The sequence below is a fragment of the Equus asinus genome, chromosome 21 (assembly GCF_041296235.1).
Source record: "Equus asinus isolate D_3611 breed Donkey chromosome 21, EquAss-T2T_v2, whole genome shotgun sequence".
Taxonomy (NCBI): Eukaryota; Metazoa; Chordata; class Mammalia; order Perissodactyla; family Equidae; genus Equus; species Equus asinus.
The window spans coordinates 47,259,505-47,321,500 of record NC_091810.1 but is presented as its reverse complement, the minus strand read 5'-3'; the positions used below and the strand labels follow the sequence as shown (position 1 = coordinate 47,321,500).

At 56.7% G+C, this 61,996-nt stretch overlaps 6 protein-coding genes across 27 annotated transcripts; 3 read left to right on the top strand and 3 right to left on the bottom strand.

Annotated features, from left to right (window-relative positions):
• The first annotated feature begins 2,609 nt into the window (after positions 1-2,609).
• On the top strand, positions 2,610-4,555 carry GPR62 (G protein-coupled receptor 62). 2 transcript variants are annotated; one of them, XM_044755101.2, is made up of 2 exons: positions 2,610-2,774; positions 2,855-4,555. In XM_044755101.2, exon 2 carries the CDS (start codon positions 2,880-2,882, stop codon positions 3,969-3,971), a length of 1,092 nt encoding a protein of 363 aa, XP_044611036.1. In that variant the 5' UTR covers positions 2,610-2,774; positions 2,855-2,879; the 3' UTR covers positions 3,972-4,555. The 2 variants fall into 2 exon arrangements, with proteins under 2 accessions (XP_044611036.1, XP_044611037.1); XM_044755102.2 differs by having other exon boundaries at positions 2,622-2,774; positions 2,860-4,555.
• A 139-nt stretch (positions 4,556-4,694) lies between these two features.
• PCBP4 (poly(rC) binding protein 4) lies at positions 4,695-14,872 on the bottom strand. Of its 4 annotated transcripts, none has more exons than XM_044755097.2 (13): positions 14,687-14,872; positions 8,472-8,616; positions 8,266-8,289; positions 8,123-8,155; positions 7,776-7,892; positions 7,419-7,550; positions 7,131-7,259; positions 6,808-6,882; positions 6,593-6,637; positions 6,452-6,515; positions 6,277-6,329; positions 6,019-6,188; positions 4,695-5,589 (listed from the first exon to the last, which is right to left on the bottom strand). In XM_044755097.2, exons 2-13 carry the CDS (start codon positions 8,550-8,552, stop codon positions 5,301-5,303), a joined length of 1,212 nt encoding a protein of 403 aa, XP_044611032.1. In that variant the 5' UTR covers positions 8,553-8,616; positions 14,687-14,872; the 3' UTR covers positions 4,695-5,300. The 4 variants fall into 4 exon arrangements, with proteins under 4 accessions (XP_044611032.1, XP_044611035.1, XP_070349831.1 ...); XM_044755100.2 differs by having other exon boundaries at positions 4,695-5,392; XM_070493730.1 differs by having other exon boundaries at positions 7,131-7,550; positions 14,687-14,867.
• Positions 14,873-15,886: 1,014 nt separating this feature from the next.
• On the bottom strand, positions 15,887-20,135 carry ABHD14B (abhydrolase domain containing 14B). 4 transcript variants are annotated; one of them, XM_014840565.3, is made up of 4 exons: positions 20,042-20,135; positions 18,892-19,127; positions 17,382-17,623; positions 15,887-16,987 (listed from the first exon to the last, which is right to left on the bottom strand). In XM_014840565.3, exons 2-4 carry the CDS (start codon positions 19,100-19,102, stop codon positions 16,811-16,813), a joined length of 630 nt encoding a protein of 209 aa, XP_014696051.1. In that variant the 5' UTR covers positions 19,103-19,127; positions 20,042-20,135; the 3' UTR covers positions 15,887-16,810. The 4 variants fall into 4 exon arrangements, with proteins under 4 accessions (XP_014696051.1, XP_044611038.1, XP_070349851.1 ...); XM_044755103.2 differs by having other exon boundaries at positions 18,892-19,255; positions 20,042-20,124; XM_070493750.1 differs by having other exon boundaries at positions 18,892-19,337; positions 20,042-20,092.
• On the top strand, positions 19,606-26,579 carry ABHD14A (abhydrolase domain containing 14A). Of its 14 annotated transcripts, none has more exons than XM_070493740.1 (7): positions 19,734-19,900; positions 22,061-22,378; positions 22,817-22,918; positions 23,637-23,848; positions 24,026-24,141; positions 25,766-26,001; positions 26,222-26,579. In XM_070493740.1, the coding sequence occupies exons 3-7, from the start codon at positions 22,871-22,873 to the stop codon at positions 26,402-26,404; spliced, it is 795 nt and encodes a 264-aa protein (XP_070349841.1). In that variant the 5' UTR covers positions 19,734-19,900; positions 22,061-22,378; positions 22,817-22,870; the 3' UTR covers positions 26,405-26,579. The 14 variants fall into 14 exon arrangements, with proteins under 14 accessions (XP_070349845.1, XP_070349843.1, XP_070349841.1 ...); XM_070493738.1 differs by having other exon boundaries at positions 19,740-19,900; positions 22,018-22,378; XM_070493736.1 differs by having other exon boundaries at positions 19,831-19,920; positions 22,018-22,378.
• A 1,440-nt stretch (positions 26,580-28,019) lies between these two features.
• ACY1 (aminoacylase 1) lies at positions 28,020-33,265 on the top strand. Of its 2 annotated transcripts, XM_070493732.1 has the most exons (15): positions 28,020-28,360; positions 28,759-28,870; positions 29,603-29,667; positions 29,757-29,861; positions 30,260-30,354; positions 30,634-30,710; positions 30,800-30,889; positions 30,990-31,046; positions 31,388-31,461; positions 31,547-31,596; positions 31,712-31,856; positions 31,959-32,027; positions 32,651-32,730; positions 32,855-32,915; positions 32,999-33,265. In XM_070493732.1, exons 2-15 carry the CDS (start codon positions 28,777-28,779, stop codon positions 33,161-33,163), a joined length of 1,227 nt encoding a protein of 408 aa, XP_070349833.1. In that variant the 5' UTR covers positions 28,020-28,360; positions 28,759-28,776; the 3' UTR covers positions 33,164-33,265. The 2 variants fall into 2 exon arrangements, with proteins under 2 accessions (XP_070349833.1, XP_070349834.1); XM_070493733.1 differs by lacking the exon at positions 29,603-29,667 and having other exon boundaries at positions 28,055-28,360.
• A 2,364-nt stretch (positions 33,266-35,629) lies between these two features.
• Positions 35,630-38,068, bottom strand: RPL29 (ribosomal protein L29). The gene is made up of 4 exons (XM_014826610.3): positions 37,965-38,068; positions 37,509-37,553; positions 37,125-37,189; positions 35,630-36,115 (listed from the first exon to the last, which is right to left on the bottom strand). The coding sequence occupies exons 2-4, from the start codon at positions 37,543-37,545 to the stop codon at positions 35,732-35,734; spliced, it is 486 nt and encodes a 161-aa protein (XP_014682096.1). The 5' UTR covers positions 37,546-37,553; positions 37,965-38,068; the 3' UTR covers positions 35,630-35,731.
• Positions 38,069-61,996: the final 23,928 nt, after the last annotated feature.

The window sequence follows — 61,996 nt, the reverse complement described above, 5'->3', positions numbered from 1 at the left end:
GCTGTGTGATCTGGGACACATTCCTTCACTCTCTGCGCACCAATTTTCTCTTCTGAATAATGGATAATTGGACCAGAGCCCTTTGAATTCCAGTAGGAAATGAGTCAAACCTGGAGGTCTATGCCCTGGTGTCTACCACCTAGATGTGTGCTGATGCTGACCATGTGCCTGTGCTGGGTTCTAGAGGCACAGGCACGAGCGAGTCACAGACGAGGTCCCTGCTCTCCTGGAGCTTACATTCTACTAAAACAGGCTCTAAACAAACACATGTGTAGATGTGAAATGTAATATCAGGTAGGAAAAGTGCTAGGAAGAAAAATAAAGCAGGGTAAAAGGATTAGTGATGGGAAGGTGGAACGATTTTAGAAAAGACAGTCACTGAAGGCCTCTCTCAAGCAGAGACCTGAATTGGGTACTAGAGCAAGCCATGGAGAGATCCGAAGGAAGGGTGTTATGACAGAGGAAACAGCAAGTGCAAAGATCTTGAGATGGAAACCAGTTGACAAGTGGGAGGACCAGCAAGATGACTGCTATGGCTGGAAGGATGGTAGGCAAGAAGGAGGAGGGGGAGGTCAGAGATGGGGAGAAGTCCAACTCAGCACAGAGGAGCTGAGATTCTACTCTGGTGATGGGAAGCTCTCGGAGGGATGCGAGTAGGGTCATGATCTGATCTGATTTGGGGTTTTTGTTTTTCTTTTTTTAAAGATTTTATTTTTCCATTTTCTCCCCAAAGCCCCCCAGTACATAGTTGTGTATTTTTAGTTATGGGTCCTTCCAGTTGTGACATGTGGGACGCCGCCCCAGCATGGCCTGATGAGTGGTGCCATGTCTGCACCCAGGATTTGAACCAGGGAAGCTCTGGGCCGCCGAAGTGGAGCGCGTGAACTTAACCACTGGGCCACGGGGCCGGCCCCTGATCTGATTTGTTTTCAGAGGGATCCACTTCAGCTGCTGTGCAGAGAGTAGACTGTAGGGTGTGTGTCAGTCAAGATCCAGTCGGCAAAACAGAAATCACTCTAGGTATTCCAGACAAGGGGAATTTGATACAGGGAAGGAATTGAACTACCAAAGGGTATGGTGAAGCAATCCAAGGATTAGCAACAGCAGGAAGTTCCTACCACCCTTAGGCTGGAGGATAATGGAAGGAAATGGTATTCCAATGCCCAGCGGCTGGGGTCACCCTGCAGGCCCAGAACCACAGAGGGGGCTGCCTGAAGGAGAGAGAAGCTGTCTTCCACAGACGTAGATCCAGAGCCCCAGGCTGAACATGAAAAGGAAAATACTCTGGCTTCTGCCCTCCTTCCACCCTCCAGCCTTCTGTTGGTAACTTCCACTGGCTGAATATACCCAAAAACCAACTGGCAAAGAAGCCTGGGAAGTACAGCTCTCTGGAAGGCAGAGAAGCACTGGGGAAGACTGGGGAATGGATCTGAGAGCAGACAGACAAACAACCAGCACAAGGTACAAGAGCAGAAGCCAGAAGACCAGTTAGGAGGATGCTGAAATGGTCCAGGTGAGAGGTGCTAGTGGCTGGGACCATAGTAGTGGTAGTGGTGAGAAATGGCTGGATTCAAATATGTTGATGGATTGGATGTGAAGCATGAGGGAAAGGGAGGCATCAGTGAAAACTTCTGAGATGGAGTTTACTAAGATGGGGAAGACTCTGAGGAGAGCAGGTTGGGAATGGGTCAAGAGTCATAGTCCTGTTTTGGACAACAGGACATTTGAGATGCCCAGTACTCAAAGTACTAGGGGAGATGCTGAAGAAGCAGCTGGATACCCAAGTCTGGGATTCAGGGGAGAGGAAGGAGCTTCAGACACAAATGCAAGCCATCAGGGTATAGGTGGGGTTTTGCCATGGGACTGGACAACTTACCTGAGAGGCATATGCCCTACTGGAGTCACATGGCTTTCCCTGAGCCAGACACTTTGGGGGGTACCGTACACTGACTGGGCTTTGAGCCTAATCAGGAAAACGGAAGGTGGGGATCTTGCTCACCCAAACCACAAGTCCTGAGGGTTGGGGAGGGATGGTTTCCTAAAGAAAACTCAGGTGCTCTTAGCAGAATGGGACTTACTTGCTAACAGCAAAAAAACAAAACAAAATTAAAAAACAGCAATTGCCCCCTAAGGCCTCCTCTCACTAATTCCACACATCAGGAAGCACCTATTGTGTGCCAAGCTAATATGGCTGAGCACCTACCACGTGCCAAGTCCTGCAATTTTCCCCTCACTTTACCTAGCCTCTTCTCCAAGACAGCTAGCCCTGCTGGGGGCCTGAGCGTACCTAGGGGTCTCCCTGCTCCAGCTCTTGTCTTACTAGTACCTCAGTTTCTCCTCAGTACAAAAGCTGAATGATCTGATTACCCCCACAGATGGGGGGGCCACTTCCCACCTCTGGGAAAGGCAGAGCAGGGTCTGGCTGACTCCAAAGCCAACGCTGTAACATCCTCACTCTAGACTCCAGCTTGTGCCTGCTCTGGGCCCCCCTCCAGAGGTACCCCCAGCACTTCCACAGCACAGCTTCCAGCCTCCAGCTGGCAGCTGCTAGGACCCAGGGGGCTGGCGCCAGGCCCTGCCCCTCCCTTGCCAGCTCTGTGTGTCTCTAAAGGGCAACATCAGAGTGACAGCCAGTACCATCTCCAGCTGGGGCTGAGTTGCTGGGGCTAAGGAGAGAGCCGCAGTCCCAGCCTTGCACCCCTCCATGGGGCCAGCCAGGCCCCCAAGAGGATGGCAGCCTGGGTGTCGGAGCCAGCGCCTGGGCAGCCTACGAGGTGAGGGACGAGAGGAGCAAGAGACGGGTGATGGGAATGGGGGGAGGGGGAGACGCTCCATTTCGCTCTCTGCATCCTAGCACAGGGTGAAGCCTGAGCGCCCGAATGGCCAACACCACAGGGCTGAACGCCACAGAAGTCGCAGGCTCGATGGGGTTGATCCTGGCGGCTGTCGTGGAGGCGCTAGCACTGCTGGGCAATGGCGCGCTGCTGATCGTGGTGCTGCGCACGCCAGGACTGCGCGACGCGCTCTACCTGGTGCACCTGTGCATCGTGGACCTGCTGGCAGCCGCCTCCATCATGCCGCTGGGTCTGCTGGCCGCGCCGCCGCCCGGGCTGGGCCGCGTACGCCTGGGCCCAGCGCCCTGCCGCGCCGCGCGCTTCCTCTCGGCTGCGCTGCTGCCCGCCTGCACGCTCGGCGTGGCCGCGCTCGGCCTAGCGCGCTACCGCCTCATAGTGCACCCGCTGCGGCCCGGCCCGCGGCCTCCGCCCACCCTCGTGCTCACTGCCGTGTGGGCCGCAGCGGGGTTGATGGGCGCGCTCTCCTTGCTCGGGCCGCCGCCCGCACCGCCCCCTGCCCCGGCTCGCTGCTCCGTCCTGGCTGGGGGCCTCGGGCCCTTCCGGCCGCTTTGGGCGCTGCTGGCCTTCGCGCTGCCTGCCCTCCTGCTGCTCGGCGCCTATGGCAGCATCTTCCTTGTCGCGCGCCGCGCTGCCCTGCGGCCCCCGCCGCCCGCGCGAGGGTCCCGGCTGCGCTCCGACTCTCTGGATAGCCGTGTCTCCATCTTGCCGCCCCTCCGGCCTCGCCTGCCTGGGGGCAAAGCAGCCCTGGCCCCAGCCCTGGCCGTGGGCCAATTCGCAGCCTGCTGGCTGCCCTACGGCTGTGCGTGCTTGGTGCCTGCCGCGCGGGCCGCAGTGGCGGAAGCGGCTGTCACCTGGGTAGCCTACACGGCCTTCGCGGCTCACCCCTTCCTGTATGGCCTGCTGCAACGCCCTGTGCGCCGGGCGCTGGGCAGCCTCGCCCGCAAAGCGCTGCCCCGACCCCCGCGAGCCTGCACTCCACGGGCGTGGCACCCGCGGGCCCTCCTGCAGCACATCCAGGGACCTCCAGAGGGCCCTGCCCTGGGCCCTTCTGAGGCACTAAAACAAGCCCCAGATTTGGCAGGAGGGGAGAGCCTGAGCATGCCAGAGACCACCTGAGAGGAGATCTGTCTCCCAAGCTGAGCTGGGACTGGAGAAAGGAGGGTGGTTATCAGAAGGAGCCCATCCAGCCACCTGCAAAGGTCATAGCAGGTGCCTTGCCTGGACATGTGGCTCTGGAACGGGAGAAAGGAGGCCTGCAGCCTTGTGAGGTCCAGAGGCTTCTGGGAACTAGGAATCCTGGATTCTGGACCCAACTCTGCAGGGCCTTGTGCACAGACCTACCCTTCCCTAGGCTTCAGTTTTCCCATCTGTACCCTGGACCATCTCTAAGGGCTCCTCCAGCTTTGGTGGTTTGGACACTCATGGATGGTCCGCAGGCCAAGGAAAGAGCAGAGGTGGGCAGGATCACAGAGAGCCCTAAGGGCTCACAGCCAAACGGATGGGCCACGCAGGGCAAGGTCTGGATTACAGCACAGCAAGAGGAACCAGAGGAGAGACACTCAGAAAGACTTCCCTGACATCTGCACCGAGGAGAGGCTGGACAAAGCTACTGGAACTCCTCCATCAGCTTCTAAAATGCCCAGAAAACAAGCGGATCAGTTTGGTGCCAGAGGCAGAAGGCTGGACAACATGACCCCATGAACCATAAAGCCCCAGAACTGGCATGTGCAAGGGGCCGAGGCCCAGCTGGGGCTGGTAGATTCACAGATGGGGGTCCTCTGGGGCCTCAGCTACACCCATTTTCTGAAGGTTTTGCCAACACCCACAGTGTTTCACAGCTTCCTGGTCTCTGAGAATATTTATTCAAAAACAGGGATTGAAAAAACTGTACAGAGTTTGTCTGCTGCTGAGAACTCGGCCCCTGCCCAACGCCACTCCCCCAGCTGCTCGGCAGTGCCCCCTCTCTGGGTTGCCCTCTGCCAAGCCCAGCCAGTCCATTCCAGTCAAAAGGGTATGAGTGGAAGCAGCAAGAATCTGCAGGGAGGTGGGGAAAGAAGCATGGCCCCCAGCCACCCCCCAGCCCTCCTCCCTGTCCCCCACAGGGGGGTAGTGGGCTGGGAAGCCCTAAGGGATGGGGAGTACATGAGTGACCCCCCCCAAATTGGGGGCACTAAGGATGCTCCCTGCATCCAAGCACAGAGCTACAGGGGGTGGAACCCCCTATCCTGGGGCTGCTGCAGCTCCCAGAACCCTGGGCCAGAAACTACCCCGGCTCTGAGAGCAGGAACTCCCACAGACCTGAGCCGGGTGGGGGGGGTGCATCCATGCGTCTGGGCATTAGCGGCGTTTGGGACCCCAGGATGGAGTCTCCTTGGGCAGGTAGGGTGTAGAGGCAGCCCCCTGCCGGCGGTCCTGCCTGCCCCCGCACCTGTGCCTCAGCTGGCCTCAGTAGGGGGAGAATTTCTGCCGCTCAGCTTTCTTGCTCCCATTGGCCGCTGCCATCTTGGCAGTGTAGGCCGCCAAGCCCGGTGGTGGCCCTGGGGAGGCAGGTGGTAGAGCCAAGAAGGGCACAGGCTTGAGGCCGATGAAGTTGGAAAGGGAGATGGCATAGGGTGTGCCCAGCAGGCCTGGGGGAGCCGTGGGCAGGGCCGTCAGGGGCGGCGAGAAGGGGGCAGGCAGGTCTGTGGGGGTCGAGCCGGGCGTCCCCCCAGAGGTAGACTTGGCCGTTTCTAGACTGGAGAGAGGGATATGGGGGGAGATGAAGGGGAAGGTGGGGGTGAGAGAGGGCGCAAGGAATGCAAATATAGGGGGTAAGATTAGATGAAAGAGAGGAATGGACAACAATGACATGGGGCAGATGTGTTTGGGGAGAAGACAGGAAAGTGGGGATGGGAAGAAAGGACAAGCAGATATAGTATGGGGTGCGGGAAAAAATGAAGAGGCCAAAAACCCAGGGAAAAGAGCCAGGGATGGGGAAAGAGGACAAGAGGGATGGTTGCAGAAGGGGAAGATGGGGCAACATGGAGTGAGTGAGGCAGGGTTAGGGGAGACAGAGGACAGACCCAGACAGAGAAGGGAGGTCAGCACTCCCCACCCCCACCTGTACCCTTTTCTGGGGCGTGTGACCCCTGTGAAATGTGATACATCCCCCAGCCGGACTCACCAGGCAGTGATGAGGTACTGGGCCAGGGCAATGGAGACCGGCGAACCAGTGATGGTCACGTGCCGTTCGCCAGCGCCTTCTGCTTGGTTCCCAATCTTGATATGTGCCCCTGACATCTGCCGGATCTCACTGATCTTGCTGCCTTGGCGCCCGATCACACAGCCAATCAGCTGGGGGAAAGGCGGAATTCAACCCTAGGTGAGGCCCAGACCCCTGAGCCCCCCTACTCACCCTCAAACCACCCCATCCTCTGCTCACGTCGTTGGGAACCAAGAACTCCTGTGAGCTGGTCTGCGCACCAGGATCCAGTCCTGTGGGGGAGAAGAGGGATTGGGTATGGTTCTGGGCCTTTCCTGCCTCCCCATGCCCATTCCAGGGGGGCTCCTTGGCCCCTTGGAATCTGCCCCTGCCTCCTTCTGCAGGGGCTGCTCACCTGGCACCATGCTGGGTGAGGCAAAAGGGACTGCATGGCCCGAGAGTTGCTGGAGCTTGGTGACCTGTGTCAAAGAAGAGGGGTCAGAAGTCAGAGGAGGTTTGGTTTGGGAAGTGGTGCCTTGGGCTGTGGGTCACTCACCTCAGCTGAGGTCACAGCCCCATACTGACCCTGGACAGAGAAGCCCTGTGGGGACAATGTGGGTGAAAAGGGGGTTACTATGACAGATCAGGACAGTTTAGCCAGTTACCCCTCACCCTGCTCCCTGGGTGCCCAATTCCTTCTTCTAGCCCCTCCCCCATCTCAATCCCCCTTCTCTAGTAATGCTTCCCCCCCCGCCTGATGTTTCCCCTCACCTGGTTGGCAGAGAGAAGGACGGTACCTAAGGAGAGGCTTGGGTGATATGGGATAGTGGCTCCTTTTGGTGGAGACTGGAAGGTACAAATAGGGAGGCTCTATCAGGACCCTCTCGGGCCCCACTGACCTCCCCAAGGGCCCTATGTTCTCAAGGCCCTCCCCATGACCCCCAGGTAAATGTATCCCAACATCCTAGAGCTCCTAATCCATCCCTGCAGTGCCTCCCTGCCCCCACCTGCTGTCACATGCATAGGATTTGGGGGTGTGACAAGGCAGGCCCAGGGCCCATCCCATGTCCACTCTCCCTGCCCCAGGGCAGCACCTCCAGAATAACAGCGCAGATCTGGCGCACACACAGGATGATGGCATCAGGCACCCCAGACACGGTGACAGCACGCTCTGTAGAGTTGGGGAGCAGGTCCCCTGCCACCTGCACCTGGGCACCCGTGGTCTGCAAGCAGAGAACAGGGGCCACTTCTGGCTGCTCCCATAACCCACAGTAGGGCTGCCCAGGCTCGGAGCTCCCCAGAGAATAGGAAGCCATAAGCCTAGGTCCCCACTCACAACCGGAGGGTGGGCCTCCCTGCAGGTGGTATCCCTTTCCCCTCACCTCTCGGATCTCCTTGATCTTGGTGCCGGCCTTCCCAATTAATGAGCCACACTGGCTTGCAGGGATGACAAGGCGCAGGGTCACCGGAGGCCTGGAGACACTCCCACCATTTGTAGGAGCAGCACAAAGGTCCTGGGCAGGAAGACAGTGGGTTGGCCATGCTCATCCCTTCTGATCCCCATGCCTAGAGCACCTTTCTGCTGAAGGGTGAGGAGGGAAGCCTTCCCCCAGTCCTGCTCCAACGAGAGAACCCTGCTCTGGGCTTGGCCTCCCCTCCCACCTGTAGCCACTGTGTGGAGTTAGAGTCCTGGTACTCCCGGGAACCACCTTGGCCTCCCACTCTAGCAGGGCACACACCTCGTCCAGCTTGAAGGCGATCATGGAGACCGCATGGAAGACAGCTGCCGTAGACCCAGTGATGGTAGTGATGCGCTCAGGGCAGGAGCCCTCAGAGATGGTGATCCGGGCACTGCTCTGCAGGTACAGGACAAGCCCAGGGCAGCGAGCCTCCTTCTCCGCTTCCTTGCCAGAAGCCTGTCTGCCTGCCCCACTTACCAGGCCCCAGCCAAGGCTGGCAATGGCCACCTTCTAGGGGCACTCACTGGTCATCGCAGATGGTGGGGTTCAGGGAGAAGGTGGAACAGGGACCTCCCCTACCCTCCAAATCAGGTACCCTGGGCTCCTCTCCCAAACGCCATCCTCACCTGCTCCCGGATCCGCTTTACAGTCTCTCCTTTCTGCAGGAGACAAGACAGAGAATGGCTCTTAGCCTAAACAGTTGTTGCCTCCTTTCCTGGACTGAGGCTTCAGGTTGAAGGGGACACACACAACAGAACGGGGCACCTACCTTCCCGATTATACTGCCCACCTCCTGGAAACAAGACAAGAGTGGAATGAGGGGGGCACCAATGCCCCAGGCCCTGCTCCTCCCACACCGGGGGCAGGGGCTCCATGGGAAACAGGCCCACTGAGATCAAACTTCCAGTTGGTCAGGCTTTGTCTCACACTGCCCTCTGCCCCCTCCCAAGCCACAGTGGAGCTCCACCCACTCACCTTCCCATGCATCAGCATCCGCAAGGTGAGAGTAATGCTGAGCTCTGGCTCCTCCTCCAGCCCCGCATCTGAGCCGCTCATCCTGTCAGGCGGGGCTGGGGCCACAGTGGCCTGGGAGTGTGTCCACGCTGCGGGTTGGCCGGCTCTAGGGGGGTGGCAGAAGAGGGGTAAGAGAGGAGCTCAGGTATCCTTTGGGTCCCCTGCCCTTACATGGGGACCCCAGGGCCAGGCTAACCAAACTCCTAGAGAGGGAGAGTGTGGACTCCCAGTGTGGACTCTCAAATGTCACACTGACCAGTGTGCTTGTGTGTAACTCACTAGCTGTGTAACACTGGACAGCTCGTTTAATCCATCTCAGCCTCAGCTTCCCCATCTGTAGGCAGGGGATACCAAGTCCTACCCCCAAAGAGTTATGAGAATTAAAATGAGATAAGCATGCATGTGGTAGGTACCTAGTCCCCATGAGTAGCCTTCCCTTCCCATCATACATTAGAAGGAAGAATTAACTAGGAGGCCTATGGGAGTCCAGAGACAGGGAGCTGCCTCTCTGACGTCTTGGAAGAGGGTCCCTGTGGATTGGGCCTTGAAGGTTGAGTTAAGGTTGCAAGGTTACTTCAAACAAGAAGCACTTGCATCCGGGGGCCAGAGCTCCCACTGGTTAGAGCATGGAGGATAGCTGGAGAGGAAGCTGCAGCAGCCATGGGGTGCCATGGGAGGTCTTGAAAGAAGGGTGGAAGAAGGCTCTGAGAGGGGCCCTCTTGCCCCTGCCTTCCCCTGGCCTGGCAAAGGCTTGGGGGGTGGGGGACAGGCTGGCAGCCCCACATCCAGAAGCTATGCCTGTCCACTAGAGGTCACTAAAGCAGAGGCTCCCTGCAGACAGCTCTGAGCAGGGTTCATTCAGCACGGCGGGGAGGAGGGGATCGGGGATCAGCAGTCTGCACAGTGGTTTTCCAAGCCTTCTCCTACATGCCAAGGAGGTAAGAAGTGTCCAGGCTGGCCATTCCCAGCCCGGAGCACTTTCTATTGTACCAGAAACAAGTCGCTTGGGCTCTGTCTCAATTTCCTCATCCATAAAATGGAGGGAATGCTTCCCCCGGGACTGGGTGATGGATAAGAAAGGAGTTTGGGGGGCTGGGGAATGTCAAGGCCATTAACTGATGGAGGAAGGAGGAGCTGGAGATTAGCTGCTGGGATTAGCCCAGCCGCCAGCCCTCCCCACCCGACCCCTTTTCATGCCCCAACTTAATCCTGCACCTTAATCCTGCTTGGAAATCCCTCTCCTCCAGCCGCTGTCTCCTGCCAAGGCTGAGCCTTGATGGGGAGCTCACTGGGGGACGAAAAACCCGAGGAGGAAAACAGGGAGTGGGACCAACTGGTGCCAAGTCTGAACCAAGTCCAAGCCCTAACCCTGCAAATTCCTTCTGCAAAAGATTAGTGTGATGGGCCTAGAGCACTCTGGGGACCTCTGGGCACCTTCCCCTCAGCCTCCTGCCCTATCCTGACATGAGCCCTATCCAGAGCTCAAGGGCATGGAGCTCTGTCCAACGCCCTCTCACAACCCCCTTGCTAGCCAGAGTTTGGGCATGGAGTGGGAAGTGGGGTGGGGATCTGAGCCTGGCTTTCTCAGGAAGCCTGAGCAAGCCAGTGCATGGCATGAGGCCTCTGTTTCTTCATCTGTACCGTGGGGATGACAATCCTGTCCCCCCAAGCACCCAGTAACTGTTGCCTGCCCAACACCTGCTCCTCCCTCCCCTCAATGCTGCCCATAGGCTCTCTGGAGGTTAGAGGTCAACAGTGGATGCAGGGACTGTGCTCTGTGAGCATCCTGGCCAGCCTCATGCTGGCTGCCCTTGCTAACATTCCCCCAGCTGCCTGCACTTCCCCCAGCAAAGCACTTGTGATGACGTGCTTGGTTTCTGTCTCCCTGGACAGCCAAGCCCAGGAGCTCCTTAGAGCAGGAGCCAAGGCTGCCACCTTCTCCTTGTGTTCCCAGAGCTCAGGCCAGAGAAGGTGCTCAGACCATACTGGTTACTGAACAGATGAATTCAGCAAGCAGGAGGGGAAACTGATGCCTAGAGAGGGTCTGTAACCTGCCCAAGGTCACAAAGAGGTGGGGCATGGTAGCCCTAGCAGGGTCCTGCCTGTTAGTGTGGGCTTTGTCACATCCCCATCTGCCTCCCCTTTCTGGCTGTCCCTCTTCTAGAAAGGGGTCTCTTCAAAGGTGGGGAGCAGGCTTTAGTAGTCCCTGAGACCCCTGCCTGGCTAGTAGACGTGGGTCATGTTTGGGAAGGTCTGACAACTTGTCCAGAGCCAAGGTCTTGAACGCCAGAATTTTCTGGAGCTCAGAGACCCCTTTGGGGTGGTAACTGGTGGAGGACCTGATACTGTCCCCATACCATTTCCACATCACCTCTTGTGGGCACAAGGCTCCAGGAAAAACAGGGCAGAAGGGCTGGAATGTGGCCAGAACTAGGGCTGCTGCCCTGAAAAAGGTACCTGGGTCTGCAGCAGAGCCCCACTGCCCCAGATTCAATAGGTGACCTTTATCCACCTGTGCTGTGTATGTGTGCAGAGAGTGGTCAGGGGGAGATGCTGGTCTCTGTTTCCTTCCTGTTCTGAGGGACTCTCAAGGTCTTTCCTTAGGAGAAAACAAGGGGTTCTGACACAGGTTTCCCAAATTATTCTCCCAGGGGCCCTAAGAACAAGCAGCCCTATTAGGCACACTGTCTCCCCTTCTGTCCTCACTGGGGCTCTAGGGAGTTATTTGCTGCTCCAGCCTGGTGGGCCCTTGGTCCCTGCTGGGCCACCCACATGGCAGCCATGCGTCATGCCACCCTGACCTCCAGCTCACCTCTGGGGGTGCCCAGCCCCCTCTTGGTCAGCAGGGCTCCCTGGCAGAACATACCAGGTTCAGACCAGGCCTCTGACCTCGGTGTTCTCTCCGGCTCCCCAGGCCCCCTCCCCAGATCCAGTGCCCACTCCTTCAGTCCCTGGCTTCCTGCCACTCAGGCTGGAGGGGGCGGAGCGGGGGTGACAGCTGTGTAAGCGATGGCGGCTGCCCCTTCCTGCCCCTCCCCCCCAGCTGTCTCTCTCTCATGACAGCTGCCCAATCAAAGGGCCGGGGGCTTAGCCAGCTCCCCCCCACATGCAGGGATCAAGTGTCCACCAGGCTTTGTTCTGGAGCAAGAACAATCCGGGGGAGGGGAGGGCTCCTGGGGCCAGGCGACTCCAGTGGACTGGCCCGCCCCTTGGGGGATTCCCTTGGCTCTGCTGGCCAGAGTGTCTGGACCAACTAGGGCTTGTAGACCCACCTGGCTGGGGAGGAAAGGGGAGTCCAGTCTCCAAGTTCATCCCCCACCTCATATCCCCCAACATCCCCCTCAGCACCTCCAGCCCCCAACTAAGCAGCCTCCTTCCCACTCCAAAAGCAGCCATGCTGGCCACACCCAGTGATGCTGGGGAATGGCTTGGGGCATCAGGCGAAGCAGGGCGTGGCAGGGAGGTGGACACTGGGCCCGGGGTTGGGGGGGGATCAGCTTTAAGGGATCCTGACTCCCCTCCCATCCCCTTCTCTGAGCATGCTCACCCTTCCTGATTAGCCAGGCCTCCACAAGAACTGCCCCAGCAGCCTTGGACCCTTGCGCCAGTCTCTCAGCCTTACAGCCTCCCAGGATGGCCACTCATACCCTTCTTGGGAGAGTGGGGGCAGGAGGGGCCCGCAGGGCAGCAGTCTGGGGTCTGCCAGCTCCAGCCTCTGGTTTCTTGACCCAGGGCTGTCCTGTAGACTCAGTGCTAGGCAGGGAAGGGAAGCTCTGACAAGCTGGCTGGTGCCAGAAATGCTACACCCTCCTTAGAGCATCGTTAGGCAACCCCCCAAGAGTCCTCACAGCCAAGGGAAACCGAGGCAGGCCCAGGGCCAGACTGGGCTCCAGGAGAAAGGGCACAGCTTTATAGTACAGTCCCACCCACTGGTACCCATCCCCTCACTGTCTGACTCAAACTAAAGGTCTCTAGCTTCTATTCTCCATGCTGGAGACTGGGTCACTCTGCTGCTCAACAGCCATCCTTGGCTCCCCAGTACCCAAGTAATAAAGCCTGATCTACATAGACAGGCACTCAAGGCCCTTCATGATGTGGCTCTTGCCAGCTTCTCTCATCTCATCTCCACCCCATCCCCCATACACACCAGGCTGCAAAACACACCCAGCACCTCCAGGCCTCTGGGCCTTTGCCCAGGCTGATCCTAGCTTGAAATGTCCATCTTCCCCACTCTCTGTCAAAATCCTTCTCAAATGCTACCTCCTCTGTGAAGCCCTAGCCAACCTTCCAAGTCAGATGTAATCACTCAGGCCTCTGTGTCCCCCAAAGATATGCCTGCAACTCAAAGGAGTCCCAGGGGGCATTTCTGAGGCTGCCTCTCCACAACACAGAGGGCTCTAGGAGGGCAGGAGCCAGGCCCAGGCCCAGTGTGCAGGGAGCGGATTGGGCTCACAGGGCCTGAAGGCTTCAGAGACCAGAGATGAGGCGAAGGGTCCAAGAGGAGCAGTGAGGCTCGGGTAAGAAGACCCAGGGCATGGGGACCAGCCACATGGGAGAGCCAGGATCTGCCTGGACAGGATCCCCAGTTCCCATTCCTCAGCAGCCCCGGTCCCTGCACCTGCTGTTTCTCTGGGTCTAGGGAATCCTCAGGCATGTCACTAGGGTGGGGGATTCACAAGGTGCTTTGAAACTTCTGGGGGCCCAGAGTGGGTTTCCTCATGGGGAATGCAGGTTGGAAGAAGAGCTGGGGTGTGGCATAGGTTTCACAAAGTCGGGCTCAGCCTTTCACAGCTGGAAGGACCTCACCAGAGAGGAACCTGAGGCCCAGAGAGGAAGGGGCTTGTTTCTAAGGCTACATGAGAGGCTTCTGGCTGCACTGGGAGAACCCAGGGGTCCACCTGTGCGGCTCAGAGCTCTTTCCTCAAGAGGTCAGCGCCACTGGGCAATGGTGATGGAGGCTGGAGCGGGGGCAGTGATGAGAGTAGGGAGGGTGGACAGAGCCTGCCTGGGGACACAGGGTGGGGCAAAGCCAGCCTCCCTATGGCCTAGGCCTGCCAGGGTGTGTGGGCCGCCTGCTCCCAGCCCCCCACCCTGAGCATGCAAGAAGAACAATCCCCTTGTGTTTGGGCAGCCTGAGCCTGCATGCTGATGAAGGCTGGGGGGTGGGGGCTGGGATGGGGTGCCTTGGAGGTTGAGGGGGTTCCACGGCCAGGAGGGGCTAGGAGGACCTTTAGATGGGAAAAGGATAGGGTCCCAGGTGCTGGCCTGAAGCAGTGAGAGTAACCCCAGGAAACAGTGAGGGCCGGAGCTGAGGTTTAAGGTCCTGGGGAGTCCTTGGGGTCTAAGAGCTCTTTGTGGGGGAAGGAGGGCCCCTAAGGACACATGCCCTGTTGGTCCAGCATGAAGGTGATCATCCTGGGCTTGGTGGGGACCAAGGGCCCACATTCTGAGAGGAGGGAATGCAACTGGCCCTGGGTGCATCTCCTTGAAGACCACTCCCCCGGGGTGCTGGAGCCGGGCAGGGCACTGGGTGCCACAGGTCTCAAGATGGCGGGCCTGGGATAGGGGAGTGAGGAGGCGGGCACCTCCCTCTCCTGGCCAGGCAGGCATGAGGGCCAGGCTGAGGTGAATAGCCAGAGCCCCCTCCACCCCGCAGGACTTCAGCTAAGAAGCTAGGTCAGAGCTGAGGGAGTGAAGAGCCACAGAGGAAGAGGGACCACTCTGAGCCCCCAACTGTCATCTCCACACACCCCTGGCCTGGAGGTCTGTGTCTGCCCCCCCCCCCCAAGGACTGCAGAGAATGAGAAGGGGTGTGTGCTGAGCCAGGAACTGCCAGGGAACGGCAGATGGGGATAGAGATGGAGCAGAACCAGAACCCGAGGCAGGAGGTCGAGAGAAGAGCAGGTCCAAAGGACAGAAACAGCAGGTGGGATGAGGGCTTCAGATCTGGGGTCTCAGGTCCAGGAAGCCCCTCCTTGGTGCTGGGGGCTCTTTGGGCAGACCAGCGCCCCCCACCTGTGCAGGCCTGGGCCCGTGTGGGACAAGGAACGTGTTCCTCACAGTCTCCCAGTCCCCCAAACCCGGGACCCGGCCTGTGGACTCGGGCGCGGGCTCCCGCCCCCGGCCGAACCCCCAAACTTCGCGGCCCGCGGTGCCCCGCCCGCCCCGCGCCCTACCTCGCTGGGGCTGTCCTGCGGCGGCGGCGGCGGCGCGGCGGCTGGGCCGCTCAGTCCCACATTGTCCCCGGGAGAGGCGGCCGCTCACAACTGCGAGTGACATCAGCTGCGAACAATGAGGGGTTTGACAGGCGCGGAGCCCGGCCGGCCCGGAGCCCGGCTCCGCGCCCCCCCACCCCCCGGCCCGCCCGGCCAGGCCCCTCCCCGCCCCCTCCCCGGATCCGATTACAGCGCGGCGGGCCCGCCCCAGCAGCCCCAGTGCCGCAGCCGCCCGCCCCGCCCCGCCCCGCGCGCCGCGGTGCGCCCCGAGCGGCGGCCGCTGCTGGGAGGGCTGTGCGACCCTCCCCTCGCAGCTCCTCCAGGCCCGCGAGCTGGGGGCGAGGTGGGATCCGGCCTGAAGCGCGGTGCAGCCGCGCTGCGCCCGACTCCGAGTCCCTCTGCTCTCGGCCGGCCAGTCCTTCTGGCCCGGGCCGCCCGCCCGGCGCCTCTGCCGGGCCCCTACACCCCCTTATCGGCCTCGGCCCCGCCGCCAGCCCCCGCGCTGCCCCGCTCCGGCTCAGGTCCCTCGGAGCTCGGACTTCGACCCTCCGCCGGGCCCGGTTCCTGGCTCTCCTCGCTTCTGTGCCATCCATCCCCGCGTGGGGCTGTCGCCCACCAAGACCCGCACCCCTCAGCCACCCACAGCTTCCGCGAGGCCCGGCCCTCATCCGCTCAGGACAGGTTACCCGACCAGCTGGGGGAGGGGCCTGAGAGCGGTGTGACCCTGTGCACCCCGCCCCGTGATTCCCCCAAAGCTACCCCCAGAATTCCTTTTGGGGCTAGGGTCGCAAGGGACGCGGCGCAGTTGAGTACTCTACTCGGGGACGGGGACGGGGAGGAGCTGGGCTGTTCCCAAGCCCTCTCCTTGCCCCACTGCACCCCTGCCGCTGCCTCCTGGGGAGCAAATCTACCTCCCCCTCTCCTCCGTAATCGGCTCAGCCTGGTCCCACTGACCTCCACCTCCCCTCATAGCTGAGTCTCTTGGCACCTGGGTGTGTGTGGGTGGGGAGGGGAATCCAATCTCCCTTCCCCTCCATCTGGCCTGGTGGACAAAGGGCAGGGGGACCATCTGGTCCCGCCAGGATGGGGGAGGGGCCCACCGTGACGGTCCCAAGGCGCGGGGGAGGGGCGGCGCTCTGGAGACAGCAAGAGCCTGCGGGGTCTAATTGCATCACTTTATTTCACCGACCTCTACTCTCGTCTCCCCATCCCCCAAACCTCAGAGCAGGAAACAAGCTTGGCTGAGAAGACCCAGGCCTAAACACCTGGGGAGGTGTGGAACGCCCAGAAGGGGGGAGAAAAGCAGGGAGATCTAAGGGTTGAAGGGGTGGCCCTCCCCTTTTGGGGGGCAATTCTGGTCTAGGGCCAGCTGCAACCTGTGGCTGAATGGAGTCCAGGGCTGGCCACACTCTAAGCCTGGCAGGGGATCTCTTGCAAGAGCTGACCCTTGGGGTCTCCACCTTCCCAGACACTGGGATGCTGCATGGTTGGGAGGGCATATGTGCCTGTGCAAGTGCTTATGTGGAAGCACGAGTATCCATGTGTATGTGCATGCAATGCAAAGCTGCACGTGACAGTGTGCATGTCAGTCCAGAGTTGCATGTACCATGTGGTTGCTCCCAAGTGAAGGGTCATATTTGGGAACACAGATGGCTCCATTGTATAAGCATGCATGTGGGCATGTATGTATCTGTGGCCTAAGAGGGAGGGGTAGGGGGTGTGAGTATCCTGCCCGAGCAGCCAAAGCAGGAGGTGGGAGGCAGGAGGGGGAGGCTGGACAGAGCAGAGGAAGGAGTCCAAGCCCAGCAGGAAAGCCTATAGGAGAAGCTCAACTAATGAATTACCCTCCACCAGATTACGTCCCTTGAATTTTTTTCTCTTGATTTCACCTCCTCAGTCTGTCACTGCAAGAGAAAAAGAAAGAGGAAAAGACAGACAGACCCCAAAAAACAAGAACCCAGATAGCCAGACAGACACACCTGTTGCATATGCACGATGAGCAGGAGCCCATGGAGGGAGTGGGACAGAATGAGAGAGAGAGCCCAAGGCAGGCAAGCAGCCCACTCCCGTCAGCAGGGCTGGGCGTCATAGCCCCTGCAGGAAAGCCAGCAAGCCTGTATGCCACTCTTCAGGTTTGTCAAGATAACAGGGGTGCCCTGCCCCCTCCATGACCAACACCCGGTGGTTGGGCAGCTGCTTCAGGTGCTCAAAGCTGGTCTGACCCATGGGGTCCTGGTCTCCATATACGATAAGAGCTGAGGTCTAGAGAAAAGAAAGGAAGGCAGAGTCAACAGGGACCTGCCACACCTGCCCTGGTCTCCTAGACATCATCTCCAGCCCTCCCCATCACTTCAGACTCTCCCCGGGTCACCCAAATGAGGAGGAGGGACAAGCTGGCCCAGTGGGTGGGGGAAGAGGCCCCAGCTCCCAAGGGACAGGGGCATGGATTTGTGTCTGCCCCAGCACACAGTTTAGGACAGGGCTTGGCACAGTAATCTGCTGCTAAGTAAACCAAAGGGCAGAGTTTAGTGGTTCAGCTCCTCCCAGAAGCCACCCCTTGGTTACCCCACCCCCATATAAGGAAAGGCCCTGGGATGGACCCTTCCTTGCTCCAGGCAGGGGGGCAGGGGCATCTCAGCCTCCCACATAGGTGTACCTTCACACTGGCATAGTCGGCAGCACTGATTTTGTCAGTGCAGATGGGGGCCACTGGCACATAGCCCCGGACCTGGGAGCCAGGGGCCGTCAGGAAGGGTAGGGAGTACATGCCACTCAAGGACGGGCTGATCACAACTGGGGGGCCCAGGTCCAAGGCATCCACCACAGCTCCCAGAAAGCTGCTGGGGACTAGCTCCCCAATAGGTACAGGGGCTGCTGCTTCCTTGGAGCGCCCCAGACCTGCAAAGATTCAAGTGTAGGAGAGACAAGGACAAGTACGGTGAGTGGGGAAACAGGGGAAAGAGGGTCTCTTCCTCCAAGAAGCCCTCCTAGGTCAATCTCTCTATGCCAGGTTCCTGCAACACAGTGTGCCTGGGTTTATTCCTACAGAAGCCTAGATCTGTCATATCTGTGGCAAACATGAGGCATTTCCCTCCATGTCTGTACCCATCTTCACCAACAGGACAGTGTCCTGGAAAGAATCAGGCTCTGAAGTCCAACACTGCTGGGTCCAAGTCCCAATTCTCCATTTACCACCTATGTGACCTTGGGAAAGTCCCCTGAGCCCTCTCTGGGCTGCTCAGTGTCTCCATCTGCTAAAAGGAGATAACAATGGTATTCAACATTTAAGATTGTTGTGAAAACTGAGTTAACTGCTTAAGAGGCACCTAACCCAGGGTTGGCAGGGTGGGTGCCTTGAGGACAGTGGCTGAGGAGGTGGCTCTGCATTCGTACCTCCCCTCCAATTAGTCAGTCTCTACCTTCCCCAGAAAGATTAGCTCAAGACCTTTGCCTTGAAGCTCAGCCCAACCGTCAGAACCAATCCCATCCAGGCCTGCAGACCCGCCCTTGGACACTGAAACCATACCAGCCCTGGCTGGTGAGGGGAGCAGGTCAGCCATGCTGGCCCTTCCACACTTGGCACCATGGGCTGGGGCCTGCCGGTCCAGGTTAAGACTAGCAGTCTGGTGCTGTCCCACCTCTCCCAGAACCTAGCTTAGGGCTTTGTATGTGGGATCATGACTGGGGGCTTAGCCTCCCACGAAGCCCTGCCCTGTCCCAAAAGGTGCCAGGAGACTCAGTCTCTCTCCTCAGGGCCTCCAACAGAGCCTGTAGTTATGGCTCTGTCAAAACATCTTACTTCCAATCAGCTGAGCGCCAGTTATGATGCGTCAGGTACTGGCCACATACTCATGTGGATAATCTCCTTTCATTCTCACTAGAGCCAGCTCCCAAAATGAGTGTGGTTATCTCCCCTTACAGATGAGGAAATAGAGGCTCAGAGACACTGAGACACTGCCCCGGGCAACACAGTTAGAGGCAACTAGCCAGTGTCCAGACCACATCCGGATCAGGGCTAGAGAAGTTCGAAGGCCCTTGCTGTGTGTGCTGCGCCCTGTCAGTCTCAGCGCCCAGCCTGGCTAGGTCCTCCCAGTCCCACAGCCCCCAGCCCTGGGTCCCCTTTGAGGCCCCCACCTGCCCTGTCCAGAAGCCTGCCCCGGAAGTACCTGGCAAGTCAATGGCCACAGCCCGGTAGCCAGCCTGGGCCAGCCTGTGCAGTGTGCCCAGGTTCTGCCAGGTCTCAGAGGAGAAGCGGATGCCATGCAACAGCAGCACAGAGAATCGGGCGGCCTGCCCACCGCCCGGCCGAGCCTCCCGGAAGAAGAGGCTCTGGCCCTGCACCTGGACGGTGCCCTCCTGCTGCTCCACACCTGCCATACCTGCCGTCGTGCTGGTGAAGCACCTGTGGTTCAAGGCCAGGCTGGTGAGGAGCCACAGAACACCCTGCTCAGGTGGAGCAGGGAGACCGCCACGGAGAGGGTGGGGTCCCTCGGGAAGCAGGAAGGAGGCTCCCAGAACTCCACAAACAGGCTTTGGGGTAAGGAAGACCTAGGTGTTATTTCTGCCTCTGCCACTCACTTAATGGTATGACCTTGGCCCTCAGTTTCCTCATCTGAAATACAGGACAATAAAGCCTACCTCAAGAATTAACGAATTAAAAAAGCTGACGTGAAAAGTGCCTGCCCTTGGAAAGAACTCAATACATGGGGCTCCCATTACATTATTGTCCTCATTGTTATTATTCTTTTCTACAAATGGGGATAATACAATAGTACTTAGCTCATAGGGGGTTGATAGGATTAAATGAGGCCACGCATGTAAAACACTGGCACCGTGCCTAGCACCGTGCCTAGGAAATGCTCAACCAACAATAAGTAGCTGACGATTTTGTTTATCAACCTCTTTCTCTTCAAAGCACTGTTACAGAGTCGCAGGTTGGCACCGCAGGTCAGAGGGGGTCGGGGTGGGAGTAAAAAAAACATTTTCCGGAGGCGGAAACCGGAGCGCTGAGCTGGGAAAGCCTTTGGAGTTCCGGCCCGCAAGGGACGCGGGGTGCTCAGCGCACTGCCCACTGGGGCGCAACGCGCTGACGCGGCGGTCACGGGCGCGGTCACCGGCGCCGCCGCGGCTCGCTCTGTCCCCTCCGAGGACCTCGGTTCTGGCTCGCTGTGCCTGGTAAGGCGCACGCGGAAGAGGTGGGGGCAGACCCGAGGGAGGGGACCTGGGGAGTCGTGATGAGAAAGAGGAGAAACGGAGTAGGTGGGGGTGGGTTCTAACTGGAGAGAGGAAGAGAGGTAGGGGGCGCAGAGCAGGTACCTGGGGAGCGGCGTGGGCTTGCGCAGACAGCAGACAGGCGAGTGCTAACGGCGGATGGGGCCCTGGGCGGGGAAACAGGAAAGGGGCTGGGGCGGGGAAGCGGGGATGTGGCCTGGGAGCAGGGGCCGGGCCCTGCTCCTGGGCGCCCTCTTGTGGCCACAAGCCATGGCAGGTCCAGTCAATGCTGCTAGATCATCTTTCTTCTCACAGCAGCTTCAGTTTCCCGCAGCCCCTCGGCCCCTCGTGTCCTAAGCACCGGGCTGGATGCGACCCCGAAACCCTCAGCGACCTGCCCCACATGCACGTAGAGGGGATCGAGGAGGAGGGTTCCTCTGGGGTCGCATACCTACTGCTCCCCCGCCCCTTCTCATCTCCAGCCTGAACTGCCTGGGTCTAGAGTCCTGCGCCTGGCAAGCAGTTGAGACCCAGCAGGTTTGAGTGCAAGGCTCTGCCAATGTCCAGCCAGGTGGCCTTGATCGTTTTCTCAACGCCTCTGAACCTGTTTCCTTGCCTGTAGAATGGGTGTGATGTTGTCCACCTCACAGGGTGCTAATAAGGAGTTAATCCTGTGCGCTCTGCGCAGCCTCTGTGTACTAGGTCTGGCTGCCACGCCAAGCCCTGAGCCTAGGGGCAGACTAGACGTTGGTCACACATCGCCAACTAGGATAGGTGCCATAAAGAGACGTGAAGGAGCCCAGAGGCCACCGCGGGCTCTGACGGAGTGCGTGCACGTGTGTGCATTTGTAGGGGTCAGGGAAGTGGTTGAGCTGAGACCTGGAGCTGCTGCATAACGATAATACTTGGCATTTACATAGCGAGGTCCGCGCCAGACACTGTTCTAAGGCTTGTGGTGGTGACAATTATCTGTGGTCCTCAAGACAATCCTTGTCCTAAACCCCACTTTACAGACGAGAGACTGAGCCAGGGTGGAGACGTTCTGGTGGGAAGAAGCCGGGTGGCTCTCCCCCGGCTCTCAGGCCGAAAACAATCCGGAAAATCTGGACTAGGGGCCCGGCCTGCGTGCTTTGGGGCGCCGTTCCCTCGTCCCCCCTCCTTCGGGGCTGCTAGGCGGGAGGCCTGCCACTGCGGACTGCGCAAGCGCGCTTCCGTGACCCGGCTGTCCGCTTCCTAGTGTCAGCAGCAGCCTGCAGAGCGGCAGCGGCAGTGCCAGGGTCGCGGCGCTATTTGGCAGCTGGTTCCGCGTGGGCGGGGCCCCTCCTGCGGTGGCTGGCCAGGTAGTCCCGGTCGGCCCGGTGAGTGTCCCCGGGGAGTAAGGCCGGCAGGTTGCCTGGGGGCAAGCCATCCTTGCTCCGCCCTTTGCCCCCACCGCTCTCGGGCAAAGTCCTGCGGTAGAGGCAGGCGCTGGGGCCGCGAGTGTGCGTGTGTTTGTGTGTTGTGTGTGTGCGCGCGCGTCTGCCTACGTGTGTTCCTGGGGGTTTGGGTGTACGTGAGTGTCGGTGTGGTGTGTATCAGTGTTTCTGTGCGCCTATGTTGCCGGGGTATGTTGGTCTGTCTGCCCGCTTGTGTCTCTATATGTCTATTGTGTGTATTTCTGTGTGTGCGTGTGATTTTGAGGGTGTGTGTCTACTTGCGTGTCTTTGTGTGTATTTCTGAGAGTCCGTGTGTGAGTGTCCTGTCTGTGCATGTATGTTTCTTGTGTGGGTGTGTGGTTTTAGGGTTGTGTGTATGACTGTGTGCTTCAAATTTCAGGGTCTGCATATGATTTTGAAAGCGTGTGTGTATCCATCTGCCTTCCTAATGCCTGACTGTATGCGTGATTTCGAGGGTGTGTATTTCAAGGGATGGGTTGCGCACAGGCGTGTGCAAGGAAGCTGCCTACGTGCAGGGAATAGCTTATGCAGCAGAAAAGCGTGTGGGGCAAGACTCGATGTTTGTGTGTACACCTTTGTGTCGTTGTCAATGCGTATGCCGAGGACCTAACGCCGGTACACCTTCCTACCCCCTTGTATCTGTAGCGTAGACTCGGTTGCCAGATACCCGGCCCCTATCGTTCTCTAGTGCTCCAGCTGCCTGGGTTGCCAAGGCAACGGGCGAAGTCCCGCCCCTCCCTACTCGGAGAGGCGCCAGGGCTCCCCAGGCCCACCACAAGAAGAGGTCCAGCGAGGATGCTCCCCCTGGTGGGAACATAGGCTAACGCCGCGTTGGAGGCGTGCGTCAGAAGCTGTTCCGGTCGGAAAGAAGAGAGGAGCCCGCTCTTCCTCTGCTCAGCTCCTAGCTCTCCATCAGCACCGGAGGGGCTGCCACTGTCCACTCACCACCTGACCTGGGAGCCTAGGGGTGGGGGCTTGGAAAACATCCCCAAGGCGTCTCAGAGAGGTAGGTGGGGCCCGAGGTGAGTCCCCAGCTCCTAGCTGCTGCTGGCGCCCACTTGGCACTCAATAAAGATGTGTTTACTGGAACCTGGGGAGAAGGCAGGTGTGCTCATCCTAGGCCCAAGACGTGATGACAGGTCAGCCTCGGTTCAAGTCCACTGTCTTATTGAAATCTCACAGGAGGCTTAGGAGGGCAGCCAGTGAGGTTACCCTTCTCCCCATTTTACTGACAAACTGAAGACACACAGCCAGGAAGTGGCAGAATGGAGTCTCAAAGCCAGAGCTAACTGCTCTGTCTGGGTCCTGGGTCCTGAGGTCTGCCTTCTGGGCTAGCAAAGTACCCAGACTGGAGGAATCCATGAAGCAGGTCATTTGGCATGAAGCTGGGGCGGGGGAATGGCATTCATCTCTCCAGCCTCCATCCTGCCCTTTCCATTTCTAGGTCTACCGTGCTCCTCCCTGGTCCCACATACCCTCATACTTCAGCATTTCCTCCATGATGGATATTCTCCGTGAGCCCTCCTCCCAATTAACATCAGCTGGGGTAGAGCACTATTCTCATCAATTGTTAAACATGTTCTGATTGTAGCATTATTATAGGCAGTGTGATCAAAAGAACCATTTCCAAACATGCCCTCAGTGGACGTCGCTTTGCACAGTCTTTCACCTTTGATGTCCTGCACCATTCTGTCCACCAGCAAGGCTCCAGTTCATACGTCACTCCCCAGCCCCATGGTTTCCTCCTTGGCAAACTGAGTGTGGCCTGGTAGTTAGGAACCCAGCCCTAGGTTCAAATTTGAGTTCCCCCACTTGCTACTCTGCACTCTGGGCAAGAGAATTTACCTCTCTAAGCTTCAGTTTCCTCTTCTGTAAGAGACCTATAATGATATCTGCTCCCCAGTGTTCTTGTGTGGATTCATGAGCCCTTGTATGTGAAGGGTCAGCACAGGGCCTGGCTGTGATCAGCACTCAATGAACGGAGGTGGTTTTAGCTGGCACAGTGATGATGGTGGTCACTGAGCATGCTTTGTGCCAGGAGGACATCTCAGATGCTCCTTCTCACAATGTGGGTTGTCTGAGCCCTTGTCCTGGCATGTGGAGTAGTTGGATGTGAACCCCAAGACCTTTGCCCAGAGCAGAGGAAAAGGCAAGGGCTGGAGCTTTTCCTCTGCTGGGGGCTTCTGGTGGGGTTTGGGATGGGGTCCAGGGGATCCTGTGGCGGCTCAGCCCCAGCCGCTTCTCCCTCTCCTCTCCTCCTCCAGACTATGGTACAGACCTCCATGAGCCGGTCCCAGGTAGCCCTGCTGGGCCTGGGCCTGCTGCTCATGCTGCTACTGTATGTGGGACTGCCAGGCCCCCCTGAGCAGACCTCCTGGCTCTGGGGAGACCCCAATGTCACAATCCTGGCTGGTCTCACCCCTGGCAACTCTCCCATCTTTTACCGCGAGGTGCTCCCGCTCCACCGGGCACGCAGGTGGGTGCTGACCCCAGGGTGTAATGGAAAGACTAGGCCTAAGGGGAGTCCCTTTGTGGAACCCCAGCTCAACTCAGGGTCCTCAGGGCCTGGGAGGGCAGTAGGAGAAACCTCGGAAAAAAGAAGAGGGGGCCACTCCCAGACCCCCAGGACATACACTCTCCTGTGTGCCCACAGGGTGGAGGTGGTGCTGCTCCATGGAAAGGCCTTTAACTCCCACACGTGGGAGCAGTTGGGCACGCTGCAGCTGCTGGCGCAGAGGGGCTACCGGGCCGTGGCCCTTGACCTCCCAGGTGAGAGCCCCCTCCCCTGGGTCTAGGAAGGCAGCCTGCAACAGGTGCAAGGGACAACTTCACAGAGGGGGCACTTGGAGGGGTAGGAAAGCCCTAAGGTGTGGCCGGGGGGGTATCTTGACCCCAATGTCTGGACAAGCAGTGGCAGGTTGCAACACAAGATGACAACACGAAAAGGTCTGTGTTTTTATTTTCTGCCTTTATTTTGTTTTGTACTTGAAAACGGCGGGGTGGATTGTTACGGTCACAGAGCACATAGAGGCGTAACTCACTTCACAAGCGATTGCAGGGGGAGATCTCACTGTACTTTTTATGACAAACTACCTAACTTTTTGTTTTTTTACCTACACAAATGATTTATGCCATCATTCTTGTCATTAAAAAATCAAACAAGGGGGCCGGCCCCGTGGCCGAGTAGTTAAGTTTGTGCGCTCCGCTGCAGCGGCCCAGGGTTTCCCTGGTTCGGATCCTGGGCGTGGACATGGGACTGCTCATCAGGCCACGTTGAGGCGGCATCCCATGTACCACAATTAGAAGGACCCACAACTAAAATATACAACTATATACTGGAGGGATTTGGGGAGAAAAAGCAGTAAAAAAAAAAAAAAAGAAGAAGAAGATTGGCAACAGTTGTTAGCTCAGGTGCCAATCTTTAAAAAAAAAAATCAAACGAGTGACGCCCTCAGAGGCCCGTGCCACCTTTCTCTTCCTCTCGCCTCTGTGAGCAGTTTGGGGGTGCCAGACCTTTTTTGGGCATTTCCATACAAAGAGATACAGACAATATGCAGGATTGTGGTTGGTTTGCAAACATGTTTGGTGTCCTGCCTGCTTAGCGAATCTGTCTGCAACTTGGTTTTCTCTCCCTGGGCCAGGTCTCACGGATCATGCCAGTCACTATGAAGCCCCCTCTCTGTAGTGTGTACCACCAGAGGGATGGACAGGTTTTATCTGGCCATTCCTCTAGTGGTGGATACGTAGGTTGATTTAGAGTTTTCAGTGTCAGTTGAAATGCTTGAGTAATGAAGCTGAAGCATCTTTGGAATGCTTCTTTGAGCATGTGGGTAGATCAAAGGACAATTGATGGGTTAAAGGACACACATTCTTAAAAGTTTGACAAATATTACCTTACCCTTCAAAAATGCTTATGGACTTATCCTCCCAGCAGTCGTTTATGAATGTGCCTGTTTCCCCACATCTTCCCCAACACTGTGTATTATCGGTTGTTTTTAGTTTTGCCAATATGATGAGTGAAGAATGTGTCTAGGGGCTGGCCCTGTGGCATAGTGGTTAAGTTTGGCACGTTCTGCTTTGGGGGCCTGGGTTCACGGCTTCAGATCCTGGGCACAGACCTACACCACTTCTCAGCCATGCTGTGGCAGCTACCCACATACAAAAAGAGGAAGATTGGCACAGATGTTAGCTCAGGGCTAATCTCCCTCAGCAAAAAAAAGAAAAAAGATGTTTTTCTAGCAGGCCTATCACATTACAAAAAATGGCTTCTAGGAAGTTTGGGGTAGCATGTGTCATGTGACACTGCTCCCCATCTCTTTCCCCCACTATGGTGGGCGGGAACTCCTAAGCTCCTGCCCAGCCTTCCTCAGCTGGTGCCTTCTGCTATTCCCAGGTTTTGGGAACTCAGCACCATCAAAGGAGGCAAGCACAGAGGCAGGGCGGGCAGAGCTGCTGGAGCAAGTGCTGCGGGACCTGGAGGTGCAGAATGCCGTGCTGGTGAGCCCCTCCCTGAGTGGCCACTATGCCCTGCCCTTCCTGATGCGAGGCCACCACCAGCTGCATGGATTTGTGCCCATCGCACCCACCTCCACGCAGAACTACACCCGGGAGCAATTCTGGGCTGTGAAGGTACTGGGAGAAGGGTCTCCAAAGGTGCTGGCTTCCTGTCCCTGACTCAAGTCATGGGGGGAGAGAACTCAGATACTCAGATCTCACTTGGAGGACACATGGCCCCATCCCTGATCTGGATAGAAGAGATGGGGTGTTTGGGGAAGATTTGCCAAGGAGGTGGCTTGAGGGTCCATCCCCCTCAGGCCCCAGGACCACGGCCCCTTGCCTTGCCCTACAGACCCCGACTCTCATCCTGTATGGGGAGCTGGACCGCATCTTGGCTCGTGAGTCGCTGCGGCAGCTCCGCCACCTGCCCAACCACTCCGTGGTGAAGCTGCGTGACGCAGGCCATGCCTGCTACCTCCACAAGCCGCAAGACTTCCACCTTGTCCTCCTTGCCTTCCTTGACCACCTGCCTTGAGCTCGCCCACAGCCCAGGCCCCAGGCCTGGCCTGAACTTGGAGGATCTGGACCAGCCTCCCACCAAAGAGGCAGAGCCGGGGATTGGAGGACAGAGGCCAGAGGGCCAGGCCCAGTGAGGATCTCTCATTTCATCTCACAGGCACAATAAAAAAAAAAAAAGCATTTTTGTCATGTCTGGGGAGTGACAGGTTCCATTTCCTGGCGTTGCTGCAGGTGGGGCAGGAGTGAGAGGCAAGTCTGGGACTGCTTCAGGTCTGGGAGCTAGAGGGCGTGCTCCAGCAGCCTGGGAAAGTTAAGAACATGGGCTACTTCCTAGCTGGCTGCCCTCACCACTCTGTGCCTCAGTTTATTCATCTATAAAATGGGCATGATGGTAACACCTAGCTCAAAGGTGGTTTTAGGATTGAATGAGTCTGGGTAAGTGGAGCACTTGGCCGCACAGGGCTGGGGGTGGAGGGTGGGAGAGGGAGTGTTACTACTGCTGCATGATCACTGGGATTTGTGGGAAATCCGGGGTCTGGCAGCTGAGCCAAGTTAGGAATGCAGGAACTATGGCCAAAGGGAGCAGGATGTGTAGAGGTGGGAGTGGGGAATGTGGTTTAATAATTAACACAGCGTTGTTGGGGAACCAAGCCTGGGTATGTGTGGGTCAGCAGGCCAGACTTAAACCCCAGGAGGGCTGGGATTGACCCCTACCCTCCAAGCTTGCCTGTTCTGGGCCCAGAGGTTGAAGTCTTCAACCCCTGCCCCTCCCCAAACTGACAGCCTCTGGAGCAGAGGGCAGAACTGGCTGAGAGACAAAGGGCAGCTGGGCACACATGTGGGCAGCTACTACTGTGGGCAGCCTGTATGTGGCCAGTGGGACACCTCCCTTTATCAATACCTCCCTCTCTGGTGACTGCAGAAGAGCCAGGGAGCCTGGCATGGGGTCAGCCAAGAGCGTGCCACCTGTATGCTTTTGTGCTGTTTCCCCACCTCTCACACTGTCCTACAGCATCACAATTACATCCTCTTGCTGCGACATCCTCCGTCACACAGACGCTGGCACAACCAACCACCATCTCACACTCCTATTGTCATACCCACTGTGTCATTGTTTCCGTGTCATTGTCACACGGTCATACCCACTGATACACACTGTTAGGTTTGCCCACACAGTGGCACGTGCACACGATCACACACTTGGTCATACGTGCGCCTGTCCGTCCATTTATCCCTCATTCCTGGCACGCTGTCCGGGCGCCCGCTCTGTGCTCCGCCAAGGACAGAATCCTACGGGTTCATGGACCGGCCTCCTGGAGCTCACAGTCTCGCAGGACAGATAGTAACCAATAACCTCTCCACACAGGGAGCTGAGGCAGGCAGGACCTCCCGGACTTGCTGACGCATGAAAAGGGTAGAAGTAGGAGACTCCCAGTAGGGGGTGGGGGGGCAGGCAGGGCCAGCTCCGACAGGACTTCGCACCGCAGTACCCTGAGAGCAAAGGGGCACCAAGGCCGCGGCCGCGACTTTTTGGGGTCAGTGCCCGCCCTCCTTTCCGCCAATCAGGAGGTTGCAGGAGGTGGAGCCCTCTGGGGGTGGGAGCATCGGGAGTTCTGCCCAGGCCCAAGGGCGGGGCCTGGAGGGGGCGTGTCCTGCTGGGCGGGGTGGGGCCTGCGGGAGCAGGGCCAGCCGGGAGGCAGCTGCCGGGGGGCCGGATTCGAATTCCTGGCCTCGGATAACCCCGCCCAGGCTGAAGCCAGGGGCAGGCAGAGTCGCCCGCACCGACGCGGCCGTAGAGACTGGGACGGCCCTTTTCCGCCGTCTTCAGTGCAGCCCCGCGATCTGGTCCGGCCACGTGGTGGGCGGAGCTGGGCGGTTCTGAGCCTGCGACTCCTTAAGACCCTGAGTCCCGGCCACAGTTCCGGGCTGGCGTTGAGAGGCGAGCGCGGCCCTACGACCAGCAGAGAGCGAGGTGGGGTGCCCTGTAGAGGGGTAGCGGGATCTGGGACTCCCTGGCATGAAATCCGGGCAATTGGGACAATTTTTTTGAGGAGGGTGGGGGGAGTCGATGTCTGGGTTTAAACCTGGCACAGCTACTCTCCGGCTGTCCTTGAACCTCTCTGAGCTTCAGCTTTCTCCTCTATAAAGTAGGCATTCAGAGGCAAGAACTTCTTGGGGCCCTTTTGGGTATTAAATAAGCACGGCACCTGAAACGGAATGGGGCTCTGTAACTGGAAGCTCCGAAACAGGGTGTCCTCCTCCTGTCGGAGGTACGGAAAACCGCCTGCCCTGGGGAGGGGCCTTGTACAGATAGAGTCCACCAGACCCCAGCAGCTGGGACTGGTAGGCAGCCACTCGCTGTGCCCCCAGCTCACCCCCAGCGGCGCCATGGCCAGCAAGGGTCGCGAGGATGAGCACCCATCCGTGACGCTCTTCCGCCAGTACCTGCGCATCCGCACCGTCCACCCTGAGCCTGACTATGGTGAGAACGCAGCGGTTCCAGGGCCAGTGTTGGGGCCCCAGGGGCGGGAAGTCTGCTGCAAACACTCCCCAATCCCTGTCATCCAGCTGAGCCCCACTCTGCTTTCCCAAATGGCGTCCCAACTCCTCTAGCCAGTCCCTAGGTCAACAGATTGCTCAGCAGCCAGCCCCTCCTGGCTGTGGAGGAACCCGTTCCCCAGAGGCGGTGCTTCTCCAAAAGTTACTCCTGGCAGCCTTGTAAACAACACCACTTCACTCCCCAGGGCTTGGGGTGGGGGAGGGGAGACTGGGGCAACCACAGGGAAGAAGACTCTCCCAGAAGCCTGCTGAGGGTGGACAAAGGTCACAGCCCTTAGGGAATCAAGCTTTTCTGGGGATTGTGTACATGGATCTAGTCTAAATCACGTGCTCTGTGATTTACCAGCTGGGAGATGTTGAGTGAATCCCATGTCTCCACACCAGTTTCCCCACCTTTAAGGAAGGTAACAATGACACCTGCTTCTAATCCTGGACTTCTCACCTAGCCTTCCACAAAGGGTCACTGACTGGCCAAAAATATCAATTTCCTTGGGGACAGAAATGTAGGTGTCTCTGAGAGACGTCACATTGTGTTGAGGAGGCAGCAGCCCATCTGCGGGTCTGTTCCTCTGTCTGGATGTACCCTCCAGCTCTGCCTGGGCCAGTGGGAGGTGTGGGTAGGCAGAAGCAGCCCCAAGATCCTCTGTGCTCTCAGGGGCTGCTGTGGCCTTCCTTGAGGAGAGAGCCCATCAGCTGGGCCTGGGCTGTCAGAAAGTGGAGGTGAGCCTGGGCCCCTGCATAGGGAGGGGAGGTGGGCCTGGGGCACCTCCTCACCCTGTGCTGACTACCCCCTTCCTGACCTTCTTCAGGTGGCACCTGGTCGTGTGGTGACTGTGCTGACCTGGCCAGGCACCAACCCCAGACTCTCTTCTCTCTTGCTCAACTCCCACACGGATGTGGTGCCTGTCTTCAAGGTGTGTGTTGGGGCGGCGGGAGAGGGGGCAGGGCATGGGAAGGGAGTGGTGCAGGCCTTGGGGACAAAGATGAGGCAGACTTCCAAGTGACCTCAGACCTCAGGGAGCCCACAGTGCTGGTACCAGTCATGACTCTCAGCATCATATGGCATTGCTCCATTCAAGCAGCTTTTGTCTAGCAGCCATTCCATGCCCACAGTGGGGTGGAGGTGGGAGGCAGAGATGAGGGATGGCCATCAGCTGCCTTCTTCAGCCCTCTTCTGTCCCCCTCACCACACCTGTCACCCAACCCTACAGTGGGCTCCTAGAACAGGGCCACAGTTGACCAGAGAGTTGACCACAGTTGGATTAATGACTAAATTTGGGGTTTGGGTCCCTCTTCCCTCCTCTGCCCCCAGGAACATTGGAGTCATGACCCCTTTGAGGCCTTCAAGGATGCTGAGGGCTACATCTATGCCCGGGGCGCCCAGGACATGAAGTGTGTCAGCATCCAGTGAGTGTCTTCCATCCCCAGTCCTGCACAGTGTCCCCACTGGCCCATTGGATTGACCCAGGACACGGGGTGATTGGAGAACCTCAAGGCCAAGGAACATCTTGACCCCTTACCTTGGGCAGGAATTACTGCTGTGACTATTGCATGACAGGGAGACTGAGGGACAGGGACTTCCCAGAGTCCCCTGCCAGGCTGTGGCAGAGCAGGGCCCAGGGTTCCAGCCTGCATGCCCAAGCATCTGGTGGCTGCCCCAGCACCTGACTTACACCCTCTCCTTAGGTATCTGGAGGCTGTGAGGAGGCTGAAGGCTGAGGGCCACCATTTCCCCAGAACAATCCACATGACCTTTGTGCCAGGTAGGAGTGGCTCAGGGAGGGGCACCTTCAGAGACAGGGGAGGCTGTGTTGGGCAGGCCCTTCATCTCACATCCCTGCTGCTTTCACAGATGAGGAGATTGGGGGTTTTCAAGGCATGAAACTGTTTGTGCAGCGGCCTGAGTTCCAGGCCCTGAGGGCTGGCTTCGCCCTGGATGAGGGTAAGGAGAGTGGCAGGCTACTGAGCAGCCAGCAGGGGGTAGGGAGACTGCTAGTGGGGGCTGGGCTGCTCCACCCTCTGAACCACCTTTCCCTTTTCAGGCCTGGCCAACCCCACTGATGCCTTCACTGTCTATTATAGTGAGCGGAGCATCTGGTGTGAGTATGGGCATCAAGGGAGGGGGGTCACTCTGCAGACAGGAGACTAGGCCAGAAGAGGCAGGGACCTGCCAAGGGTCACACAGCAAGTTGGGGCCTGAGTAGGCCTTGAACCCAGGGCCTCTGCCTCTCAGCCACTTCCTACCTGAGCTTCTTAGCGTGGGCCCTAACTGTTGAGCAGAAATCAGCTCTACGCTGCTTCTACACTGGTGTGTTCTGAGGGGGACAGTGCCCTGCCAGAGGAGCTTGGAACGAAGGGAAGACCCAAGCCCACCCCAGGGCTGACTGCACTTCCAGTTCATCCCATGCTGAAGATACCCCCTCCCCGCTGCATCTCCCAGGGGTGCGGATCACAAGCACCGGGAAGCCAGGCCATGCCTCGCTCTTCATTGAGGACACAGCAGCAGAGAAACTGGTGCGTGGCACAAGGGGAGGGATTTTGGAAGTTCCTGAGGCTCTATACTGAGGCCACTCTCACAACTAACTTCACACTCTCCTAGCACAAGGTTGTGAGCTCAATCCTTGCTTTCCGGGAGAAGGAGAGGCAGAGGTGAGGCAGCCTGGGCAAGGGGGCAGGGGTCTAGAAGGCTGTGCAAGAGAGGAGGGAGGCTGAGCCACCTTTTTCTCTCGTGTTCCCCCTTGCTGCCTCTGCCCCTCCATTACAGGCTGCAGTCAAACCCCCACCAGAAGCTGGGGGCTGTGACCACTGTGAACCTGACTAAGCTAGAGGGTGGCACGGCCTTTAACGTGGTACCTGCCACTATGAGCGCCAGCTTTGACTTCCGTCTGGCACCGGATATGGACTTGAAGGTGCCACCTCCACCTGGGTTTGGAGGAGGGAGCTCGGGTCCTCAGTCCTGTCCTAGAGGCTCAGGGAGAGCCTGAGAGGTCGGTTCATCTCTGTTCTCGTAGGCTTTTGAGGAGCAGCTGCAGAGCTGGTGCCAGGCAGCTGGCGAGGGGGTCACCTTCGAGTTTGTTCAGGTATTGACAGGGGACCTACAATGGGGGAATTGTGGGAGCTGGGGAGATTGGGCTTGCCAAGTGTGTGTCACCGGAGGAGTGTGTGCTTAGTGTGCCTGCATAGGTCTGGGCATTTCTATAGCTATGAGACACATTTTATTCAACAAGCATTAGCTGTGGAGCCCACTGTGGGTGCTGGGGAATACTGTAAGGAGTTAAATTAGACACACTTCTTGCCCTTGTAGTCCTTACAGCATGAAGGGGGGAATAGACATGAGTCAATTATTATGCCATAATATTACTTTTATGTAAGTATGAACACGTGGTCCAGGAAGGGTAGGACCTTGTACGCTGAAAACTTGTAATTGGAGTATTTGACCAGTCTGAGAGGTCTGGGAGACCCATCTTGAGGAAGGGACACTTAGGCTAGGATCTGAAGGATGGGCAGGAAGTAAGTAGATGGAGGGCAGGAGAAGGTCCCAGACCTGCAGTCTCTGAGGGACTGAAAGAGGGCCTGTGGCTGCACTGGCCAGCTGGATGTTGGGGCCAGGGGGAACCCTATATCAGGCACAGCCCACCCTATGAAGAATAGGGCCAGATGCCCGGGCCCTGTCTTGATCCTGCCATCCCTCTCCTCCCTCTAGAAGTTCACGGAGCCCCGAGTGACATCTATTGATGACTCAGATCCCTGGTGGGCGGCATTTAGCCGGGTCTGCAAGGACATGTAAGTGCACTGGCCTGCCCTCCTCTCCTTCCCTCTCCTTCCTCCACCTCCCTTTCTCCCTTCAAACCTTCCCTTGCCTTCTCCCCTCTCCACCTCCTGTTTCACCAGGCTCTTCCCTCTGCAGGAACCTCACTCTGGAGCCAGAGATCTTCCCTGCTGCCACTGACAGCCGCTATCTCCGCGAGGTGAGCCGCTTGCAGTAGAGTGGGCAGTGGGGTGGGCCTGGACGCTGGCCTTCCCCCTAACGGCTCCTCCTTGCCCTCTGCAGGTGGGGGTCCCAGCTCTAGGCTTCTCACCCATGAACCGCACACCCAGGCTGCTGCACGACCATGATGAACGGCTGCATGAGGACATGTTCCTCCATGGGGTAGACATATACACACAGCTGCTGCCTGCCCTGGCCAGCGTGCCCGCCCTGCCCAGTGACAGCTGAGCCCCATGTTCCCCAACCTCTACCCCTGGAACTTCCACCCTGACCAGTGCCAAGGACCCCTCTTCCCCAATGCCTAACAATAAAATATGTGTGTGGACAAGGGCGACTTCTGAAGTCTAACAGCAGGGATTTTCACGGAGCAGGGATTCTCTCATTTCTCTAGGGACGTGCTGTTACCATCCCCATTTCACAGATCAGGAAAGGGAGCCTGGCTCTGGGCACTTCCCCCGACCTCATGCTGCTCTGTGCCCCTTGACACAGCACACCCATCCAGTACTACTCAGCCATGTCTGTGGCCAGGAACAAGGGGACATAGTGCCTATTCTCAATGGCCACCATACTGATATGACTTGTAAGGTTGGGGAGACCACTCCTAATGAAGGGGATGCGAACACAAAGATCTCAGGGAACCACTCCTGGCTTTCTGGGACCACACTCAGGATTCTGAGATGTGACCAAAACTAGGGGCTAACTGGGCCCTTGCCAGATGTGAGGCAGGCAGAGGCAGCTGGCAAGGCATCACTGCTACCATCTGTCAACCCCTTAGGGTGAGAGGAAGGGGGTGTTGGGAGCATGGGTTGCAGAGGAGCAGGAGCACTGGTAGACCAGGTCAGTTCATCTGAGGGTCCCCAGCACCCTGGCAGGGATCATGGGTCTGTATGTGCAGTGGTCCTCAAGCTGGGCTCCCGTCAGCCTTGCTAGGGCCCCAGGCAGTGCCAAGTCAGCCATGGCCCCAAGACCTGAGCCTGCTGCTCTAGTTGATCTGATCTAGTCCTGTTCTCACTTCCAAGAGCGTGGGGCTGGGGAGATGGGGAGGGCTGGCTTCTGAAGTTCCTAATTGTGGCCAGAAGGAAAGTCGAGAGCCTGGTTCTGTGGCCCGCAAGCTTACTCCCGGTAGTAGTAACGCTGCTCCTGGAGTTGATACGCAGCCAGGACTTTGGCCAGCTTCATCTACTTTGAACCTTCACAGCAGCCCTTTGATGCAAGTTTCACTGAGCCCCACTTTAGCTCTGCTAGAAGAGCTTGCCCAAGACCACACAGCTTGGATGTACTGGAGTCAAGATGTGACTCAAGAACTGGGGATTTGTGCTTCCTACACACAGGGCAGGCTGTGTGGAAGCAGGAGGCAGAGGGCAGCAAGCTGGCTGTCATCTTAAGAAAGGATGGCTGGCAGGGCCAACTGGGTGGCCCAGTGGTTAAGTTCACATGCTCCGCCTTGGTGGTCCAGGGTTTCGCAGGCTCGGATCCTGGGTGTGGACCTAGCACCACTCATCAAGCCATGCTGAAGCAGCGTCCCACATGCCACAACTAGAAGGACCCACAACTAAAAATACACGGTTATGTACCCTGGGGCTTTGGGGAGGAGGAAAGATAAAAGCTTTAAAAAAAAAAAAAAAGATAACTGGGGACAGGAGTCTTCACGCCCCTATCCTAGGGACTAGAGCACAGGCCTCATTTTGGAAGCTATCTGATTTGGTGACCTCTGGCTGGGCCAAACCACCTTCAGAACACACAACCTGTTCCCGGTCCAAGACCCCACCTATCTGACACCCCCAGGTGAGGGACAATCGGCCACTCACAGAGTATGCTAGGATTGACAGTCAAGAGGCAACAGCCCAGACCTAGTTGGGCAAACTAAAACTTCCTGGGGCCCTGGGTTCCAATGCTACCTCCATCCCTTCCTTGCTCCGTGATCTTGAACAAGTTTCCTCAACTGTGAAACAAGACACTAGTAATACTTCAGAGGTTTAGGGGGGACCATATACCATGGGTTACACCTGTCACACCAGTATAATTAATATAACCCTTTCTGAGCCTCCCAAGTATGCAAGGTTGGACCACAAATTAAATGACCATTGTACTAAAAGACTGGTTTTGAGGATTAAGTGTGATCAGGAACAGTGCTCTACCTGGCGCCTTCTAGAGAAGGCCTCCACAAACGCCTATTACCACTGCACTACTTGCTTCACTGGCTGCTCTGAGGACTAAGACTGCAGGTGATGCAGGGGGCACAGCAGAGTCCAGTCACTCGTGCTAGCAAGGCAGCCACCAATGCCCTGCCACCCAGGCCCCTAGCACTTGGGGGACCAGTACAACCTGGAGCATTGCATGCTGGCCAAGTACACGAGGAACAGCCTAAGCCTAGTACAGCTCAGGCCAGAGTACAGAATTCCTCAGCAGGGTCCTCCCTGTCCTCTGGGAAAGCTTTAAGACCTAACAAGGATGTTTGGGATTTTTCTTTCCTCAGCAGCCTACCCAGTTCAGCAAGCTATGTGCCCCAGATTCTCTAAGGCCCCCAAACATTTCTCATTTACCAGGTCCCCTTCTTGCACGCCAAGGCCCTATTTCCCCTGACTTCTACCCACGCCCTACCGTCCAGAGAAAGCGAAACTCTTCTCCCACACAAAATGGAGGTACCAACTCTACCCAAACCCTGGTCCTAGCCCTGGGATCACAGACACAGGCTGACAGATCCTGCCTCAGGTTTATTTGTACAAATAGCACAGGAGGACACCAGCCCAGGGGTCACACCAGTCCTTCCGTCCTCACACTGGCAGACAGAGGTGTCTACTCTGGTGCCTTCGTGGGGGCCTGGGCACCTTTGGGAGCTGGAGCTGGAGCCTGAGCCTGAGCCGCAGTTGCAGCCGCAGCCTGGGCCTTGGTTTGAGACTTGGCCTTGGCCTTGGCCTTTGGCCGGCAGAGCCTGAGACCCTTAGCAATGTGGGCACGAGCACGTTTCCCGAGCTTGGGGTGAGCAATGTAGGTAAGTCGATTGAGCTTGCGGCTGCCCCCCTTTGGGATCTTGGGCTTGACTTCCTTGGGCTTTACTAGGGCCTTGATAGCCTCAGCACGTGCACTCATGGCCTTGGCATTGTTGGCCTGCATCTTCTTCAGGCCCTTCTTGTTGTGCTTCTTGGCAAAGCGCATGTTCCTCAGGAACTTGGGGTCCACCTGGAACACAGGAAAGGTACGGGCAGCTATCAGTGCAGCATCTGGGGTCCTCCAAGTCACCCCTGGTGCCCCTGGCCATAGCAGTACCCAGAAAACTATTGGGTTCCAGTCGAGGCCTACTGAGGGCTTAGACAGCATCAAGTCCACCTTAAACGCTGATATATCCAACCCTTAGAAACCATCCGCAAAGAAACGTACCACCACCCCAAAAGCCAACACTCCACCCTGCTAATGCCACAAACTGCATTTTCATGGCTACACACCCAGAGCCCAGGAGAGCTCAAATGGGAGTTCAGAAGAAAAGAACAAATGAAGGCTGCCCTCTCTGCCAGAGCTGCTGGGCTTCAGCTGACTTTCTTTGGAAACCCCCTCAGAGCCACCCCACTTTCCCCTCAAAGAAAGGTGTCGCTTAAACACCAAACCTGGTACAACAGATTCACAGCAAATGAGAAAGAAGAAGAGACTGGCATGGGGACACAGAGGCTTAGGGATTTAATGATTTACTCCACAGATCAGAGACCAAGGGTACAGCAGAGGAGAAGACTAGGGAGAGGGCTTAGTTCTCCTGCTCAGACCCCACAGCCTCAGCCTTCTCAGCTAATCCTTAGAACTCTGGCACAGAAAGGGAAGCTGCCCCGCAAGCCCAGCACTGTATCAGATCAAGGTCATATGGCTGGTCAACAAGGAGTGGAAGGTTCACAAGGTACTGGGACACACACACCAGGCCATTCCCTCCCCTGAAGTGCTCTGGGTGAACAAGGGAGATGGTCAGAAAAACTGCCCTCAGCAGGCAGGTTACACCTGACCAGGGGGTTACACCCTGGGCTGGAAAAGGCCAAGTAAAGCTTCACGATAGGTCTGGCAGAGGGTGAAGTCCAGGCAAGATAAGGGACAGTTAATAACAATGCTCAGGCAGATGCTAAAGCCAGGAAAAGCCACAGGAAAGGCCCCGAGTATGCAACTGGAGCCAGACAGACACACTTCTATGTAATTCAGTGCACACACTCACCCCCTTAAGAGATTCATATCTTTGTGATCGAGGTTTCTTGATGCCGTTTCTGTGCCATTTTCGGGCTGTGGGGAATAAAAGGAATTAAGATGAAAAAAAACATTTCCTCTAATAAGACCACCCAACATCTCAGCTGGCAAGCCTGGGAGAACCTTTCCCCTAGTAGGTCTTCCTGGGATCCAGGAAACTATCACAGAATGCAAAGCACTGTGGGTATCCCAAGTGGACCTCTGGCTTCTAAGTCTATAACCCCAAAAGTAGCACTGGCTGAAAACAAAATCAGAGCCAGGCTCATAGCAGACCCGTGCTCTTTGCCCTGTCCCAGCATCCCTAATCCTTGGTAGGGTCTGGGCGTGAGATGGAGGCTGGGCCAGGGGCACTTACACTGGTTGTGCGTGGTGTGGTTCTTGGACTTGGCCATGTCTGCACCTGGAGGACAAAGGGGGAGATTAGGGCCAGGCCTACTTCTGCCGCCCTGATCTGGAAGGACTTGAGGTGGGAAGCCAGAATGAGGCGGCAGCACAGACGCCTTGCATCTTCGGCTTCCACCCGCCTCGACTCACTGTGCACGAACCGACGCCAGTCCCCGCCTCTCACTCAGGATGGGGCCCCGATACCAACCGCCCCCCCTCGCCGGTCCGGGACGCAAGGCTGCGCTCTCTCCCAAATGCGCCTTCTCCCCTTGCCATGCACTCCTTAAGAACCCAGGGGCACCACCCCTGCCCCGCGGCCTCCGCTCCCCACAGCCACGCAGCCAGTCTCCCAGTCCTCCCTGAGGCTGCCCCCCGCCGCAGTCCGGGAGTGGCGGATGGCTTGGGATACCGCGCGGCCGCTACTCACCCAAGCCCGCGGCTCCGAAGCGCCTGGGACCGGAAGAGAAAGAGGAAAGCCGCGGCGCACCACGGGAAATAGGGTCGTCGAGGCCGGAAGGTACTACTGAAAGAGTCCCCTAGCACCGGGAAGAAAGGTTCCGAAGCCCGGGACGGCACAAGCGGGACCGGGAGGCGGTGCTACGACTCTGGCCCCGCCCCCTTCAGGTTTTACCCTCCCCTCTCCCTTCTATGCCTCTTGGACCAGGCGCTTGGGGCCCAGGTCTCATTAAAGGTCCTGAAGGCGAAGGGATTCTCTGAGGAACGCATATTAGGCAGTGAGTGACAGGAGATTTGTGTTCCTAAAAAGTACCCCTGGCTACTGCATGGAGAATGGACCGTAGGGAGCAGAAGAGAAGAGAAAAGGAGAGAGAAGTGGGAGAGCTATGCAGAGGCTGGTGCAGAACATGATGGGGAGTATGGCGCCTGGACCTGAGGAGGCAGTGGGGATGGAGAGGAGTGGATAAGGAAAGAGAGTAGACTGAACATGGGATGCAGAAAATGAGAGAGAGGAAGGAGGCCAGGGTAGCCCCTGAGTTTTTAGCTTGAACATCTGGGTGAATGGCAGTGCTGTTTACAGAAATGGAGAAGATTGGGGAAGGACAGGGCTTTTGTTGCTGTGTTTTGAGGGGGCCAATGATCCAGATGTTTCTTTTTAGATGCATTAAATGTGATATGCCTATTGGACATTCAAAATGAGTAAGCAGTGCATGCTAACAACTCTGTTGCCCTCTGCGCAGCTTACCCCTACAGTTCTTTCTCCACACAGCAGTGAGACCTGAGGGCACTTTTTTTTTGAGGAGGACGATTGGCCCTGAGCTGACATCTGTACCAATCTTCCTCTGTTTTTTTTTTTTTTGTATGTGGGATGTCGCCACAGCATAGCTTCATGAGCAGTGTGTAGGTCCATGCCAGGGATCTGAACCTGCGAACCCTGGGCCACCAAAGCTGAGTGTGCAGACTTAAGCATTATGCCACCGGGCTGGCCCACCAAAGGCACTTTTTAAGATAAAAGTCAGATCTTGTCATTTAAAGTCTGCAAGGACTTCCCCTTGCATGGGAAATAAATTCTTTACCTCCCCTACCTCTGGCAACTCTCTCCTTATCATTCACTCCTCTCCAGACCCATGGACTTCTTTCTTTCCTGCCAAGCACAAATGCTTGTTCCTGCTTCAGGGCCTTTGCACTGGATCTCCCCTCCACCTGGACCACATTCTCCCTACTCTTTGGATGGTCTGCTTTCTTGAAGAGGCCTCCTTAGACCTCCCTATCTAAAATACACACCCTCTGCCCCATCTCCCTGGTTACTCCATGTTCTCTCATTCTGTTTGCTTCCTTCATATAACTTTCCCAGATTGTTTAATTGTGCTTATGTGCATTGGCACAGGCCCCATGAGTTCAGGACTGATTTGGTCACCTTTGTTTTCCCATTGCCTGACACAGTACTTGATGGAGAACAACTTAATATACATCTCCTGGATGGACATTCCTTGACAAGGCAGGTTCATGGAGTGACAGAAGCATGTTGCAGAGAATTTGGAGTGAAGGGGAAAGGAGGATGTGGAGGCAGGACATGCAGATGACTCCTTACCGAAGCATTCCTGAGAAAGGGGAGAGAAATCTGGCAGGTGTGAGTTAGGAGAATGAAGAGCAGGGTCAGACACTGACGGGGTGGCCTAGTGCCAACAAAGAAACCGTTGAAGCCAGAGAGGAAGGTGTCTCCGCAGGAGCAAAGTCTTTTATGGGTGCTGAGAACGGGTGGAGGAGCTGGTGGGTAGAGGTGGGGACTGCAGAAGGTGGGGGTGGCATGATGCCTGCTGGTGAGTCAGGGCCTCAGCCCAAGGAGTGGGAGACTTGGGGCTGGAGGTTGACAGGGAGGAGAAGGTTTGACTGCTGCACTCTCGAGAAAGGGAAGCAAGCAGGGACCAGCAGAGGAGGATATAACAACTTTAAAGGAACCAGGCTGCTCCACCGTGTGCCCTCCCAGTTGGGCAGTAGCTCCCACAGCTCCTAAAAAGTGAGCAGAGACACCTGCTCAGGACACTGTTTTTCCAGGTTGTTATGACAGTGGCAGAGCAAGCAGTGAGCAGAGAGCCATAGTCTGACAGGGGAGACAGATGGTGGCCATGCAGCACCTTTGGAGCTACTACAGGGATAGGCCCAGGGTGAAATCCCGGCTACCAGACAAGCGGGGAGGCAGTGACAAGAGGGAGGAACAGTGGCTGTGATCTGAGGGGACCTGTTCCTGGGCCAAAGGGGACCATGACCTGGAGCCACTGACCTCCAAGCTTTTCAAAGTGGGAAAGATGGTAGTGCCAGCCACCTGTATAGAGATAGTTTTCTTCCTTCCTTCCTTCCCTCCCGCCCTCCCTCACCTACCTACCTACTTACCTGTCTCTCTTTCTCTCTTCATAAATGGATCTTTACTGTACAAGCTCTTCTGTAACCTGATTGTATTAATTCAATCATAATTTATGGACATCTTTCCCTGTTCATGAAAATCCTTTGTAATCCTATTTTATTTTACACATTTAAAAACATTATTCTGAGAAGAGATCAATAAACATCATCAGATGTCAAAGGAGTCTCTGATACAAAAAAAGTGAGGAACTTAACCGTTCCTCTGGGGTCAACACACTCCCACCCTCTGTGAGAGAGCAGTTCTTGCCCCATCTCAAGTCCACGCGGAGGTCTGGGTCCACTGGCCATCTTTGGTGGTGTGGCCTTGGGCAGAGCCACTAGCTGGACTCAGCAGAGCGTCTATCATTCAGGCCCCTTGCAAATGCCTTGGGCACAAGACAGAGAGAGATGTGAGACCTTGGCAACCAGACCAACCTTGGATTGGGCAGGGCTAGATGTGAGCCGCCTGAGCCGTGTGGCCTGCAGTGGTGTTGTCTTGTCCAGAGCTACAGTCCAATCCACAGCCCAAGTGGGATCCACTGGGGCCTCCTCAGTGACAACACAGGGTCGGAGACATCTGGAGTTATTTTTGCCATGCCTGGAATAGTCCTAGGTGCATGTGGGGACCTGATAAATGTTTGAGAAATTAAATGCACACATTTCACAAATCCAGGCAGATAGCAGAATTGGGAGGCAAGAGGCCAGTCAGCCTGGAGGGATTTCACAGAGATAAGAGTCAGCTCTTCTACTGGGTCCAGATCTCTGCCCTCTCGGCTTCCGTTCTGAGTGTAACTTGGGGATAAAAATAGTAATTGCCTCACAGGGTTACACTGGATACTTGAGTAGAGCACTGAACCCTGTGTGGAGTACACATTAGGTGCTCAGTCACTGTTGGTCCCATCCATGCCTTTTCCCCACAAGGCTTCTGGGGATGGGGACAGGGCTTAGGGAAAGAATGTCAGTGGCAAGTGAATGGTAAAAATAAGGAGAGGATCCAAGGGAGGGCCAGGATGGAGGGAAGTGACAGTCCTCAGGTGTGATAGGTCCCCTCAGTCCTGGAGTTCCAGAGACAGGGACCGCCACTGTGCACAGATAAGAGGGACTATGAGTGGGTTATTGGAACCAGTGTTTTATCCATAGGAGAGAAGAGTAGGGGGCAGTAGAGGAGGAGGCCTTTAAGTACTGGGTTGGGTTTTGGATCTGCTTAGAAATCCCCAAGTGAGAGGCCACCTGGGCCTCAGAGGACAGAGCTATGACTGAGGGACAAATCCCAGCTCCATGCAGGGTCATTTCTGCAATCAGAATTTCCTCCAAACCATGGGCTGCTCCTGAGGTAGTAAGCTCCCTGATATGAGAGATATGCAACAGCAGTTGAATTACTGGATATGGATATGGAGGTTGAAATATGGGGTAGGGGGTTGGAAAATAAAACTCTTAAGCTCACTTCCCTCCAACAGTCTGGGATTCGAAGCTCCTGGGAGAAGGAAATGCGGTGGGCAGCAATGCAATGCCAGGCTGGGGCTCAGGATCTGTCGAGAGGAAAGAGGACAGTTCAGGCAGAGGTTTGGAGGTGCAGCCCATTCCTCAGGCCATTGGGTATGCCTTCACAGGCCCAGACCACTGATTTTCCCTCTAGGGGGCCCCTGGCCCAGCAGTAATGTGGGGTCCCCAATCCAGAATGTGAGCTTGTCGTCCACACGGGGGCAGCATGGGACCAGAGATGGAGTGGTACCGCTGGGGCGGGCTGGAGCTCCCCTCCTGTGGGAAGCCCTGTGAGTCTCCCAGACCTCTCACCTCCCTGTTCCCCACGCCCATCCCCCCCACTTTCCCCACCTATGGATCAAGCCCCTGTCTTCCCTTTCTTGCAGGTTCTCTGGGGTAGGTTGGGTCTCCCCTGGCTCCAAGTACCTGGGTCGGGGGTGGGGAGGAGGGGAGAAGGGAGGTCTTCAAGAGAGGGTTCAGGGCAGAGAAAGTGGAGCTTGTGGGTACCCTTGGGTAGAGCCCCTGCTGGTCCACCTCAGAGTTACTGGAGACTATGTCTGCTGAGGGTTAAAGGAACAGGTTTTGGGTTTTTTTTTTTTTTTTTTTTGAGGAAGATTAGCCCTGAGCTAACTACTACCAATCCTCCTCTTTTTGCTGAGGAAGACGGGCATCCATGCCCGTCTTCCTCTACTTTATACGTGGGACGCCTACCACAGCATGGCTTTTGCCAAGCGATGCCATGTCTGCACCCGGGATCCGAACCGGCAAACCCCAAACCGCCGAGAAGCAGAACGTGCGAACTTAATCGCTGTGCCACCGGGCAGGCCCCCTGGAACAGGTTTTGACATCAGATAGACTTGGGTTCAAATTCTGACTGACCCCTCACCAGCAGAGCGACTTCACCTCTCTGAGCCTCAGTCTCCTCATTTGTAGTAGTGGGAGAAGAGCAGCAACCACTGCTGGGCAGGCAGGAAGCCTCCCAGAGCCTGGCGGTGCATCCATGAGACCACACAGCGGCCTTGGGAGGTGCTGGGATTCTCATCACCCTATTTCACAGATGAGGAGACAGAGTCCTGGGGCATGACTAGAGGTCCCACAGCCAAATGGAGAGCCACTGTGGTCCAGATGCCCATCAGGACCCAGAAGAGCATAGGATGGTGTGTGCCCAGTGAGGTTATGGAGGGAGCCCTGTGACACTAACCACAAGGTGACCCAGAAGTCCCTGGCCTCTGTGGCCAACAGATGCCCAGAGTGGGGGCATCTTGTGTGCTGGCCCTGCCTCCACTCGGACGTACTCATCCCACCTGGAACGCGCCTAGAAAGGAAGAGGGCATTGGTAGTGGTGGTAGTGCTCCGGGGAGGAGGGCACAATGGGCTCAGCTGGGCTCAGGCAGTCAGGGACTGGCCGGGTGAATGGGGAGAAGCCCAGCAGCACAGAGAACTAGCCTGCCAGGAAGGGGAGGGATGGAGTAGGTGGTTGCTGAGGGGGCTTGACAGGGTAGGTATGCATTCCTGAGAGGCTCCCACCCCTGCCTCTGAGGTGGAAAACACTCAGCAGGCTAAGGAGACTCCTTTTTCACAAAGAGGGTCTGAGAAAGAAGAAAGAAGCTGAGGGTTGGGAGGGACTCCTTTCCTTTCCCTCCTCAGCAGCCTCCAGGGGAGCCACCAATGCCATTGCCATGGCAACCGCAGCCCCTCCAGCTCCCCATTCTCTTTAGCCCTGTCCTGCCTGGATGCCCCTCTCGCCTGCACCTGCCTGCACCCTCGCAGCTCAGGCTAAGGAGAGGCTGGGGGCGAGGGGGGACTCCTCACCCACCTAGCAGCCTGGGGTTAATGCCAGGCTGGGTCCCAGAACCTCCCCTGCCTCAGGATCAGATGGAAGGTTCTTTAAGGGGTAGAAAGCAGGATGAAGTGCCTTTGCAAGAATTCTTCTGAATGAACAAGGGGGCTGTCACCTCCCAAAGAGTTCGAGCCCCAGCCCTCACAGTCCACACTCCCTCCAGGAGACAGAGGCTGTGACCCAGGGCCCCAGGCAGAGTTGAGAAAACCAGCGCTGGGGCAGGGGCCTTGAGGATCATCTAGTCCCCTCTCCAAGCCTGTGCATGGGGAAACTGAGGTCTTCAGAGAAGGGACTTGCCCTAGGACATATAGGGAGTATGTGGAAAGTCAGGGAGGGAACCAGGGAGTCAGAGCGGAGTTTGGGGGGGAAGGGGGCTCCCTACTGTTGGGCTGAAGGACAGGCAATGAGGGCATAGGAGGGCTGCAGCCCCTGGGGGTCCGGGGAGGCTCTTGGGCTGCCCTGGCCTACTCCCCATGTAGTGCTTCAGGGACCCCATCCCAGATACCATGCATCACAGACTGAGGAGGGAGAAGGAGGCCCAGCCCTGTTTAGAGAGGCACAAGGGACACCAGAAAGAGCAGAAAGGAGCTGGGGGCCCTGAAGCTCCCATCAAGTGCCCCCTGAGTAAGAAGGGCTTGTGCCCATAGGCAACAGGCTTCGGCCGCAGCGCTGCCCTTTCCCAGCTGTGTGTCACTGGGCAAATCACTGAACTTCCCCAGGGCTGCCCCTCACTCCCGCTCCACCCCCACCTCATGTAAAATGGGGTCAACAATGCAGGCAGAAGAAGATTCTCTTGAGGCAGCAAACAGAAATGGTGACCCCTGGCTCCACCTCACACGTCTGCTGGGCCAGGGCTATTGCCATGATCACCCACTGTGTGCAGAGCCTGGGGGGACGGGAGGGGAGGAAGCTGTGGGCGCTGCACCCGAAGATACAGAACAGAGAAGGGCCCATCCAGGCCAGCAGCTTCTGGGAGTTGGAAGAGGAAGCTGGAAGCCTTCCTGGGGGAGGAGGCATGTTGCTGGGGCTCGGAGGCAGACCCCATAAGATCAGACAGAGGTGGGGAGGGGGTAAGGAGGACACAGTGGGCTGGAGGAGGCACAGCGGGCATTCACTCCCCGTGGCTCTCTGGCACTAGATCTCAGCCGATCAGGGCCTCCCTGAGCTGTCACTGCACCCCCAAAACCCCGGGGATCAGAGGCCTGGCCCGCCGAGAGTGTCCTCACCTTCTCAGTGCACAGCCCTAAGTCCAGAGGTCAGGCAGGGAAGGGGTCTCTTACTGGGGCCTGGAGCCAGGAGCTTTGCATCGGTTATCACTGGTCCTCATTGCACACTCTTGTTAATCCCATGTTGCAGGTGAGGAAACAGGCTCAGAAAGGTGAAGTGACTTGCTCAGGGTCACCCAGCTTCTCCTTCTCTGTCAAAGCCACTCCTGGAAGCTCTTCTGGGCTTGGACACTGCCTGAGACTCACACTGATGGCAGCTTGGGGAAAGGAGGGCCATGCCTTACCCAAGGAATGACCTTCTGGTAGGTTGGGCTGCGGCATCCATGGCAGGTGACAGAGGGTGGGGGGCCATCTTATCCCCCCCAGTACAACATTGGTCAGTCCTATCTTTCTGTAGCCGCCCCACACTTGCTCATTAGTTGGTTGTCACATTCTCAAACACTCACAGTCCATCCACTGGTGAAGGCTGGAGAGCAGGACCCAGATCCTACCTTGACACTTAGCAGCCAGGTGGCCTTGAGCAAATACTCAACTCTCCTGTGGCTCAGCGTCCTCACCTGTAAGATGAGGATGAGGGCGCTACCTACTTGGCAGGTTGTGATGAGGCTCCAGGGACCCATTCATGCCGAGCACTTACTGGGGACTGGCCCATGGTCTCTGTCCCACTCGGCAGCCCTCCTGAGACAAGGCTTGAGCCAGCCGAAGGCCAGGCAGACAATGTGGGGATCCTTCCCTGCCCCCCGAAATCTCCCCTGGAAACATTGAGGCTGCCCACCGGCAAGAGGCCGTGCCCAGAAAGGGATGGGAGAGCAGGGATGCCCCCCTCCCTGTGGGCAGGGATGGCGGGGACAGGGCCAGGAGGGGGCTGACTGAGGAGCAGCTGCTGAGTGGTGACAGTGACAGGCATGTGGGGACCCCCAGCATGCCTAACAACCCGGCCCCAACTCCCAGGAGCCAGTGGGTGAGAGGCCCATGGTCCTGGCTCAGCCTATCTCAGTGCCGCTGCCCGCCTGGCTTGGGGCCTTGGCAGCACTGGTTTTAATCGATCCTTTTCTGCAAGCAGCTCCGGGAGGCGCGGGGGTGGCTTCCCCTTGACTAGCATCTCCTGGAGGATGCAGCTTGGCTAAAAATAACTTGAATGACTGTGCTCCCACCCTGGCAGAGAGGAGGGGCCTGGGGGCCGCGGGGGCAGGAGCCTGGAGGGAATGTTGCAGCAGCCGGCGGGGGTTCCCTGAGAGGAGATGGAGAAAAGTAAGTGTTGGCAGGTGGGGAGCGGTGCAGGACATTGACGGGATGGGGGCCTTTCTCACACACTTCGCTCCCGGCCTGCTCCCAGAGGACGGTGCTGGAGCAGAGCTGAGGGCAAAGGCTGGCCCTGACCCCTGGACTTGCATCATGGATGGGGACCAGCCGGCTGAAGTGGTGGTAGTGGGCTCCTTCCAGCACAAAGTCCGTGTTTGGAGGTGACCCCCCACATACACTCAGGGCAGGAGCCCCCTCCACACCCTCCCCCCGGCACTGCTGAATGCAGACAGTATTGGGCACGGGGTCGGATCAGGGCTCCTGTTCCTCATCTCTCTCTTCCCTGCTGTGACACTGAGTCCCAACTCCTCATCTGAAAACTGAGTGCGACTGCAGAATTAAACACTTGACTCCTGGGCATGCTGAGGCCACCTCTCCACCCGCACCTCCTCCAACTGTCTGGAGAGGCAGCATCAGGCTGCCTATCACCCCTTTGGTACAGGGCTGAGACAGCCCATCCTGCGCAGAGTGGGGAGTGTGCTAGGGTCCGGGAGGCCCTACACCAGGCAGGACTGGCGTCCTCAGCATGAAGGGGGCTGGTCAGGGAGAATGGGGCTCTGGGTGCTCATGGGAGGGTGGGAGATAACTGCTGGGCCTAGGCAGGAGGCCAGAGTGAGGTTGCACAGTAGGCTACTGGCCCTGGTCTAGGGACAGTGACCTCTCCAGTACTGCCCTCTCCATCATCCTCAGCTTCATACCCCAGGGCCACGACAGAGCATGAAAGGGAGCACAAGAGGCTCGAGGGTAGGTCCAGGGTCACATGGCAAAGAGAGGACAGCATGGCCCTCCCTACACACAGACCCTGCAGAGGCAGTGGGAGACGTACTGGTGGGGGACCACTCAGGCCCATGGCAGGGAATGGCTGGGACTCTGGGTCCCTGGGTAGGAGCTCTCTATGCTCTGTGCCTCAGTTTCCTCATCTGTGGAAGGGGGTGGGTTGGTTGCCCTTGAAAGCCCCTGACAGTATTTGGAGCTGGATGGAGAGTAGAAGAAGCCAAAGCAGGAGTAGGAAAACAGCAAGGGCAACAACATCAGCTCTCTCGGCCCACCACTGAGCGCTCACGGGGCTCTCTGTAACCTTCTGTGAGGGCGGTCCTAAGGTTGCCCCACTTTACACAAGAGGAAACCGAGGCTGAGAAAGGAGAAATGATTCACTCAAGGGCATACACCTTGTACATGATGGACTGGACATTTTAACCCAGGACTGCACAAATGGAGAGTCTGTTTTTCTATTTCATCCTGTTCTGAACATGGGGCCTGGGGGACCCAATATACTTATTAGGGTGATCAAGGTGGGGTGCACAGGTGTGGATCCAGACATGAGAAGTACAGAGCCGCTACAGCTGGGCCCCTACCAAGACCTCCCCTCCCCCCAGGGTTGCTCAGGTCACAGGGAGCCTCATTCTGGGACACCAGTGTGCCTGGGAAGTGCCTGTGTGTGCAAGGAGTGGGGGAGAAGAAGGAGTGTGAATTCTGCCAGGATGGGAGCAAGCCAAGTGATAACAATAATGATAATAAAATCCCCCCACCCCAGAATGTTTTTAGCAGCACTGTTCTTAAGGAGAAATTAAGAACAACACAATATCCAGTGACAGGAGAATTGAGAAATCAACCACAGCTCCCACAGCAACACGGATGAATCCTAAACTATAACACGGAGGGAAGAAAACAAATTACAGGAGATCCATATTCCATCTAAAGCCATTTTTATAAAGCACCCCCCCCCCACCAAAGTAAAACTAAACAATATTGTTTTGGCATTCATAAGTATATGATAGAACCATTTACAAAAGGCCGAGAAGTCATAAACCATGATTCTTGATACACTGACGGGGAGGGCAGGAGTTGGGTAGAGGTGGAACATGGGGAGATTCCACCAATGAACATCTATCACCGGCCCATGGGGTGCCAGATGCTATTCATGGTACTGGGGGCGATGCAGGCATGAGCAAAACAGACATGAATCCCAGGCCTCACGAGGCAGATTTCGTTCCTGTTCTTGCGCTGTGTGGTAGGTCACCAGTGTCCATTATATCATTATGCAATTATTTATGGATATTCTCTTGTATCAATCAAATATTATAGTTAAATGTTAAATAAGGAATAAATACAAAGTTAATTGACCTCTTCAAAACAAAAAGATCTGGGGCCAGCCCAGTGGCACATCAGTTAAGTTTGCATGTTCCTCTTCAGCAGCCCAGGGTTCACCGGTTCAGATCCCAGGTGCAGACCTACACAGAGCTTGTCAAGCTATGCTGTGGCAGGCATCTCACATATAAAGTAGAGGAAGATGGGCACGGATGTTATCTCAGGGCCAGTCTTCCTCAGCAAAAAAGAGGAGGACTGGCAGCAGATGTTAGCTCAGGGCTAATCTTCCTCAAAAAAAAAAATCTCACCCAAGTAAGTGAGCTCTGGATGCTGAGCTCCTCTTCCCAGCTCCTCTTATTGATATTCCATCACATTCATCCAGGAGAGCCCCAACTCCTGGACCTCCTGGACCCCTCCAATCTCCAATCTCCGCTGAATGCTCCACAAGGTCATTCTCTCACTCATCATCAGGCAAGGGTCAAATTTGGCTTGTAGTGCTAGATTGGTAGGTGTGGCAGGGTACCCAACCTGGGGAGAGTCAGAGCTAGTTGGGGAGATAAAATGCAATGAAGAGAAGTGCAGAGCCTAGGAAAGGTCATTCCCTTTGCCCAGGGCTCTTGGATTACATTAATAGCGGGAAAGGGCACAGAAGATGAGTTGTAGCAGGTCTACTCTTTCTCAAGCTCTTCATCTCCACTTGGGGGACTCAGTCTGCCATCCATCCACTCATCCATCCATCCATCTCTCTGTCTGTCTGTCTGTCCATCCACCCAACCATCCATCCATCCATCCATCCCTCCACCCATTCATCCAGCCACTCATCCATACATCTATCCATCTATCCTTACATCTATATGTCCATCCAACCAACCATCTACCTATCTATTGTAGGCAGAATAATGGCCCTCTAAGATGTCTCTATTCTAATCTCTAGAACCTGTGAATATGTTACTTACCATCGCAAACGGGAATTAAGGTTACAGATGGAATTAAGGTTGCTAATCAGCTCACTTTAAAATAGGGAGATTATCCTGGATTATCTGGGTAGACCCAATGTGATCACAAGGATCTTTAAGACTGGAAGAGGGAATCAAAAGAGAGAACATGATGGTAGCACTAGAAGGACTCATTCTGACATTGCTGGCTCTGAAGATAAAGGAATGCGACCACAAGACAAGGAAAGTAGGCAGCCTCTAGAAGCTGGCAAGGTGAGGAAGTGGTGTGTCCCCTAGAGCCTTCAGTAGGAACACAGCCTGGTCAATACCTTGATTTTAGTCTAGTGAGAACCATTTCAGATTTCTGACCTCCAGAACTGTAAGATAATAGACTTGTGTTGATTTAAGCCACTAAGTTTGTGGCAATTTGTTACAGCAGCCATAGGAAATTAACGCACCATCTAACCACCCAATCCATCGTGCAACCATCTAACCATCTACCCATCCATTTATCCATCTATCCATCCATCCAACCAATCATCCATTCATTTAACAAATATTCATTGAGTGTCTCCTTTGCATGAGCTGCCAAACTGTGAAAGAGAACAGTTGCCACCTTCCTGGAGCTCCCCATCCACTGGGGGAGACAGTCACGGGGTTTCAATCCAGGGCCCTCAGTTACTACCGTGGTGGAACACGAGGCATTTGGGAATGATTATGGGAGGACTCATGGCTTGATGACTCTTGGTAGCAGGAACAGGACAGGGAACAGTGCAAGACAATTGTGAGTCTACAGGGTTGTGTGCGTGTGTGTGTGTGTGTGTGTGTGTGTGTGTGTTATGACACTCTAACTCTCTGGGGAGCAGTTGGCAGGAGCCTGGAGGCCTCACATCCCTACAATAATCACCACACAGCAAATGAATGTGTTTAGCAGGAAATACCTGGGTAGCCGTGGCAATTAGTGTTGTGGAGCACAGGGTGGCTACACCAGTGATTGTCAGCAAGCCCAGCAAGTGGAAAGGGGTGAAGAGGAGGGGGCTTCAGCCACTCTGCCCCCCAGACTATGCTTCAGCTTCTGACCTCCAGCCACACTGAGTCTCAGGGTCCAGCAATCACCGTAAAGGAAGCTGGCTGAGGCTCCATTGCTGCTTCTGTAAAGTGGGATGATTGCACAGGTTCCCAGGAGGACTCTGCATGTGTATAAACACCCAGCCCAGCACCACACCGTCCGTGCTGTTGTCATCACAACTATACACAATCTTCTGCTCCCTTAGCACCGCCACCCTGCTACCTGTCTACCCTCCTCTCCCCAGATCCCCAGCCCACCTTTGGTTGGGTGACAGCCAGGAGACTTTCCAGTCAGCTGTGGCACGGTCAGCTTCATTCCTCCCTTCCTGATTCTGCTCACAGAGGTTCCTTCCAGGAATGCCCTTCCTCTCTACCCTGCTGGTCCAAGTCCCCTTTGCTTTCAGAAAGTGCCCTCCTCCTCTCCTAGCTGTCACTGACCTCCCACTCCTGTCTGCTTCTCTGACCCCAAGTCACACACACACACATGCACACACACACACAACTGCTCCATGTCTCTCCCCACTCCACTCTACCCTGCTTCCCTCACTGCCACCACAACCAGCCTCTGTTAAACCACCAATCTGTGACGCCCCAGGCCTCACTGGAGTCTTTGCTGCATTCCTGGATGCGGTGCTGCCTCGGAGGTGTCATTTGGAAGCCCAGGGTCTGGAACTTCTGGCACATTTCAATGATGCTTGAGGATAGAAAGACAGAACATTAGAAATCAGGATTGCCTCTGCTTTTCTGGACTGTGGGCCCATTTCACAGATGGAGAGACAGAAGGATTTGAGAGCAGCTACTCACAGCTGACCTCCAGTGATGTATTTCGTCTCATCTTATTCCCCCAGTAACTTGCAAGGTAGGCTCTCTTCCTACCCCCATTTCATAGATGAGGAAACTGAGGGTCTGAGAGATGAAGCTCACATAGCTAATAGGGGGAGGAGTCACTTAAACAACACCTAGCAACCCTCTACTTTACAAAAATAGCAACAGCAGGAACTTCTGGATGATTTCTGTCGACAGAGGAATACTTGGACATTCTGAGCCTCTCAGGCTGTCTGTCTTCAGGCCTTTCTGAGGGCCTCTCCATGGGCCTGTTCTAATCTCATAGCTGCCCTGTGAGGCAAGCCCCACTGAGTCCTATTCCGCTTTGCTGGAATCACTCAGGGTCAGGGTCTCTTTGGAATTCTGGTCTCACTACCTTCCTCTGCTTTCTTCTCAGGGATGGTTTGGGGGAAGGAGCTGGCTGGAGGCAGGGCGTGCAGAGGGCTACCCTGGGCTTAGGCTGGGGGGCAAGTTTGGCATGACTTTGGCAGCCATGGAAATGAGCTTCCAAATGCTGGGGTCCGGCCTCCCGGTGCAGTCATCTCCTTCCCACCTCTCTACTATCCTGCTACCATGGCTCTTCCCCTGGCCGGGCCAGGATCTCCACAGGCAGACCAGGGTGGCTGCCTCTCTGAGGCCCACTCCAGCCAGCCAGCTAGGTGACCTCAGCTCAGCCTCTTGACCTCTCTGAACTGGAGTGTCCCTCTGAGCAGTGGGCAACTTTGGGCCTCCAAATCCCACAGGGAAATGAGGGAAGAGACTTCAATCACAGCACAGAAACCAGGAAAGGAACTAGGTCAGGGAGGGGGCGGCCCAGGTACTTCCTGCAAGTTGGCTTAGTGCTACCAAGGACATTCATGAGAGGAGGACCCACAGCCCCAGATCAGACTTTCTCAGGCCTCCTGGGGCAGGGCCAGTCTACCTGTTTCCACTGACTGCCTGGTGCGTGGTAGGTGCTTGCTGAGAGCACCTGCCTCTCTGTCACTGTTTCAGCAGAGGAGGATCCACCTCCAGGCCCTCACATGTGCTATTCCCTCCGCCTGGAGCAGTGCACCCCCACCTGGCTCAGGCTAAAGGTCATCACCTCTGGGAGGCCTTCCAGACCATCCCAGCCAGGCCAGGCCTCTCTCTCTGCACCTCTCCCAAAACCATAGTCTGTACTCTGGTTGTGCTCTATCCAGGTCCATCTCCCCTTCTGAGTGGGGCGACTTAGGCCCCCAGCATCCCCTGGGCTGGGCCAGGGCCCATGGGAGAGTTCTCTGCTTCCTCTTCTCTACCATTCCTACTCCTGAACACGGCTTGGCATTTTTTTCCCTAGAGGAGCCAGGAAGGGGAAGTCAGCCACTTCATCACCCTCCACACCTCTTGGACTTCCTTTTCTGGGTCTCTGCCCCTCCCCCTAGCAGCCTACCCATCTTCTCTGAGGGCTACCAGTCATCCATCTCTTCTCTTCTGGAGCAACCCTCAGAAGGAGAGATAGTGGGTAGGAAGGGTCAGGGCTGGAAAAGGGGGGTTACAGGAGGATCCCTGAGAGATGCCTCCCCCACAGCTCTCTGTGTCCACAGCTTGTGATGGATGGAGGGTGGGGGTTGGGGGAGATGGCAGTAGCTGGTCCTCGGTCCAAATCCAGGTCACTCCCGGCCTGCTCAGCAGCCGTTGGCAATTAGGGGCCAGCAGGACGTGGGCAGGCGGGTGGTAGGAGGCCTAACTGTCTGATTTTTCAGGTAATTAACGGGAGGCTGTCTGGCCCGTCCCCATGGGGCCCAGCATCCGCCACCCCATCCCCCGGGCAGCCCCAGCCACCTAATGAGGCCAATTACTGAGCAGTGCTGAGGCCCTCATTAGCCACTTGGAAAGGTCGTATGGGAATGGCACTGGGCATGGGGTTCTGCCAGCCATGGTGGAGGCTGGGCCACCTGCCCCCAGGGAGCAGGGTACAGGAGGTGCTGGCTGTAGGTCTCTGCTGCTGCCCACTGAGGGATAGCCTGCCCCACATCTGGGACCCCCTTCTTGCCTCTCCTCTCAGGACGGCAGCTTTAAGTCAAATCCTCCCCTTGCCACTTCCCAGCTATGTGCCCTTAAGTGTGTCACTCCTCCTGTTTGATCCTCTGTTTCCTGAATCAGAGATGAGGGACACCGACACCTGGTGGACAGTAGGTTCCCAGCACGTGAGCATTCACCCTGCCGGACAGTGCCAACTCCTTTACTTCACTCACGAGGAAAGAGAGGCCCAGAGAGGGGAGGGCCTGAGGTCACCAGTGTGTCCAGAGCCCACTGTGCAGGGCCTCTGGAGGCTGAAGGGAGCAGGGCTGGCCCCATGGGATTCACTCCAAGGGCCCCCAGCAGCTGGGTGAGGAGTGGTGAGGAGTCTTGGGAGCAGTGAGTAGAGGCGACCTGGTGGGGGAGGGATGGATCTAGGAGCAGCTGGACCTCCTGGGCACCTGAGCCGAGTGGCTGTGAAGAAGCGGGAAATCCCCAGAAAATGTGAGGTTTTGGAGATGGTGGTGGAGCTGGAGGGCCCTCCCCTTCCCTGGATGCTCCAGAACATGCAGGGAAAAGCCGGCTGGCACGTGCCGGTGCCCCAGCCTGCTCTCTGACGCAGGAATCCATCCTTTCTTGGTTGGTCCACACGGTTCTTGGCCCAGGAGAACACTCTACCTTCAGGTGTTGAGTTTTTTTGGCTTCTATGGCTCCTGATTTAAGAAATTTGTGACCTAATTCCATGCTGACAAATTCCATGCTGTTCCAGCTCCTGTAACCATCAGCTAATGCTGCCTTTGGTCCTACTGCCAGCCTGGAATCTAGGTCAAGGGTTCCAAACTATGTCCCTCAGGAGCCCTCAGGTGGGAGTGGAAGGGGAAGGCTACTGACCTTCCAACCCGAGCAGTGGGACTTGGGTTCTGATAATATATTAGTAGCTGCTCCTTTGTGAGCTCTTGCCATGTGCCAGATGTGAACAGGGCCCACCCCCTCCCCAACTATATTTCATCCTCATAAAACTCTGAGAGGAAGGTAGCATCACATCCCCATTTTATAGAAGAGGATGCTAACTTTTGGAAGCTGAGGCTGAGCAGGATGCCCCAAGTCTCACAGCTGGTGGGAGGGAGAGCAGGGACCGGACCCAGTTTCCATTCTGAGCCAGGAATAAAGTTTCCACAGCTATAAAGAAAACTAGGTGCCGGAGTTGGGAAGGAGTGTCACATTTATTTTATCATAATTTGTTTCCTCCAGGTCGGGGGTGTGTGGGCATGCCTGCCTCTCTGCCCCAGGGGAGCATGGTCCCAGACCCAGGTTCCCCAGGGCCCCTGCACCCCAGCACATGGCTCTGAGTGCATGGGGGTCCATCTGCCTGTCTATGTTTCCCTTCCCTCTGCTGTGGGCTCTGCTTCCCCCATGGTCCAAACCAATAAGATCCAGCCTAGAAATAGCATATGTTTCCAGCCTCTGCTCGTCCAAGTTATAAATCGCCTGGTGCGATGTGCTCCTTGTGTCAGCTTGCTTCAAAACTCAGGGTGGGGGTGGCTGAGTGAGTGTGAGGAGCTCACAGAGCCTCCTCCAGGCTGAGAAACTGAGAGCTGGGAGCCAGGGTGAGCCTAGGACAGAGGCTCAGGAAGGGAAGTAGGGATCTGTCCTTGCTAGGCCTGGGGCTGGCTTGGGGCTCCGCCTGTGGTGGGAGTCAGGGAGTGGTAGCCCAGATACAACCTGGACCTAAGGACTGAGACTTAAACTGGAGCTGAGGTCAAAGATCAGAGGGCTGGGATTCAATCTTGTCCAGTGGTCCAGACTTAGCTTGGAGTCACGGGTCAGAGGACAGGGGTCACTGCTCAGAACTTGATGAGGATGGAGAGCCAAACATGGTCTGGGGTCAAGGTCAGGACTCAGGCTGAGGTAGGTCAGAGGTCAGAGGTCAGAATCAGCCTGGTGCTGAAGGCCATAGCTGACTGAGGAGGAGGTCCCCAAAGACCCAGACGCCTTTCTATTTCCTGAAAATGACCTGGGGCAGGACCGGTGACAGAGGGATGCCTACAATAAGCAGGACTTAGGGAATGAAGATGACTATGAAAAGGACTGGGAGCAGATCTTATGTCCAAAGCTGCTAGAGCAGTGCCATGGGGCCTGGCCTCCAGCCCCAGCTTCCTAGTCTGGGGATAAGAGCCTCAGTTGCTCATCTCTGAAGCGTGAATGATCGTGGCACCCACCTGCATGTTGATCACGCTCCCTCAGTGTTGCCTGGAGACTGTGGGCCCTGGGGTGGGGGTAGATGAGCTAACACAGTGAGGATGAGTGGTTGAGGCCAGTGTGTGAGACGCTTGGTGTGGGCTCATGTTCCTTCCCAGCCTCTGTGGCGTGGGGGTCCTCTGGGGCAGAACTGCACCAAGGCTCTAGGTGCCCAGTCACCGCCCAGGGCCCCGTCACTTCCCAAGTTGCTGAAAGATGTCCCCACAGCCTGTGCAGGCCTCAGCTGTCCCACCTGGGCAGTGTGCAGGCAGCACTGACCTGGGCACCTTTTCCAGGCCTCCATTTTACCAGCTGGGTTTTCCTGCCTCTTCTCTGTTCTGGGCCCAGCATGGATAGATATTTGGGGACAAGCCCACGCAGCAGCCAGTGGGGGAGCTGCGGGTGGAGTAGGCAAGCAGGAATGAGAGGCCAGTGGGCAGAGGAGAAGGGTGCCAGGGAGGAAGCCTTATCACAGGCCTCTCTGTTCTCATCTCCCACGGGGCCTGGTCACAGCCAGCCTCAGGCCATTCACCCACCACTGGGGCCCTGACCCAAAGTCTCCCCCTCCCTAGGGGACCACAGGGAGATTCAACTAAGGGGGGAACCAGGCGTGTGTGAGGGGATGGGGGCTGGAGGGAGCTGAGAGAACCCCTGGAGGACAGGAATGGTGGAGAGCAGCAGAGGACATGCAGACAACGAGAGGGCTGCCTGCCTGCCAGGATGCGAGGCCTCCTGGGTTTGGCTGTGGACGTCCTGGTCACCTCCTCCAGCTGAGCTATTAATACCCAGCTACAACCCACGCACCCTTGCTGGGAGGACGCCGAGTTCCTCGGGGGCTAAAAACGGTCTGAGAAGGGGGTGAGCCAGGCCTTCTCCCTCTCGTCTTGTTGGAGGAGCTGGGGCCAAAGGCCAGGCTGGACTGGAAGGGGGCTGGAGCCAGGGTGGGGGTGCAGAGGGTGACTGAGCCCCGGGGGTGGCCTGAGGATTCCAGGTTGGAGAAGGAGGGCATTTGGCCAGTCCAATCCTCGCTGCTCAGAGACCTGAGGGGGTGCTTGCCGGTGGTCCCACCCAGAAGGGGACCACCACCAACCTCTTCTGGCTGCTTGCCCCCACCCAGGCCTTCTCCTTCCCCTCGGCCCTCAGCTTGGTCTGCCACAGGCTGCAGTGGGGCTGGAGGCTAGAGGCTGGGGGCTGCCGATCTCCCCCTGCCAAGAGGGGCCCAGGGGGAAGGGGGCTCCAGGAGGAAGTTTGGAGCCTCTGGTGGGAGCTGGGCTGCCTAAAGCATAGCCATTCATGTTTCAGCTTCATGCGTGAAATCTCGATTATTCACAGCATTCTCTGAGGAGGGAATTACCGGCAGCCCCAGTTTACAGATGAAAAAACTGAGGCTTGGTCATCTTCCCAGAGCCTGAGCTGGATAGACTCCGTGTGTCAAACACAAAACATCACCCTGTGTTGCCTCCTGTTCCATCTTTACAAAAGGAGGCTTCTTGGTTTGCTTTGGGGATCCGTGAAACAAGTGTTTCCACCAAAATGCCCCAGGCCCACAGGGGTGGCTGGACCAAGAATGAGGTACCTGCACAGGCATCCTTCTCCTGCATTGGTGAAATCCCCTCCCAGGGATCAGCAGCCACCTCTTCCCCATTCCTGGAGCTCAAGGGCACATTCTGGGGGCCTGTGCTGATCTTCTGGGCTCAAGGCCACCCAAGGCCACCTGCTCCCTATTATGTCCCTCTCCCTTCCCATGACAGATGCTCCAAGATCCAGACGCAGACCCCAGAAGAGTACAGACTTGGCCAGAGAGAGTCTAGAGGAGAAAGCGGCTGAGAGGTGTCAGCCCCAGAGGCCCCCTGTGCCGGAAATCCCGACAGCTGTCTGGCTCACAGGTCCTGGGCACTGGGCCCTGACCCAGGGCAGGCGGCAGCCGTGTCAGGTGGCCAGAGGAGTCGGGGGTGGTGATGGCTGGAGCCAGGGGCAGTCCGTGTGTGGTTAGTAAGGCTGTCCACACCTCATGGCCTGCCAAGACAGAGCAGGGCCAAGGGAGGGGTCCTGCCCTGGCCTAAAGGGTCTGGGGGAAGAGGCAGGCCCTGTCCTGAGGGTCTGGGGAAGGAAGCACAGTCCTGTCCCAGGCTGAGAGAGACCTGGCCCTGCCTAAGAGAAATCTGAGGAAGGGGATAGACCTCTAGCCTTGGGGGCTGGTAGAGGGGGTATATTTCCTAATGGCTGGTGGGGAATGGGGTAGGAGGGTTGTCCCAGCCTGACAGCAGGGAAGGCTGCCCATCTGCTGGGCTCGTGGGGGAGCCCTGGACCTGCCTCCCCCGTTCACTCAGCAGCCAGGCAGGTAGCTCTGTAGAACAAGACAGGAGCCCTCTGGCCTCAGGCTGACCATACAAACAGCCCCAGGGCTTCCCTTCCCACCCAGGAAAGATGATGGCCTAGTTCTGCCTCAATTCCTCAGCCCCTGGGGACGGTCCTTGCCTCTCTGCTGCTGGAGGGGGCAGGGGACAGGCCAGCCTCAGAGAGCTGGTTCCAGGGGAGCCTCTCCCAGGATGGGCCCCACCTGCTCACTCACCCCATGCACCCTTAGCTCTCCTAATGCCCATGTACTCACCCCCTGTGGGGCCACCTCCCCAGGCAGTCTTCCTAGATTGATAGGGATGAGGAGGCACCATGTTCCGAACTCCTACACCAGGCCTGGAGTGCCCATACCCTCCCTATCTCCTTGGAGTCCCCACCAGCAGAGCCTGACCTTATGAATGTTTTGGGCCTCCATCTCTCTTCTCCCATTTTCCTCTTAACACTCCCTCCCTCCTGGCTCTCTCCTAGACCCATGGCCCTCTGGTTCTCCGGTCAAACCAGCCTCTCCACCACACCAGGTCTGTGGTCCTCTCCCGTCTCAGCTCCCCTGCTACTCAGTCTGGGGCTCCAGCTGCCCCCACTTCACTCAGCCCCCTGCCCTGTGTCTCTGTCTCTTCTCTTTGTCCTTTGGTCTCTGACTCAGACCTGACTCTGTCTCTCTGTTTTAGTCTCCATCTCTGCCCCTGTCTATTTCCATCTGGCTCTCTGTGATCCAGTCTCAGATATCTCAGCCTTTCTATCACTGTTACTCTGCGACCCTGTCCTGGTAGCTTCTTCTCTCCTCACCTGGCCAGGATGCCAGCTCAGACATCTGCTCCAATGTCCGCTCACTGGGCCCTATGAAGAGCTCAGACACTTGTGGTGTCAACTCTGGCCCAGTTCCAGGGGGATCTGCTGTGATTCTCAGAAGGCAAGTGTGGGAGAGACAGGCCGGAGGGCCATGTACTTGCCTATCCCTTGGAGGTCCTAATGGCCCTGGGCTGCCCTCTGCTCAGGCCACTGGCCATGGTCCCCACCCAGTCTCCCCACTCCCAGCACCACAGGCATCATATTTCTCCCCACCAGTTATGGCTGTGTGACCCTGGGCAAGTTTGGAGCTTCAGTTTCCTCTTCTGCAGAGTGTGGCCAATAGGGCCTGCTTCAGCAGGTGTCAGAGGATGAAATGGCAACGCACTTCGTAGGCTCTTGGCACCATGCCTATCACATAGCAGTGCTCAATAGAGTCCCCATTACTGTTACTGTAATTCCCCAGGGTCCCCAGAGCCATGATGGGTGGAGGGGGGGATGGGCTAGGCCTCTGTTGTTTAAAGTGTCCCACGTCCACCCTGCATCCCACACTTGTCCATTCCTCTGTCGGACAGAAGATATCCCCCAACACTTGCGACCTTCCTATCCTCAGAGTCTGTCTGAATTGCACACTGTGGTGCTCACCAAATTAATTACTGCTGGCTTGGGGATATCTTTTTTTAAGAAGACATTTTTCCAGGGGGAAAAACACGCAGGAGCTATAATTAGTTTGGAAGAGGAAAGAAGAGTGGAGCTTGTGAATCACCAGCCCCAGTGACAGACGGTTCGCGCCGCGTAGAGTTTTGGGAGAAGCTGCTGGGTGTGGGTGAGTTGGGGACAGAGTGCAGCCCCCAGGCAGGCTGGGGTCCTTGAACATGAGGCATGTTCAGGGACGAGGACTTTATCTGTCATCCTGAAGTCTTTATACCCTCCCCCCTAGACTCTGTCACCCATCAGCCTGTCAAGACGCCCAACTTCTTAGCCACCCTGCAGCTCCTGCCTGCCCTGACCGTCCCAGGGGCTTCTGCCCCCATCACCCCAAGGCCAATGCCAGGTCTGCTGACACGTGCCTGGGCAGAGAGACTTGCAGCTTGGACGAGGAGGGAGAAACCGTAGAGGGTTTGAGTTACCAGAGATTTGGAGACCGTCTAGTCCAACTTCTCATTCATTCATTCACTTGTTCCTCAAATGCTGAAATACTGCTGTGGGCCTGGTCCACAGACAAGCAAACTAAGGCCCAGAGAAGTGCCATGCCTGGTCCAAGGCCGCACACCTGTGACTGGAGCAGCCTCTCTCCTTGACCTGTCATACCAATTATGCCAAGCCAGACCCTGGGCAGGGCTCTGGGCCACTGAGGTGACCGTGACCAGGCCCCACTCTCACTGAGCCCAAATCCCTATAGCGGAGAAGGTCAGGGGCTTGAAGTGGGAGGCACAGGGCTGTGGAGCCAGGAAGTGGCTCTTGATCCAGCCCAGTGGTCACAGAGGGCTTCACAGGGGAGGAGGCGAAAGACGTTCAAAGGCTGGAAACAGTACAATGGCCCATCATGCCAGGAGGGACCCTAAATGACTCTGTTGCTGGGCTCAGGGAGCAGCAGGAGTGGGGGCTTGCTGGGGAGTGTGGCTCCTGGGCCAGGTCATTACAGTACCCATTTCCCCAGTGTTTCTCCTACTCAGCTCAAAGGGCATGATCTGCTGGCTGTGGCACTGTTTGCCACATGGCCCTGGTCCTTGGGGATACTTTGCTGGTTCTTTCTGATGTCTGCGGCCCACTGCCCCGAGGTAACCCCTGTCTGGGCAGGCAGGGGCCAAGGATGCTGGACCCCAGGTTTCTCCCTTCCTCCCTATCCCCTGGCTGAGGGTTGGCTAATGAATTTTCTATGGGCCTCAGCCCAGGTCTTAGGGGGTACACTGGAGCAGTGTGGTTTGTGCCTGGGAGCAGAGGCCCCATGTCCCAAGGGAGAAGACACTTCCTCCTCTGGGAAAGTATGGCATCATTTAGCACACAGAGAGCTCCCTCCTAACCCCAGACCAAATTAGCCCTCCAAATTACAGGCTGCATGTCTTCCAAACTGAGGACTAGGTGGGAGACCAGAGGCCCAGCTCTCTGTCCTGCTTCCTGCTCAAGGAGGGCTTGTTGGCACATCCCCAAATAACAAGACCATGTTAGGAAAAAATTGGGGGCACACACACCCTCTCGCCCCAGGGTGAAGGGATCCCCAGGTCCTAGGCCCCACACGAGCATCCAGGCTCAGGGCAAAGCTGTGCCCTCCGAGGGTTTGACAATGAACTTGGAACCAGGACATCTAGTTAAGGCAAGCCCAGAGTTCTGAGGGCATTTGGGGGGTCATTCATTCATTCAACAAACACTTGCTGGGCACATTCTCTTTGCCAGGCATTGTGCTGGATCATTAGTCATTGAGTAACAATGGAGGTGACAGACATGTGACCAGGCAGGTACGGGACTAATGAGCAGGCTTGTGGCAGAGGGTGTATAAGTGGCTGTGGGAACCCCTGATGAGGTCAGGGAGAGCTTCCTGGAGGAAGGGATATATAAGCTGAGTCCCAAAGGATGAGTGTGCCCTTAGCCGGGAGAAAGGAGGGGAAGATAGTTCTGGGAAGAAAGAACATCAAATGCAAAGGCCAGGAGCAGAGAGTGAGGGGTGGGCACCAAGAAGTGGGTGGAGGCACTGGTTTATTCAGATGCCTGGTGAAGGGGGTGGGGAGTGGCTGGGGAGGGTGGCTTCTCAGCTATGTTGGGGGAATTGGATTTCATCAGGAGCAGAAGGGAGGAGGAGGTCCATGAGCAAGGGAATGGAGGAGGATGGGGGGCGGGGGTGTGCAGAAACACAGCTGGACCCATAGCCCCAACCCGAGAGCTCTTGGTAAGTGACAAGGGGAGTAGGGGGCAGAAGAGGGGGTGCCTGGGACCTCTCACATTGACCTCCCTCAGACCCCTTCCAGATGACCTCAGGCCTTTGGAGAAATAATCCAGTTTACTGCAAGGAAAACATGGGAGCATGATTGTATTTCTTTGTGTCCTGAAATTAAGGTGGCTTCCTATGTTTTTGCTAATTGGTTTTGGACTTTTCGTGTTTTTGTTGTAGAAGAAAATTATTATAGATGTTGAGAATAAATGCAATTATTGTGTGGTGCTGAGTGCAGACAATGAAAGGAAAACACCTCCCTGAGCTGGCTCACTCTTGTGTCACAGAAGAGGCAAGTGAGGTGGGGAGGGAGGGACAGCGCAACGAGGCCACACAGCTGGCACAGACGCAGCCATTGTCCCCCAGGAGCAGGAGGGAGTGGTTTTCAGGGCTCAATGGAGCAAAGGATGCTTGGTGGGGGATTCTTACAGTGGAGTAGAGGAGAGGGCCTGGGAGTTCCTCCAGCTTCTGGTCTTGCTTGCATACCTCCTGGGATGGAGAGCTCACTGCTTCCTGACTGCCTGTGGTGAATTTGCTCAGCTGCAGCTG

What these genes read in the sequence shown, in the direction of transcription:
- GPR62 (XM_044755101.2), top strand. Translation starts at nt 2,880, where the DNA reads ATGGCCAACACCACAGGGCTGAACGCCACAGAAGTCGCAGGCTCGATG.
- PCBP4 (XM_070493730.1), bottom strand. Translation starts at nt 8,552, where the DNA reads ATGAGCGGCTCAGATGCGGGGCTGGAGGAGGAGCCAGAGCTCAGCATT. An exon ending in TCTGCGCTGTTATTCTGGAG is followed by an intron (nt 6,883 to 7,130) that starts GTGCTGCCCTGG and finishes TGTACCTTCCAG; the next exon opens with TCTCCACCAAAAGGAGCCAC. An exon ending in CTCACCCAGCATGGTGCCAG is followed by an intron (nt 6,330 to 6,451) that starts GTGAGCAGCCCC and finishes TCTCCCCCACAG; the next exon opens with GACTGGATCCTGGTGCGCAG.
- ABHD14B (XM_014840565.3), bottom strand. Translation starts at nt 19,102, where the DNA reads ATGGCAGGTGTGGAGCAGCAGGAGGGCACCGTCCAGGTGCAGGGCCAG. An exon ending in TGTGGCCATTGACTTGCCAG is followed by an intron (nt 17,624 to 18,891) that starts GTACTTCCGGGG and finishes GAATCTTTGCAG; the next exon opens with GTCTGGGGCGCTCCAAGGAA. An exon ending in CCGACTATGCCAGTGTGAAG is followed by an intron (nt 16,988 to 17,381) that starts GTACACCTATGT and finishes TCTTTTCTCTAG; the next exon opens with ACCTCAGCTCTTATCGTATA.
- ABHD14A (XM_070493740.1), top strand. Translation starts at nt 22,871, where the DNA reads ATGATGGATATTCTCCGTGAGCCCTCCTCCCAATTAACATCAGCTGGG. An exon ending in CCCAATTAACATCAGCTGGG is followed by an intron (nt 22,919 to 23,636) that starts GTAGAGCACTAT and finishes CTCCTCCTCCAG; the next exon opens with ACTATGGTACAGACCTCCAT. An exon ending in CCGCTCCACCGGGCACGCAG is followed by an intron (nt 23,849 to 24,025) that starts GTGGGTGCTGAC and finishes GTGTGCCCACAG; the next exon opens with GGTGGAGGTGGTGCTGCTCC.
- ACY1 (XM_070493732.1), top strand. Translation starts at nt 28,777, where the DNA reads ATGGCCAGCAAGGGTCGCGAGGATGAGCACCCATCCGTGACGCTCTTC. An exon ending in TCACCTTCGAGTTTGTTCAG is followed by an intron (nt 32,028 to 32,650) that starts GTATTGACAGGG and finishes TCCTCCCTCTAG; the next exon opens with AAGTTCACGGAGCCCCGAGT. An exon ending in ACAGCCGCTATCTCCGCGAG is followed by an intron (nt 32,916 to 32,998) that starts GTGAGCCGCTTG and finishes TGCCCTCTGCAG; the next exon opens with GTGGGGGTCCCAGCTCTAGG.
- RPL29 (XM_014826610.3), bottom strand. Translation starts at nt 37,545, where the DNA reads ATGGCCAAGTCCAAGAACCACACCACGCACAACCAGT. An exon ending in CCACACCACGCACAACCAGT is followed by an intron (nt 37,190 to 37,508) that starts GTAAGTGCCCCT and finishes TATTCCCCACAG; the next exon opens with CCCGAAAATGGCACAGAAAC. An exon ending in GATATGAATCTCTTAAGGGG is followed by an intron (nt 36,116 to 37,124) that starts GTGAGTGTGTGC and finishes CCTGTGTTCCAG; the next exon opens with GTGGACCCCAAGTTCCTGAG.